The following is a 60948-nucleotide window of genomic DNA, read 5'->3' as shown; positions in this document are numbered from 1 at the left end:
TATGGATTTATTTTATTTAAACAAATCCTTCCTTTAAAGGAGTGAATATATATTATCTCAGCCGTACGTTTCTTTTTTTATATCTACAGAAAACCAGACTTATCTCAAATCAGACTAAATGCACTTCTAGACCAATATTGTCTACTCTGACTGGCAGGAAATCAACAAAACTCAGGGACTTTTTCAAGAGCCAAATCTCCTGTTTTGAGTATTTTATGAGCGTATTTGAGGCCTAGTGATTTTTCTGAAGGGTGGGTTGCAATAATTATAATTTCCTGGATAGTTGGTGATAAGTTTATAAGCTTCTGGAGTCAACAGTATCTAAGAGTCAGTCAGTTTGCTTGCAGATAAGCAGGAGAGAAAGTCCTAGAAGACTCTGGATATCTGGTCTTTCTTTAATCTGCTAAGTGAAAGCAGTTTTGAAGAGAGGGAAGACATCTGCCTGGCTAGGTGGCTCAGTGGCTAAAACGCTGAGCTTGTCGATCAGAAAAGTCGGCAGTTCGGCGGTTCGAATCCCTAGTATAGGTCTCCTGAGTGAGCAGGGCATTGGACTAGATTACCTCCAAGATCCCTTCCAACTCTGTTACTGTTACCCTCCCTCAGGATGCACGGAAATGACTGACAATGACTTTGACGTGGATGGAACGAACCCGAAGGGGCAAAACTATTAATTTTTTCTCTTTATAGCACTTGCTGGAGGACTTTTTCAAAAGCAGATCTTCACAGGTATCTTGAAGTTATCCAAGAAATAAAGAGACCCTCCTTATAGAGGCTTCCTTTTAAAAAAAAAAAATGCTCCTAAGGTTAATTATTTACCACAGGGATTGCTCTCCCCTTGTAGGAACAATCCAATGCAATACCTTTAAATACTGTTTAAATACTGTTAATATCACTTTATAAGGCCTTGGTAAGGCCACACTTGGAATACTGCATCCAGTTTTGGTCGCCATGATATAAAAAAGATGTTGAGACTCTAAAAAGAGTGCAGAGAAGAGCAACGAAGATGATTAGGGGACTGGAGACTAAAACATACCAAGAACGGTTGCAGGAACTGGGTATGTCTAGTTTAATGAAGAGAAGGTCCAGGGGAGACATGATAGCAGTGTTCCAATATCTCAGGGGCTGCAACAAAGAAAAGGGGGTCAAGCTATTCTCTAAAGCACCTGAGGGTAGAACAAGAAGCAATGGGTGAAAACCAGTTGTGAAATCCAATTTTTTTTACAACTGGTTCTATGGGCATGGCTTGGTGGGCATGGTGTGGTTTTGTGGGCGTGGCAGGGGAAGGATACTGTAAATTCTCCATTCCCACCCCACTCCAGGGGAAGGATACTGCAAAATCCCCATTACCTCCCCACTCCTGGGGGAAGAATATTGCAAAATCTCCATTCCCACCCCGCTCTGGGGAAAAGCCAGAGGTGATATTTGCCAGTTCTCTGAACTACTCAAAATTTCCGCTACCAGTTCTCCAGAACCTGCTGGATTTCACCCCTGATGGAAACTAATCAAGGAGAGAAGAAACCTAGAACTAAAGAGAAATTTCCTGACAGTTAGAACAATTAATCAGTGGAACAACTTGCCTCCAGAAGTAGTGAATGCTCCAACACTGGAAGTTTTTAAGATGTTGGATAATCATTTGTCTAAAGTGGTGTAGGATTTCCTGCCTAAGTAGGGGGTTGGACTAGAAGACCTCCAAGGTCCCTTCCAACTCTGTTATTCTATTCTATTCTAATTTTATCCATATAAATCCCTTCATTGGAACGTGGTAGATGTACTTTTACAGAAATGGTACATGGTCTGTTCTAGGCTGTAATTTCCTGGTTTGGATGCTAATGGAAGCAACCTCAAATAGAGGCTTGTCAGCTATGGTTTTCTAGAAAAATCACTTCTACCCCGTTGAACTGAACAGCAGTTCAGTTAAGAAGCCCTGGGATCACACTTTCAGTGTTGTGAGAGTTTAGAAATTACAGTATATTGGGGGAATATTGGGCCAGTGGTTAAAGTTGAGCTTGTCAGCTGGAAAACTTACAGTAGAGGCCAAAATTGTGGAAACCTTTTGGGAAAAGTATTTTTGAAGTTTGATGGCTAATAACACTTTTTTTTGTTTGTTTTTTTGAGTTTCAAGATAATCCTATTCCATTGCTGGAATGGCCTGGGAATAGCCCAGACCTTCACCCAATTTAAAATCTGTGGAGCCAACTAAAGAAAGTTGTTAGTCAGAAGCGACCCAGCAATAAAACCCAGTTAATAGAAGCCATCATTCCATCTTGGTTTCACATTAGAACAGCTGCAGAACTAAAAGACTTGGTTCATTCCATGGGAAGACATTGTAAGGCCGTAATTCATGCTAAAGGTTACCCAACTAAGTATTAAGTGACATGGTGATCATTTTTGTATATCTCATTTTTTCTCTGTTTCACTTTTCTTCTTTATACTGTAACTGCTATTCTAATAGCAAATCCTTCCTAAAAGTTATTGCATTACATTCTTGATCAAATTATCTTTCCATTGATATATAATTTTATGGTACTACTGCAAAAAAAAAAAAAAAGTGGTGTTATTAGCTAGTTTTAGAAAATACACTTTTCCCAAAAGCTTTCTGCAATTTTGGCCACTACTGTACAGTCCTGATTCAAGAGCCAGGCACTGTTCAATGGGGTGAGCTCTATAATTTGAAATTGCTTTCAGACTGGGGTTTTGTCCATCTTATGCCTTGTTAGGAAAGCTAGGATCAGGAGGTTTTCAACTGTTGCATGGCAAGGAGGAAAGGAATAGTGTGTGCTAGACCATGTTTTCTCATGGCTTTGCATGTTGAAATATGCTGCCTCTGAACCTGGCTGCTTATCAAACTATTCTGACCAACAGAACAGCTCTTGCCTACCTACCCTGTTTCCCCTAAAATAAGACATCCCCTGATAATAAGCCCAATTGGGCTTTTGAACGCATGTGCTAAAATAACACATACCCCCCAAAATAAGCCCTTCCCGGAAATAGTTAAATCCATGTGCAGGTGGTCCCTGCCATTTCCTCTGGTTAGGGAGACAGAGCTGGAAATCTGGTAAGACTGCAAGAGGAGCCCCGTCTTGCTCCCCGCACCCCAAAATAATAAGCCCTCCTCAAAAATATTTAAACTCATGCGCAGCCAGTTCCTGCCATTTCCTCAAGTTAGGGTTAGGGAGACAGAGCTGGAAATCAGGCACGTCTTGCTCCGTGCGCCCCAAAATAATAAGACCTCCCCAAAAATAAGGCCAAGTACTTATTTTAGGGTTCAAAAAAATATAAGACAAGGTCTTATTTTCAGGGAAATACAGTAGCAGTTGGAAAGCACGTAAATGCAAGTAGATAAAAGAATATTATAGCTATGCTATGCTGGCTGGAGAATTCTGGGAGTTGAAGTCCACAAGTCTTAAGGCTGCCAAGTTTGAAGACCTCTGCCTTAGATGAAGAATTTTCAAAGGAAAAACTAGGCCAGTAGAGTGGTTGCCTTCAGACATTGTGGGTGCTTCATCGCTGGAGGTTTTTAAGAAGAGACCGCACCACCACTTGTCTATTCTGTTTTGTAAATAAAGGCAAACGTACTGAGACTTGACATGACAAATCTAATACTGGCAAGACTGAACCACTAATCCATCAATCAATCAAAGCTGGAAGGGACCTTGGAGGTCTTCTAGACCAGTCCCATGTTCAAGCAGGAGACCCTATACCATTTCAGACAAGTGACTGTCCAATGTCGTCTTAGTTTTGAAGCAACTTCACGACTCCTGAAGGCAAGCTGTTCCACTGGTTAATTGTTCTCACTCTCAGGAAATTTCTCCTTAGTTCTAGGTTGATTCTGTCCTTGATTAGTTTCCACCCATTGCTTCTTGTCCTGCCTTCAGATGCTTTGGACAGCTGTGTCTCACAAACTTTTATGCCTTTTAATAAAATTGGTTAGTTGTAAAAAATACGATCTTAGACTCTTTCTGATTTGTGGTTACCATAAACCATAAACCAATAAAAGTACCTTTCTTTATAAAACATGGAGTTTGGGTCATCCTTTCCTGGACTTTGAAGGAAACACACCTGACAATGGCCCTGCTACCTCCTTCAATGTGGTATTTTATTTATTTTTCATTGGATTTATTTTTAATTATTTCCTTTTTTTGGTCAGGAGATGGCGGCATTGTTCAATTCATGCTATCCTCAGGCCCATCAAATTTGGGTTACAGTATTGCCTCTAATCTGTAAATATGAAACTGAAGTGAAGAAGGCTTGCCTATAAATGCAAACTGATCAATGTGGGGGGGGGAGGAGGAGGAGGAGGAGGAGGAGGAGGAGGAGGAGGAGGAGGACCTCGGTGGGGTCCTTGGAGTTCCCTGAGCCTGGTTATTTCCTTGCAGGCATTTCATTACCCAGCTAGGGAAGGGAACATCATCAGTGCTGCTGTAGAAGACAGGGAAGTTGTAAGTGGGAGGAGAAGGAGGAGAAGGACAGGGAAGTTGTAAGTGGGAGGAGGAAGAGGAGGAGGACAGGGAAGTTGTAAGTGGGAGGAGGAAGAGGAGGGGAAGTTGTAAGTGGGAGGAGGAAGAGGAGGAGGAGGGGAAGCTGTAAGTGGGAGGAGGAAGAGGAAGAGGACAGGGAAGTTGTAAGTGGGAGGAGGAAGAGGAGGAGGAGGGGAAGTTGTAAGTGGGAGGAGGAGGGGAAGTTGTAAGTGGGAGGAGGAAGAGTAGGAGGACAGGGAAGTTGTAAGTGAGAGGAGGAAGAGTAGGAGGATAGGGAAGTTGTAAGAGGGAGGAGGAAGAGGAGGAGGACAGGGAAGTTGTAAGTGGGAGGAGGAAGAGGAGGAGGACAGGGAAGTTGTAAGTGGGAGGAGGAGGAGGACAGGGAAGTTGTAAGTGGGAGGAGGAAGAGTAGGAGGACAGGGAAGTTGTAAGTGGGAGGAGGAGGAGGACAGGGAAGTTGTAAGTGGGAGGAGGAGAAGACAACTCTGGTGTTCTCTAAGCTTGGTTGTCTTTGGCAGACATTTCATTACCTAGCTAGGGAACACCATCAGTGCTAGAAGGCAGGGGAATGGTAAATGGGAGGAGGAGGAGGAATGCAAAGAAGAGGAAGAGGAACAGGGGAAGGAGGATCAAGAGAAGGATAAGAGGTCAAAGTAATATTATAAGTTAAGATATGAGACGAGACCAGAGATTCCCAACTTCAAGTCTACCTTCAGTCATGGAACCCTAGCAGGATGATGGGTTCATTGATTGAAATCTGGGTTGGATCTCTTGAGAAGACACCCTTGCTGGGTTTATTACAACATCCTATTACATCATGCCCCCACTCAGATAGGAATCCTCCGTTATGGCAATCCTAACCCAAGTAGATCAATCTATAAAGTCCTATACAGAAGTGTAATCATTATGTTTATTATTAAAACATAAGGTAAAATCTATAAATCACTGGATGCTGGTGGAAAAGTTTTATTTTTTGGCTTTTCATAAAAAGTGATCAGTTGATCGCTTGTGGAGCTTCCGGAGAAGACTGGCCCAATCCTTAAAAAAGAAATTTATGAACCCATTTTGCTCCAGGCTGGGGAGAAAAAGACAAGGCAAAGATAGAATTAATTAAACACAAGCAGAAAATGTCAAAAAGATAACAAGCAAGACCAATCCGTATTTTTCTACCTCATGAAGTGGAAAAATGATTACACATCCTGGATGGATGGGATTTTACTTCGTGAAAATTCCAAAACAAAAATACAAGTTTATTATTAGATTTGTATCTTGTTTTTCCATCCAAAAAGTGCATTCGAGGCTACTAAAAGACAAAAAAATAATAATGCAAAAACAGGTTAATTTTTTTCATTAATTCCTCCAAAGGGGAATTAAAACACTGAAGCCCAGAACAATCTTGGGGGGGGGGGGAACAAGTCAGAAAGGCAAATCATTGGCCCCACCGGATGCCAGAACCTTGCTCTCCTAACATAAAGTAAAGGTAAAGGTTTCCCTCGCACACATGTGCGAGCCGTACTACCAAGAGCCTTGGTAAAACAGTGGTCTAAAGCACCCTGTTATTAAGACCAGCTGCCTGCACTTACTGCAGGTTCGAATCTCGCCAAGGCTCAAGGTTGACTCAGCCTTCCATCCTTTCTAAGGTAGGTAAATTGAGGACTCAGTTGTGGGGGCAATAAGCTGACTTTGTATAAATATACAAAAGGATGAAGGCTATTGCTTAGCACAGTGTAAGCCGCCCTGAGTCTCTGGAGAAGGGCGGCATATAAATCAAATAAAAAAAAAAGTGCTGGTCATTCCCGACTCTAGGGGCGGTGCTCATCTCCTTTTCTAAGCCAAAGAGCCAGCGCTGTCCGAAGACATCTCTGTGGTCATGTGGCTGGCATGACTCAACACCAAAGTCGCACGGAACGCTGTTCCCTTCCCACCAAAGGTGGTCCCTATTTTTCTTCTTGCACTTTTTATGTGCTTTCGAACTGCTAGGTTGGCAGAAGCTGGGACAAGTAATGGGAGCTCACCTCGTTACGCGGCGCTAGGGATTCGAACCGCTGAACTGCCGACCTTTCAATCGACAAGCTCAGCGTCTTAGCCACTGAGCCACCGCGTCCCTTTAACTCCCAACATATGGAGATCGAAATTTGTTTCTCTTTTGACATTTAGGGATGGGAATGCCATCTCTAAATGAGGAGGGTTAAAAAACAACTGCAAGAAAATCTCCACACCGCTGTATCAGTAGCTCATCAGTGTCCCAAAGGTACTTTTTTTCAAGAGGCAACTGGACTTTCTTGTTTTTCTTTGAAGACGTTTCGCTTCTCATCCAAGAAGCTTCTTCAGCTCTGATTGGATGGTGGGGAATGGAAGGGGTGATACTCCTTGCAGAGAGCTGGACATTTGCATTCTTTTAGTGGGTTGTTAAGGCCACTTGGAGGTTTACCTGTGTTCTCAGGGTCACCTGAGTGGTGCAAATAGGTGTGGAGCCTTCTTGGAACTGTTGAAAGGACTGTGTTGTAGATTGGAGATAGATGATGCCATATCCCTCTGCTGAGAGAGGGCTGTTCAATTTTGACTCTATCTCCATTCTACAACACAGTCCTTTCAACAGTTCCAAGAAGGCTTCACACAGATGAACCACCAGGTGACCTCAACAACCTTCTAAAAGGATGCAAATGACCAGCTGTCTGCAAGGAGTATCAATCCTTCCATTCCCCACCATCCAGTCAGAACTGAAGAAGCTTCTTGGATGAGAAGCGAAACGTCTTCAAAGAACAACCAGAAAGTCCAGTGGCCTTTGGAAAAAAACACTTTTGGGACAACAGTGACCTGGATGACTGAGAACCTCCATAGACATTTGTCTCACCAGTGGTGCGCCTCTGGCTCCTGGTTTAGGGGGTTTGTCGGGTTCTGTTTCATCCTCAGCTTTGGTCGATGGAGGCGGAGGGCGTCCGTGTTTCGGTGGCGGAATGTATGAAGGTGCCATCTCCAGTTGGAAGTGTGCTGCAGGTAAACGGCACGCCATCTTCTCGGTAGGTTGAGGCGTGGTGGAGGTTGGTGAGGGAGACTGAAGTAGGGAGAGTAAGGGGGAAGCAGGTTTAACGGCCTCGACTGGTGGGACCGTCTGAGTGGCGGAATCTTTTGTGTTAGCTTTCCGCTTTGGAGGAACGTTCGTCCTGGCAAACAAGGGTGCCTTTTTCTGTGATTTGAGAGAAATGGGACGTGGTGACTCCTCCTCCTCCTCTGATGACTTCTCCTCCTTTTCTTTGGCCCGGTCAGGAGGTGCGGAGGTAGGTTTTCTTTCCTGAGGGAGCGATTGAACGGAGCTCTCGCTGGTCACCTGAGATACCTCCGGACTTTTGAAGTGGGTCTTTGAAGACTTCACAACTCCTTCTGGGGGTATTTCGGCCTGGTCCATTTCTGAGGGCAAGATGATGGAGACGGATTTGCTGGTCTGCACTCTTTCTTCTGAGGTTTTCAAAATCCCTTTGGGTAACTTAGAAGGTTCCTGGATGTAAACCTCAGCTGGTTCTTTGACAGGATCAAAGATAGAGAAAACTGTCTTGGGCACCGAGATGTGGGCTGAAGAAGCCTTCCTTTTCTCCCTTTTCTTCCTGCTTGGTGGTTTCTTTTTAGGCTCCTCAGGCAAGGGTGGCGAAGGCACCGTTGAGATTGCACGCGTGTCACCAACCATCAAAGTTGTTTTTTCATATGGTCCTTTCGGGGGAGGGGCAACGGCCACCAAATGTTTCTCCAAAGGTTCTTTTGGAGCGGGTTTCTCTTTCTTTAGACACGGGAATATCTTTTCCCATATGCTTGGTTCTGGCTCGGGGACTTTAGCTTTAGCTGGCGGTTTTGGCTGAGAGGGTGCAGTAGGCCCACTTCCCGCTGGTACAGCAGGAGTGGCAGGCTGTGGTTTCTGAGGGGCTGCCTGTGGCTTCTCCGGGACCGGCTGTGGCTTCTGTGGGGCTGCCTGTGGCTTCTCCGGGACCGGCTGTGGTTTCTGTGGGGCTGGCTGTGGCTTCTCAGGGGGTGGCTCTGGCGTCTCAGGGGTTGGCTCTGGCTTCTTAGATGGCCGTAGGCCCTCAGCTGGGGGCTGTGCATTTAATAATACAACAGCATGTTATTATTTAAGGTTTGGAGAGAAAGGGATGGAGAAAAGAACATCCAACACAAATAGGTTGAGGGTGCTTGTTAAATCATAAGGAGAACAAATATGGATTCATACATTGCTTCTTGTCCTGCCTTCAGGTGCTTTGGAGAATAGGCTGATCCCCTCTTCTTTGTGGCAGCCCCTTAGATATTAGAGCACTGCTAACATTTCACCCCTAGTCCTTCTTTTCACTAGACTAGATATACCCAACTCCTGCAACCAGTCGTCATATGTTTTAGCCTCCAGTCCCCTAATCATTTTGTTGCTCTTCTCTGCACTCTTTCTAGAATCTCCACATTTTCTTATATTGTGGTCACCAAAACTGGATGCAATATTCCAAGTGTGTTCATAAGGTTAGACTTGAAATATTGTCAGGTGCAAAATATCAGGACCATATATGACGTTCCAGTTGAATTGGTTTATTACTCTTATCCCTATACACAAGAATTTATTCAAGTAACAGCACTATTTTGGCACTAGCTAAGGCTCAAAGGAACTCAAGAGAGGTTGAATGTGGTCCATTTGTGACTATGTATAGATTCTAGGCTGATTCCTATTTTGACTCCTCCCCCCCCCAGGTTCTGCCATTCCTTCTTCTACGTATGTTTGTTGATCCTATGTTGACATTGATTTTCATGAAAAGAGGCTCCATCTATTTCACAAAAAACTAATAGCTAGCATTGCTTTTTACAAGTTTGGCCTTTTCAAACAACCATAAGAAAATCACTTGCCTTTAAAACAGAAGGTCTGGATCTCACTTTGTGACCAGGCCGAGATGGTTTTGGGAAGTCTTGTTGAAAAATTATTTTGGGCAGTGGTTTTGGTAAAGAGGTACGGCTTTCAGCTCCTGAAATACAGAAAGGAACAAGATTGGATTTGGGAACTTGAAAAAGAAATGAGGCAATTCAGCAATTCTTTATGTATTGATTAGCCCACAATAAATTAAGCTCAAATACACTTTCCAAAGAAATGGTAAAGAAATTCCAAAGGAAAAGAGATAGGAAAAGAGAAGCCACCACTGCAAGGAAAAATAACTGCCAGGACAGATTTCTATACAATATTAATCTTTACTTTACTTTTACTTTATGATTAGGCCTTGGGCCATATCAAAGTGCAAATTTCCAGAAACAAATTATTACTAAAATTAGATTAAAGCAATTTAAAATGGAATTGGATAAAATACAGATTAAAATTAAACTGGAATAAAATACAGTCTAAAATGAAATGGGAATAAAATACATAATTTAAGATATAGATAAATAAAATATGATAAAATTATATTTCGGTATCACCCCTGCAATCTACCCCAATCAGTCCCACATATGCAAATCTCAACCGAACCATTTTGCTTAAGTCCTGTGCTGTGTTAAATGTTATTTTCAGATTCTGGCCGCACATAAGGTAAATTGTTTTGATATGGGGATCCCAATGGGTCATTCGTTTGGTATATGGACCGAGGTACTTGTCTCTCATCCTCTTGTACAAGCAACGATCAAATAGGATGTGAACCAGTCTCCTACCTCTGTCACTCCGCAAATGCAGAGACGTTCATTGTAGGGTATAGAATGGAATTGCTCCCATATCTGACCATTGTGTCGAGCTGTTCAAATCTCACTCGCATAAGTATCTCCCTTAGATGTTTTGCCAGTTGTAACTTCAAATAGCTGTCTATTTGAAAAGTACGTTTGTATTTGCTTAGCCTTTTCAAGTTGTTGTTGTTAGTCGCGAAGTCGTGTCCGACCCATCGTGACCCCATGGACAACTTTCCTCCAGGCCTTCCTGTCCTCTACCATCCTCTGGAATCCATTTAAGCTCACGCCGACTTCTTCAGTGACTCCATCCAGCCACCTCGTTCTCTGTCGTCCCCTTCTTCTTTTGCCCTCAATCATTCCCAGCATTAGGCTCTTCTCCAGTGAGTCCTTCCTTCTCACTAAGTTGCCAAAGTATTTGAGTTTCATCTTCAGAATCTGGTCTTCTGAAGAGCAGTCAGGGTTGATCTCCTCTAGGACTGACCGGTTTGATCGCCTTGCAATCCAAGGGACTCGCAGGAGTCTTCTCCAGCACCAGAGTTCAAAGGCCTCTCAATTCTTTGGTGCTTAGCCTTCCTTATGGTCCAACTTTCACAGCCATACATTGCAACTGGGAAAACCATAGCCTTGACTATATGCACTTTTGTTGGCAGGGTGATGTCTCTGCTTTTTAGTACGCTATCTAGATTTGCCATAGCTTTCCCCTCCAGGAGCAAGCATCTTTTAATTTCTTGGCTGCAGTCCCCATCTGCAGTGATCTTGGAGCCCAGGAAAATAAAATCTGTCACTACCTCCATTTCTTCCCCATCTATTTGTCAGGAATTGAGAGGGCCGGGAGCCATGATCTTAGTTTTCTTAATGTTGATTTCAAGCCAACTTTTGCACTCTCCTCCTTCACCCGCATCAAGAGGTTCTTTAGTTCCTCTCCACTTTCTGCCATTAGAGTGGTATCATCTGCATATCTGAGATTGTTGATATTTCTCCTGGCAATCTTAATTCCAACTTGTGATTCATCTCAAGTCACCCACCGAAAAAAAATGAGGGAATAAGGAACACATGTACAACTAAATGAGTATATACACAGCTAACTTATGGATGGATCTAAACTCATAAGCATCTGACTGTATAAACTCTTGGATAGCATATAAATCCAGCTACTTCCGAAATCTGTAACCCAAATGTGACTTTTAAGGGAACTAAAGAAGAAGCCAATATATTAAATACATCATAACCAATTGTAACCATAAGTATTTATTTTGCTTTGCTATACAAGTACAAGTAGTTCTCGACTTGTGACCACAATTGTGCCCAAAATTTATGTTGCTAAGTGAGACTTCTGTTTTGCCCCATTTCATGACCTTTCTTGCCATAGTTGTTAAGTGATTCATTTGCAGTTGTTTAGTCACTTAAGGTTATTAAGTGAATCTGGATTTCCCATCGACTTTGCTTGTCAGAAGGTCACAAAAGGGCAGTAGAACTGGTGGGAGGCTCGCGCGCGCGGCCCCGTTGCAAACCGGTAGTAAAGGTAAGTGGAACCTACCCCTGGACCACATGACCCCGGGACACTGCAACCGTCAAAAATATGAGTCAGTTGCCAACTGAATTTTGATCCTGTGACTTGGGGATACTGCAATGGTCGTAAGTGTGAAAAATGGCCATAAGTCACTTTTTTCAGCGACGGTGTAACTTTGAACAGTCACTAAATGAAGAGTTGAAGTCAAGGACTACCAGTGTATCTCAGTTTAAGAATGAGTTCCATTCCCAGAGTCTGTTCTTAAGTTGAATTTGTATGTAAGCCAAAAGAATATTATTGTATAAGACTGTATTAGCAGCATACTAAAAAGCAGAGACATCACCCTGCCAACAAAAGTGCATATAGTCAAGGCGATGGTTTTCCCAATTGCAATGGATGGCTGTGAAAGTTGGACCATAAGAAAGGCTGAGAGCCAAAGAATTGAGGCCTTTGAACTGTGGTGATGGAGAAGACTCCTGCGAGTCTCTTGGACTGCAAGGCGATCAAACTGGTCAGTCCTGGAGGAGATCAACCCTGACTGCTCTTTAGAAGGCCAGATCCTGAAGATGAAACTCAAATCCTTTGGCCTCCTAATGAGAAGAAAAGGCTCCTTGGAGAAGAGCCTAATGCTGGGATAGATTGAGGGCAAAAGAAGAAAGGGATGGCAGAGAACGAAGTGGCTGGATGGAGTCACTGAAGCAGTCAGGCGTGAGTTTAAATGGACTCCAGAAGATGGTAGAGGACAGGAAGGCCCGGAGGAACATTGTCCATGGGATGACGATGAGGTCAGACACAACTTTGCAACTAACAACAACAACAAAAGTAGTATGGTATAATGATTTTGAACCAATTGTGTATATAACTCAAATTTTGCTACACTAGGCTCTGTTCATAATTATGGATTCTCCTTAAACTGAGACATTTGAACCTGAAGACTTGATGTAATTTAATTTCAGGTAGGCTGGTACTTACTTGGCTTGGAAACTAAATAGGAGTAATCCTATTTAGTATTGTATCGGAGATCCAAGAAACACCAAGGTTATTAGTGAGAAGGTTGGAAACCACCCCAGAAGAAGACAGTGGCTGTTCTCACTGCCACAACCAACACACCACTAGTGGTATGGAAGTGGTAATCACCAAAAATCAAGGTCAGTTTGAGAGCTCAACTTGTTTTTTAAAATTAAAATATAGTTCTCATCCTACTTGCCACCTGTCTTTGGAGTGCAACCTCTAATGTCCTATAACAATGTTTCTTAATCTCAGCAATCTGATGTCTGGACTTCAACTCCCAGAATTCCTCATTCAGCATTCGGCTGGAGGATGCTGGAAGTTGAAGGCCACGCCCCTTTGCTTTCTGTAGCAGCCTTCCCCAAGTTGTAGGCTCTCCAAATTTTATTTATTTATGTATTTTTATTTATTTATTTAGTTTGTCAAACATATACGAGATAACAGGTATAAGTATAAACATGGAGATGAGCACAGGTATAATGAGTACAAATAAATGGGACAGTGGGACAGGGACGGTAGGTACGCTGGTGCACTTATGGATGCCCCCTTTACGGATCTCTTAGGAATGCGGTGAGGTCCATGGTAGACAGTTTAAGGTTGAAGCTATGGGGGTCTGTGGATGTAACAATGGAGTCAAGTAGAGTATTCCAGGCGTTGACCACTTTGTTGCTGAAGTCGTATTTTCTGCAATCGAGTTTGGAGCAGTTTACCTAGAGTTTGTATCTATTGTTTGCCCGTGTATTATTGTGGTTGAAGCTGAAGTAGTCATTGACAGGTAGGACATTGTAGCAGACAATTTTGTGTACTATACTTAGGTCAGACCGCAGGCGGTGCAATTCCAGATTGCCCAAACCCAAAATTTCAAGCCTAGTGGCATAAGGGATTCTATTGTGAGTAGAGTACTCTTCTTGTGAAATACCTCTGGACCCGCTCAGTTGTATTATTTGGCTGGAGAATTCTGGAAGTTGAAGTCCATATGTCTTGAGGTCCTGGAGGTTGAGAATCCTGGTCTAACCCATGGAAGCTTATCTTTTAAAAGCCCCTTTGCTTTCTATAGCAACCTTCCTCAAGTTGTAGGCTCTCCACAGGGGTAGCTTCTAAATTTTTTTACTACCGGTTCTGTGGGCGTGGCTTATTTTGTGGGCGTGGATTGGTGGGGGGTAATGTGACTGGGTGGGCGTGGCCAACTTTTTTAAAAAAAAACTTTTAAAAGCATTTTTTCTACAACCTTAAGAGGTTGCAAAAAAGAAAATGCTCTTAGAAGCCTCTGATGATCAGGCAACTCAGCTGGGATCACCAGAGGCTTTTAAAGGCATTTTTTTTTCTACAACCTCTTCGGCTGAACAGGTTGCAGGAAAAAATGCTTTTAAAAGCCTCTGATGATCCCAGCTGAGCCGTGCGATCATCAGAGGCTTTTTTTTTTTACTTTTAAAGGCATTTTTTTCTGCCAAAGAGGTTGTAGAAAAAATGCTTTTAAAAGTAAAAAAAAAAGCCTCTGATGAGGTGGGCGGGGTAAGTGAGCGGCGACTGGGCCAAGGACCAGTTCGGGGGCATGGCCAGCCAATGTTATTACCGGTTCTCTGAACTACTACAAATTTTTACTATCAGTTCTTGTGAACCGGTGTGAACCGGGAGCAACCCACCGCTGACTCTCCAGATGTTTCGGGATGACCCTTCTTAGAATTTCCATTTTAGCTCTGGGAGATACTATATACCTTGACCTACAACCAGCCTACGAACCCCTCAGAATCCAAATCAAGGACATGGCCAACCAGAGACAGCACCGACCTTCAACCAACCCATGCAACACCACCCCCACCCCCAACCCTAACCCTCCCAATGACCCTGATCTTATGTAACCTCTCTGTCACAAGATCCATCACAAGATTCTCACTGATGACTCACACCTGACCCATCATAAAATCCATCACAAGACACCCACACCTGAAGCCCTTATAAACAGAAGAACACTGACATCCCCTAAACTCCGCTGAAGATGTTACCTGTACAGGTAACAAAATATCCAGAAACCAACCCACAAGCTCAGAGAACGAACCTCCACCCTCTATAAAAAGATGTTGAGACTCTAGAAAGAGTGCAGAGAAGAGCAACCAGGATGATTAGGGGACTGGAGGCTAAAACATATCAAGAACGGTTGCAGGAACTGGGCATGGCTAGTCTAGTGAAGAGAAGGACCGGGAGACAGGATAGCAGTCTTCCAATATTTGAGGGGCTGCCACAGAGAGGAAGGGGTCAACCTATTTTCCAAAGCACCCAAAGGCCAGACAAGGAATAACGGATGGACACTGGACAAGGAGAGATTCAACCTGGAAATAAGGAGAAATTTTCTGATGGTGAGAGAACCGACCCATGGAACAGAAGTTGCCTTCAAAAGTTGAGAGAGCTTCATCTCTGGAAGCTTTCAAGAAGAGACTGAACTACCATCTGTTAAAAATGGTGTAGGGTCTGCTTGGGTGGGAGGTTGGAACTAGATGACTTCCAAGGTCCCTTCCAACTCTGTTAATCTGTATCTGTATCTGTATACCTTGTCAGAACAGAATGACAATGCTGGAAATAAATAACAACGAGTAGGACAACAATGCATATATTATCCTTGTCTTGATCAATTTCATACCTGGGCTTCGTGTTTCACTCTGTCCACGTCTTCCATGTTTACTGCAATAGAAATGGAAAGATTTTCTTTTTTCTTTTTCTTTTAAAAAAAAAGTCATATTTGGATTAGTCTAGCAGCATTTCTGGAATCTGATGTATAATCGGACATCAAAGCTATGCAAAGCTGCGCAAACCAGCTTAGAAGGAAGAATGTCACACAATTTAACTGCAACATAATCCGCTGCAGATTACAGCCTAAAATAAATTCACTTTTTCAATGGCGACCAGATAATGTTTGCTCTCTGGGTGTATGTTTTCATGCAGTGGTGTCAACCTCAATTTCATTGAGGGCTGCATCAGGGTTGTGTTTTACCTCGGGGTATGTACATGTGTGTGTGCGTGTGTGTGTGTGTGTGTGTGTGTGTGTGTGTGTGTGTGTGTCACCAGGGTTGGTGACACACACCTGAGTTGCCTGATGGCCAGCTTGACGTCACTTGTGTCTGGGGCGCCAGTGGCAGTGGTGAAATCTAAAATTTGTTACTACCGGTTCTGTGGGCGTGGCTTGGTGTGTGTGGGGGTAATGTGACTGGGTGGGCGTGGCCATTTTTTTTTTAACTTTTAAAACCATTTTTTCTACAACCTCTTCGGTGAAGTGGTTGTAAAAAAATGCTTTCAAAAGGCTCTGATGATCCCAGCTGAGTTGCCTGATCGGCAGAGGCTTTTTAAAAAAGCCTCTGCCGATCAGGCAACTCAGCTTGGATCATCAGAGGCATTTAAAAGAAAAAAAAGGGGGGTTTTACTTGTAAAAGCCTTTGACGATCCCAGCTGAGCCACATGATCATCAGAGGCTTTTTTTTTTTTTTACTTTTAAAAAAAAACCTGGAATGAGTTGCCTACTGAGCTCCAGACGGCTCCTGATCTCCGCTCCTTCCATCGGAACCTGAAGACTTGGTTGTTCAAGCAAATAGGCTGACTCTGATTCTGGGTTTTATTATTTATTATTTATTAGTTAATTTGGTTTAAAATGGGATTTTGTTGTACATGTTTTTAACTTGTGTTCGCTGCCCTGAGTCCTTCTGGAGAAGGGCGGCATATAAATACATGAAATAAATAAATAAATAAATAAATAAATAAATAAATAAATAAATAAATAAATGCATTTTTTCGGCTGAAGAGGTTGTAGAAAAAATGCTTTTGATTGTGCGGCTCAGCTGGGCATGGGGGGGGGTAGGGATTTTTCACTCTACAATACCATAAGTGCCTTATTGAATAAAACAGTGTTTCTTGGTTCAGAAATATGTGCATATTAATGCAAATTAATATATTAACTCATGGCCACCATCGTGTAATGAATGATAGCTGAGAGTATGCCATACTGAACCAAAATCACAGCAGTTAATGGAAATGCCTATACAATAAAATACCTCCTCTATTGTTATTACTTATGAATATTGAACATCTTGCTTCCATTCACTGATATTTTAACCTAATCCCCATTCTAGCACAGGGGTCTGCAACCTTAAATACTCAGAGAGCCATTTGGACCCGTTTCCCACAAAAAAGGAAAACACCGGGAGCCACAAAACCTGGGTGGGCGTGGCCAACTCGATGTCACTCACTTCCACCAGTCAAATGACCCCCCAGCCATGCCTACCCAGCTGGTCATTAGGGTAGTGAACCAGTTGTTAAAAAACACCGGGAACCACAAAATCCTTTTAACATATCTCTCTCTCCCCTCCCTCCTTCCCTCCCTCCCCCTCTCTCTGTCTCTCTCTCTGTCTCTCTCTCTTTCTCCCCCTCTCTCTGTATCTCTCTGTCTCTGCCCTGGCCGCTTCTCCATCCCCCACTGTCACCCTTACCTTCTCAGGCCAGGCACAGAACGCTGTTACCTTCCCACCAAAGGTGGTCCCTATTTTTATACTTGCATTTTTTTAAAAATTAAAATTTATAAACTTTATTAAAACACATATAAAAACATATAAGAACATTTACACAACAAACAACACGTAAATAAATTAATCTTTTGAAGCATTTGTTTCGTATTGGTCCTTCAGTTAATACAGTTGTACTTATTTCCCTTGGTTTTAAGCTGATAGTTTTCTTTTTCTATTTCCCCCAGGGACAAGCTGGGACAAGTAACGGGAGCTCACCCCATTTCATGGCACTAGGGATTTGAACCGCTGAACTGCCGACCTTTCGATCGACAAGCTCAGTCTTAGCCACTGAGCCATCGTGTCACAGGTAGAGAAGGCCAAATGAACAGGTGAGATGGGCAAGACTCTTTTGGTTTTACTATCAAAGTAAACCAACATTATGTGCTTGCACTGAAAGGATTCACTTCCTGGTGTTCCACATTTCTTGTTAGATAATATTCCCCCTACATTTGCTCTTATTTATGTGAAAGAAACCTGGTAATTAGCTATATATTTCCAAAAGAACACCTGATTAGCCCTGAATGGCTACAGAAAGTATTTTGGAATTTTCTCCTTGGCCTCACTGATCTCCTGTTTTCTTATTTGTTGATTTTAAATAATGCCAATTTGTTCTTTTCTTCTCCTGTTTTGTTCATCTCAGACACCTTAATTATATTCCAATTCCGCGTTCATCAGTGCAAAAGAAAAAGTATGGAAGGATTTTTCTAGGCAATATCTTTTTTTCTGGTTTGGAGCCTGGGGCAAATTAAGGAGAGAAGAAAGCACTTTTCACCCCCTTTTGGTTATGCATCTTTTGGAGCGTTTGGCTCGAGTCATTTATAAAAATAAAATAAGTACACTCCCTATTTCCCATTTGAAATGAAAATACAATGAAGGTTGCTAGGTCTAGCTCCAAATTGACCATTGGGCTATTATTAGTTTGAGAAATAGCAGGGTCACAATTGGGCAATGAGAAATATGGATTTTTTCTCTCTCTCTTCTGCAGTTTTTCACTTAATAATAAAAGATGTTTCTTTAATGAATAGTTAAGACTAGAATATATTTGCTTAAATGAGCATGGATATCTATCTATTCATCTGTCTGTCTATCTATCTAGTTAGCTAGCTAGCTAGCTCTATCATCTATCATTTATCTCTAGCTGCCACAGTCTCTCTGTCTCTCTATCTCTGTCTTCTATCATCTATCTATCTATCTATCTATCTATCTATCTATCTATCTATCTATCTATCATATATCATCTGTGTCTGTCTGTCTGTGTCTGTCTATCTATCTATCTATCTATCTATCTATCTATCTATCATCTATCTATCAATCTACAGTATCTATCTATCTATCATCTATCAGTTTATCTTTCTATCTCTGTCTGTCTGTCTCTCTGTCTCTGTCTCTCTGTCTCTCTATCTATCTCTCTATCTCTCTGTCTATGTCTGTCTGTCTGTCTATCTGTCTGTCTGTCTATATCTATCTTTCTATCTACTATCTACTATCTATCTATCTATCTATCTATCTATCTATCTATCTATCTACAGTATCTATCTAAATATCTATCTATCTATCTATCTATCTATCTATCTATCATCTACCTACCTACCTACCTGCCTGCCTACCTACCTACCTTCCTACCTATCTATCTCAACTATGATAATCAAGGACTACCTGAATTTCACTTCAGATAATTTAAATGCATTTCCATTTCATTACCTCACAAGTTGGTACTACTTTTTTCTACCTCTACATTTTGGAGACAGGTAAAGGCAGGTTCTGTTTTCAAAACAAGAGAAAAATAAATATAAAATAATTGTTTTGGCCCTATTCCCTGGCGTCTTCATCTAAAAAAAACAAAACATGTTGAAATTATTTTCCTCAACAGCTTTTTAAGTGTTGAAAAACCTTGTTTTGTTTCTTCCCTTGTTAATTAAATCATTCATCCGAAACTCGTGGGGAAAAGAGAGATCTAATTTATAGCCCTGGCCTAGTGAAAGAAATGAAATGAAGAAAAAGCTGAACTGTTCAAAGGATTTATTACGACTGTAGTGAAAGCTTTTTAAATAAACTTCAATGGGAGGCTACAGGGAAATGTGGCAACTCCATTCTGCACAGGAAAAAAAAGCAAAGATAATGAAGGGGAGCTTAGAGGAACAGGTAGAAAAGATTATTTCTATTACAAAGCCTCATTTGGAAGGCAGATAATTGTAGTTGATATTGTTGTCATGATGTCCCCAAATAAAGGAATGTTCCTGAATGGTGCTTTGCTTTGCACCTTTTATAGTTTAGATTCATTCTAGAGTGGATGCATAACACATTTTATTGGGGCACAGAAAAGAATGTATAGAACAGAGTACTGAAAAAAGACTATGCTTTAGTTGCTAAGGGACTTGGGTTTCATGTTGTAAATGGCCCTTGTTTCCTTTGTATGCCCCTATAGCTGCTGGGAGAACAATTGTTGACCCCTGTTCCTTGCACCTTGTGTTCCCCATGGCATCCCACTACTAGAGACTCATGTGAGAGGAACATTACTCATGGGTCATTCAGATAGTTAGAGAGTTGGAGATAGCTAGATAGTTAAAAATAGCTAAATAGCTACAGGTAACTAGAAATAGCTCAATAGCTAGCTAGCTAGCTGGATTGCTAGCTACATAGTTAGTTAGTCAGATAGCCAGTAGATAGCTGCATTGGATTGATGGATGGATGGATGGTTGGTTGGTTGGATGGATGGATGAATGATTGATACTTGATAGATTAGATAGTTGATGATAGATAGATAGATAGATAGATAGATAGATAGATAGATAGATAAAGATAGATATAAAAAGAAAGAAAGATAGAGATGATATATAGATAAAGAAAGAAAGAGGTAGAAAGATATATAGAGATAATGATAGATAGATAGATAGATAGATAGATAGATAGATAGATAGATAGACAGACAGATAGATAGATAGATAAAGATATAAAGATAGAAGGTAGATAGATGATAGATAGATATAAAAAGAAAGAAAGAGATGATAGATAAAGAAAGAAAGAAAGAAAGAGAAAGATATATAGATAATGATAGATAGATAGATAGATAGATAGTAGATGATAGATAGATATAAAAAGAAAGAAAGATAGAGATGATATATAGATAAAGAAAGAAAGAGATAGAAAGATATATAGAGATAATGATAGATAGATAGATAGATAGATAGATAGATGATAGATAGATAGATAGATAGATAGATAGATAGATAGATAGATAGAAAAAGATAGATGGTAGATAGATGATAGATAGATATAAATAGAAAGAAAGATAGAGATGAAAGATAGATAGATATAGAAAGAAAGAAAGACAGATAGAAAGATAGAGATATAGAGATAATTGATCAACCGACCGACCAACCGACAGACAAATAAAAATGCTGAGGCCTGAATCTTATATGTAGTGGCTTGCATTATTTATATGTCCAGGAACCTAATTTTAGCAACTCGTGGCAAATGTTGTTTTTCAACCATCTCAAGGATCTTTTCTATGTAATCAAGTGACCTTTAATTGATTCATTCCTTGAATCTTGAATATCAATATTATTGGGATGAATGCTTTGGAAATGGGGAAGAGGGGTGGCGGTTGTATCTGTGTTGCAGGATATTTTTTTTATAGGCCAGCCTTTAGATAATGTAAGGGTATAGGTTTTATCCAATGAATTGTTTAGATAAATCAGCCTGAAATGATTTTTAAAACTGAAAATTAATTAGGGATGCCTTTCAAATGTAAGTTTTGAATATTTGTATTTGATTTGATTCCCAACCAAACCTTTGGAGTTGCAAGTACAGTGGTACCTTGATATCAACTGCTTTGAAACTCTTTGAATTTGGTACTCAATGCATTTTGATGTGAACATTTTGTCCTGGTACTTATTGCTTGTTTGGTACTCAGTGCACAAGCTAGAACTTGTTGGTGTCAGGTGCCTTGTGACTCACTACATTATTTCTTATGGGGAAAATATGTTTGGCACTCATTGTTTTTGGTACTCATCACATCTCCCCCAACCAATTAACAATGAGTACTGAGATACTTTTGAACTCTGGTGCTGGAGAAGACTCCTGCAAGTCCCTTGGACTGCAAGGCGATCCAACCGGTCAGTCCTAGAGGAGATCAACCCTGATTGCTTTTTAGAAGGCCAGATCCTGAAGAGGAAACTCAAATACTTTGGCCACCTAAGGAGAAGGAAGGACTCCCTGGAGAAGAGCCTAATGCTGGGAGAGACTGAGGGCAAAAGAAGAAGAGGACGACAGAGAACGAGGTGGCTGGACGGAGTCCCTGAAGCAGTCGGCGTGAGCTTAAATGGACTCCAGAGGATGGTAGAGGACAGGAAGGCCTGGAGGAACATCGTCCATGGGGTTGCGATGGGTTGGACATCACTTCACAACTAACAACAACACTGAGATACCACTACTGTATATACCTCTGGGATGTTTTGTCTTTTTTAAAAAAGTACGACGTAGCTTTATGAAGATTATCACTTGCATGATAACAAACAGTAGACCAAGAGTTCCATCACATTCTAGTCTTTCCATTTTTCACATTCTAACATATATATTTTTTTTGCATAGAACAAGCAACGGGATTTTTTTAAAAAAAAAAGTCACGCACACACACACCCAAATCTCTAAACCACATCTGAATTTTAGCATTTGGGATGATTTCCCATTTCAGTCAATATTGAAGGTTGGGATAAAAGGACTTTCTTGATCACAAAGCTCATGAGGAATTTTGTTTTCGAAATCCTAAGGAACAAAGAATGTCAATAAGAAAAATGGAAGGAATTGTTGATTTTTTTCCCCATGGAGTCACTGTTTGCTTTCATCCAACGCGAATAAAGAAAATAGGTCCCACAATTTTTTTCCTCCCTGGATTTAAAACCGAACCCTGGTAACCATAAGATTTTGGAATCAACACCCTTCCTTTAATTTTATTCCTCCAAGATATCGATGGCATTAAGCTTGGGAAGTAAAAAAAAAATAGCCCAAATAATGCATGTAATACAGTGGTGGGTTTTAAATTTTTTTACTACCAATTCTGTGGGTGTGACTTGGTGGGCGTGGCATGGCTTGGTGGGCATGGCTTGGTGGGCGTGGCAGGGGAAGGATGCTGTAAAATCTCCATTCCCACTCCACTCCATGGGAAGGTTACTGCAAAATCCCCATTTCCTCCCGATCAGCTGGGGACTCGGCAGGCAGAGAATAGATGGGGGTGGGGCCAGTCAGAGGTGGTATTTACCAGTTCTCTGAACTACTCAAAATTTCCGCTACCGGTTCTCCAGAACAACTTAGAGACTTATTTTGCAATATACAACAAGGGGGTAAAATACCCCCATCATGGAAATCAGCATATATTACTTTGATACCAAAAGAACAAGTAGGTCCTAAAAAACCGGAAAATTACAGACCAATATCTCTTTTAAATAATGACTATAAAATTTATGCAAAAGTATTAGCCAACAGATTGATGCCAGTAATTCAAGAGGTGATTCACGATGACCAAGCGGGATTTATAGAGAGCAGATACATGAAGGACAATGTAAGGCAAGTTATAGATTTATTGGAATATCTTGAGAAGAATAAACAGATCTCTGCAGTGCTGGTTTTCTTGGATGCGGAGAAGGCCTTTGATAGAGTGGACTGGAATTTTCTACTAAAGACTTTAAGAAAAATGATGTAATACATCTTAATGAGATCGTGCTAACCCAGAGGTGTCAAACTCGATTTTATTGAGGGCGGCATCAGGGTTGTGTTTGACCTTGGGGGGGCCAGGATGGGCATGGCCAGCTCGACATCATTCATGTTGGGGGTGCCTGTGATGGCCCGAGCACTCTGCAAGCAAAAATGGATTCCTGAGCTCCGTTTTTTGGCTACGATGGCCTTCTGCAACCCTCTGCTAGCGAAAACAGAGCTCAGGAGGGTCGCATGCAGCCCTCCCAAGCTCCGTTTTCACTGGCAGAGGCACGACGGGCCAGTCCTTCACTGTTTTCAGGGTGGCCCCACTGGCCAGATCTAAGCACTCTGCAGGCTGGATCCAGCTCCTGGGCTTTGAGTTTAAATTCCTGTGCTAGCCCGTTCACTTTTTAAAAGATGCTCTTTTTCAACCAATGGAAAACTTGCTTACAGTGGTACAGAAGAGACTATCAAGTCTGGAGGACAAAGATCAGAGAACTTTCTTTGTTCCATTTGGTGGTCAGTTTCAGATGACAGCTCAGATACGGCTGACCTCACCCCAGACTTCCATCACAATCTTTTTTTTTTTCATGGGTTTGAATGGGATTGCATCAGAGGTGGGTTTCAGCAGATTCTGATCAGTTCTGGAGAACCGGTAGTGGAAATTTTGAGTAGTTCGGAGAACGGTAAATACCACCTCTGACTTGCCCTGCCCTCATCTATTCTCTGCCTTCTGAGTCCCAGCTGATCGGGAGGAAATGGGGATTATTATTTTTTTTTAAATTTGATTTATATGCCGCCCTTCTCCGGAGACTCAGGGCGGCTTACAATGTGCTGAGCAATAGCCTTCATCCTTTTGTATATTTATACAGCTTATTGCCCCCACAACTGGGTCCTCAATTTACCTACTTTAGGAAGGATGGGAGGCTGAGTCAACCTTGAGCCTGGCGAGATTCAAACCTGCAGTAATTGCAGGCAGCTGGTCTTAATAACAAGGTGTTTTAGACCACTGTACTACCAGGCTCTTTCCTGGTAGGATACTCTTTTGCAGTATCCTTCCCCTGGAATGGGGAGGGAATGGAGATTTTATAGTATCCTTCCCTTGGAGTGGGGTGGGAATGGAGACTTTACAGTATCCTTTCCCTGCCATGCCCACCAAGCCATGCCACGCCCACCAAGCCACACCCATAGAATCGGTAGTAAAAAAATTTTGAAACCCACCACTGGATAGTAAATATACTGGGCGTTCTCAGAAGATCCTAAGGACACAGAAAACCCAACCCTGTCCTTAAAGGATGGAAGAAGAGCAGATGCATTCCCTATCTTCTAGTTTAGCGCTACATTCTTTAGCAACCAACAATAGAGAGAGCCTCCGCAGACGTGGAATTCATGCCAAGAACTAAATGAAACTCGATTAAAAATAAAAGAGATTGTTGGAATGTTTGGGTTGGATTTACCCGGTAAATATGGCTACCAGATGCCCTTATTTAGGCTAGCTCTGCAGCCAGTCTCTTCCTGGAATGACACAAAACAGTCATAGCACGGATGAGCAGATTCCAGATTGTTTCCTGTCTACAAACTCTGTCTTAAAATGAAATTCAAGAATTCCATGCACAGGGTGGGGGTTTCCTCTCCCCACCTTTTTTTTTTTTTTTTTTAAAGGTTTGGATGAAAATCTATCAAAGACAAGAAAGAATGTAAGATTTGGGAGAAATTCTCAGACATGGCGGTAAAGAACTTGTGTTAGACGCCAAACTTGCCCAAGTTTGACCTTCAGCATCACCAAAGAGAACCAGGAAAATTCTGGTCTCATGTCCTGGGGAATTACTCCTTTAGTATAGATACAGCGGGCACAATGACTCAGTGGTTAAAGAAGCTGAGCTTGTCAGCTGGAAAGCTAACAGCCCGGGGTTTGAGACCCAAGAACTGCACAACAGGATGAGCTCCCATTACTTGCCTCAGCTCCTGCCCACCTAGCAGTTCAAAACCATGCAAAGGCAAGTAGATAAATAGGTACCACTTTGATGGGAAGATAACACTATTCCGTGCATCTCGACATATAGTCATGTTGGCCACATGACCACAGAAAATGTATCCGGACAACGTTGGCTCCTTTGGTTAAGAAACAGAGATGAGCACTGCCCCCTAGAATCAGACAAGGCTGGGCAAGGGAAAACCTTTACCCTTATCTTAGTGCGGATATTGAGGTAGATAGAACAATGATCTATCTTGGTTTTAAAGCCCTTTCCCATCATCATCATTTCTACTCCACCGTCCCTCAAAAGCAGCCTCAGCTCATCCTCCCTTCTGTTGTCCTGAAAACCGTGAAAACGAAAATAATATAGGTCTTCGCTTGAGAAAGGACAATTATGATCTTGCATTCCATGCAGAAGGACAGGGAGGATCTCTTGGACCACTGTCCATAATTCATGTTGAATGTATCTGCCCGGTCCTAACAGCAAAAGCATCCCATCTAAAAGGCCAAGTCACCTTTCCCCTTTGAGAACCGGAATTCTAAGAATTAGGAGATGGCGTTAGACCAGTCTCTAGAGTGGTGCTGTGGCCTAGAGGCGGAGCTCTCACCACCACAATCAGGAGGCTGTGAGTTCGATCCTAGGTAGAGGCAGATATTTATCTCTCTGGGCACAATGAGAATTTATTTGCTGAATAAAATTCCGCATTGGTGACAGGAAAGGCATCCAGCCAGTAAACACTCAATTCCATTCAGACAAGGGATTATGGGGTCATAAAAAGGAAATGATGATAATGTTAAGCCAGTGTCTCTAAAAATGGGAATCATTGCTCAAAACAGAGCCCCATGCCTGCTTTTTTCCATGTTTAGGGGTGAGTTCTACTTACCTTTACTACCAGTTCACAGCGGGGCCACGGTGTGCTCTTCTGCACAAGTGCAGAAGCTTCTGCACATGCGCAGAAGCGTTTTGATGATGTCGGGGTCAGTGGGCGGAGCCTCCCGCCGGTTTTACTACCAGTTCTATAGAACCGGTGCAAACCGGGGGGCAACCCACCACTGGTGCAGTTTCAGTGTATTGCGGTTGATGTCGAAAGACATTGATCGGCTCTCAAAACGCTGTTGATCTTGTGCGCTCACACACAAGTCCAGAGAGCTGCTTTGAAACCGATGAAAAATTATCCTGTTGCAAGGAAAAGTTGAATGCATGTACATATTTTGTCATGTCTGCAATGACCATCAGCTTTACTGATTCCTACTGGGAGAAGAAAAAGAAAGACAAAATGGGAAAGCTGTCCAGATAAAGGTATACTCTGAACAAGTGGACAGCTTGTGTTACCATAGGTAGAACTCCACTTATGATGTAGGTCAGGTGCACAGGTGGCATTCACTTTCCTTCGCTACCGGTTCGCAAATGTGACCCACCTCCACGCATGCACAGAGCGTCAAAAATGGGACATGATGAGATCCGGGCTGGTGGGCGGAGCCTCCTGCAGCTGCCGCTACCGGTTCGCTAGAACCAGATAGAACTGGCTAAATACCACCAGTGGTCAGGTGATATGATATTTCTAGGCTCAGCTCTTGGTTGGAAAAAAGGCAGATATAGTTGGTCTCCATTAAACCGGCCACCGTCTTAAATATCTGAATGGGCCGCCTGTACAGAAATCACCAAAGAGATCCCAATTTGAACTGTCCTTCTGCTTCAATCTCAGAAGCCGCTCTGCGGAGAAGAGTACCCGCCAACCCAAAAGATACATGTAAGTGGAAAAAGTCAGTCACCTCTCCTGCTTCTTCATTCTTCATGGGGGGAAAGTGTTTTCTTCCAGAAGCCATTTCTTTTTCTCTTCCTGTTGAGAATTTATATTGTGATGTCACGGAATAGGATCCTTGGAGTGAGAACGATGATGTCATAAAAGAAGAAAGAAGGGGAAATGAAGAGAAAGGCAGGCGGAGTTTTGTGACCTGTTCCCTAATTCTCAGATGAAATCTGTCTTCCAGTTTCCGAAATGTCTTCTCCTTGCCTGCAAAAGAAGCTTCTGTTTTGTTGTGGGGTTCTTTGCCAAGTCCTTTGTGGATGGTTTTGAACTTACCTGTTTTGACCCAGCTCCCCAAACACAACAAACCCTCTGAAGTTAACTCAAAGATTCCTTTATTAGGAGCACCAGCAGCTCCGGCAAAAAGTCTCTCTCACCTTAGGCTAACAAGTCTGTCCGGTAGGGAGATGAATAGTTGTCTGCCACATCGAGTCATCTCCGCCCCCTGCCTTTTATCCCCAGAACTAGGGTGGAGCTTCACTGGCAGCAGTGGCACTTCCTTCCCAAGGATCAGCCCACAGATTTCCACTGCTCTCCTCTCCTCTGCCTTCTGCGCATCCATGCATCAGGCACTGGACCCAGCTATTCCTCCTCTTCTTCATCAGCCAACTCCAGACTTTGGGGTTGTTGACTCTCCATCTGAGGGTTGACTGGTGGCCCAGGCTCCGCCTCTCTCTCTCTCTCTCTCTCTCTCTCTCTCTCTCTCTCTCTCTCTCTCTCTCTCTCTCTCTCTGCCAGCTCCATTCCCTCTTCCCCCTCGGAGCTCTCAGGTTGCCTTGATGCTGACCTTGACTCCCACGCAGTGGCGAAATCCAATTTTTTTTTACTACCAGTTCTGTGGGCGTGGTTTTGTGGACATGGTGTGGTTTTGTGGGCATGGTTTTGTGGGCGTGGCAGGGAAAGGATACTGCAAAATCTCCATTCCCACCCCACTCCAGGGGAAGGATACTGCAAAATCCCCATTCCCTCCCCACTCCTGTTGGAAGGATACTGCAAAATCTCCATTCCCACCCCACTCTGGGGCCAGCCAGAGGTGCTATTTGCCGGTTCTCCGAACTACTCAAAATTTCCGCTACCGGTTCTCCAAACTGCTCAAACTTTCTGTTACCGGTTCTCTAGAACCTGTCAGAACCTGCTGGATTTCACCCCTTCTCCCACACACCCCCTCCTCTGATTCAGCTGCTGGAGGGGCTGGCGGCCGACAGGCCACAACGTTACCTAGTTGTCTTGAGTCAGTGGATAGTATCACCCTTTTCTCTCCTTTTCTCTTACACCCATTTCTGTCTCCTCCTGCCGTCTCCTGGTCAGTTTCTGGATGTTTCATGTTGATGTTTCCACAAACATCTGGAAATGTTTGTGGAAACATCAACATGAGACATGATGTCTTTCTCTGGGATGTCATGGAAGCTTGAGAAGCCATGGAGAACTCATGTTATGACAGCAGGATGATGATACAAAGAATCACCTAGCCATCTTGTCATTAAAGGGACGGGTTCACATAAGATATTCACCCATCACTCAAGATTAAAAACCAGCTATTTTCCCACAGCATTTTATCCTTCTCCTCAAAAAAAAAAAAAAAAACCTCTACAAAAGCATAAGGGAGCGACTTGGTTCATATCACCTACTCAGCTCAATTGTTGACTATCCAGATTATGTAAATTGTAGAGCAAGGGTGTCAAACTCGATTTCATTGAGGGCTGCATCAGGGTTGTGTTTGACCTCGTGGGGGGGGAGCAAGGTGGGCGTGGCCAGGGTGGGCGTGGCCAGCATGACATCACTCATGTCAGGGGTGTGTGCGCCTGTGATGGTCCGAGCACTTTGCCAGCAAAAACAGGCTCCCAAGCTCTGTTTTCGGTTGAGACAGCCTCCTGCAACCTGCTGCCAGTGAAAACGGAGCTCGGGAGAGCCGAGGGCCCTCACAAGCTCCATTTTCACTGGCAGAGGCACTGGGAGCCGGTCATTCACTGTTTTCAGGGCGGCCCTGCAGGCCAGATCTAAGCACCCCGTGGGCTGAATCCAGCCCCCGGGCCTTGAGTTTGACACCCCTGTTGTAGAGCTTTAGACTGCATAGATCAGTGGTGGGTTGCCCCCGGTTCGGACCGGTTCGCAAGAACCGGTAGTAAAAACCGGCAGGAGGCCACGCCCACCATCCTGGATGTTGTCATCAGCGATCTGTGCATGCACAGAAGCAAGGCACGTGATCCCATTGCGAACTGGTGGTAAAGATAAGTAGAACCCACCCCTGGCATAGATGGATTGTTTTGGTAGCTTACTACCAATGGTATCGCTGAAGGCTGTGAGGAGGATCCGTCTCTGGCTGGGTGACAGTCCTAAGGATGCTAAATGCTATTGATGGATCAGTTCAAAGCCTCCTCTGGCATATGCCAGGGCCAAGCAGATGCCTCTGGGAAGCTAAGCATGAAAGAAATTGCCCTCCAGCAGCTGTTGCTACATGGCATCCTGCCTTTGATGTTGAAGGATCCATATAGTCATTAGCTGATCTGGCGGCCTTGTCTTCCATAAATCTGCTAATCCTCTTTTCAAGGTAGGCAGCGCCTCATCGGTGCAGCATTTCTCAAAAGTGAGTTTCACACAGTCAATATATGAAGAAATAGTGTCTCAAGCATTATGAGAAAGAGGAGAGCCATGTTAAAAAGTATTCAGCTTCTTCCTTTTCCTTGATTTTAAGGGTTAATCAGTGGTGATATTTAGCCGGTTCTATCTGGTTCGGGTAAACCAGTAGCGGTGGTGGCAGGAGGCTCCGCCCACCCACCTGGACATCATTACATCCCATTTTTTATGCTCTGCAAATGCGCAGAAGGTCTTGCCCATGTGTGGAGATGGCGCGCGAGAGTGCGTTCATATTTGCGAACTGGTAGCGAAGGTAAGTGAATGGCACCACTGGTATTAATCTGTCCCTTGCTGCACATTTATTTTATCGATGGCTAGCCAATAAAAACAGAAGTTAGAAATATGGAAAAATCAGAGAAGGATTAATTTCATAAGGAAGGTTTATTAAAACGGATAAGCAAATATTATTATTATTATGAGACCAATACCAATGTGATGAAGACTATTGTAAATATTATGATTATTTCTCAAAATTATTCATACGTAGACAACACTGTTTGTTTAGAAATGGAATTGTTTATATGTAATAAAATTTTTAAAAAAAGAGAGAGAAAGAAAGAAAGAAAGAAAGAGGAGAAACACTTTATCCAACACTTTTCATTAGGTGCATAATGTTTTTATATTTTCCACTTGCTTTCCCTTTGTGGCTTTTTTTCCCCCTATTTTTTTTTAAAAAGCCTATATAAAACAGTCTTTTCTCACAGGGAGAGTGAGAGCTCTTAATTTTTGATTATTTTATCCTTTTCTTTTTTGTAGAATTTGTGTTCAAAAATAGGAAAAGGGAGCAAGGAAATTAAAAAAATCTCTTGCTGTTCTATCCAACAAGTTGTAGTGCACTGGTAAGAAACATATGGATCTGAACTTAGGCAGGAAAAACCCCAATGCACAACTACAGGATGGGCAGTAGCAATAATAGCATGTAGATTTATATACCACTTCACCGTGTGTTGCCTCCCCCACCCTGTGCCCCATTTTGAGCCTGGTAGGCCTCCCTGCACTTATCTGGGAGCCAAAATGGGGCATGTGGGGACTCCTGGAACAGATGGGGAGGGACCAGCCAGCAATTTAACTACTGGTTTGCCCAAACCAGCCCGAACCGGCTGAATCCCATATCGCTCTGTACTGCACTAGTAAGACCACACCTGGAAAACCGCATCCAGTTCGGTCACCATGATACAAACAAGCAAAAAAGCGCTGAATCCCAGAAGGAGTGTGGAGAAGTGCAACAAAGATCAGGAGTCTTGGAGGCTAAACCTTACAATGAATGATTGAATTAGGTAGTTTAATCTAATGAAGAGAAGACATAGGGGTGATATGATAGCAGTCTTCCAATTCTGTAACAAGGTGTTGTGGCTCTGTTACCTGACCCTGTGTCATCGGCAGGAGAGAACTCCGAGAGTGAAGAAGAGGAGTTGGTAAGGCCTCCCTCTCCAGGACCTTCCTCTCTGGCAATGCCTTCGGTGTCCGCTGAAGGGCAAGAGATAGGGCCAGGGCCAAGCACGTCCACGCAGCTACAGATGGACAGTGATGAGGGTAATGAGTCTTGGCTGGATCCACGCCAGCATCGCAGAGATAAGCGCGCGCAACAGAAGAAAAGGCGTGCCCGAGATTAGGCTGAGTCACTGGACCACACCCCACAGGATATAAAAGGGAGCGTGGTGGCCAGTCAAACCTTGTGACAAACAAAGCTGAAAGCTTCCACGCCATTCTGCATTGCCGGACTTTTGCTATAGACTTTGCTGGATTATCTCTGGACTTGATTGACTCTGTAATTATTGAGCTGTTTCTTTTGATGTACCAGAAGTAGGGAGAAGTTATCTCTCCTCTTCGTAAGTAATAAACTCTTGGCAGGCAGCCACCAGGTTGTTGTCAAGTTCCGTTATCATAAGGAAAAGGATTTTGTCGGCTGGTTTAGTCTTTAACTCTTGAACGTCTGTTGGTGTGTGTGCGTGTGGGACGGGGACAGAACACAAGGAAGAGGGTATTGATTTATTCTCCATAGCACTTGAGGGCAGAATAAGAAGCAATGGAGAAAATAGCAATAGCGCTTAAGATTTATATACCGCTTTACAGTGTTTTTACAGCCCTCTAAGCGGTTTACAGAGTCAGCCTATTGCCCCCAACAATCTGGGTCCTCATTTTACCGACCTCGGAAGGATGAAAAGCCAAGTCAACCTTGAGCCTGGTGAGATTCGATCTGCCAAATTGCAGGCAGCCGGCAGTCAGCAGAAGTAGCCTGCAGTACTGCACTCTAACCACTGCACCCTGGCAGCTGTCAAAGAAAGATCCAACCTAGAACCCCCTTGGTAAAGGGGTTGGACTAGAAGACCTTAAAGATCCTTTCCAGTCTTACAATTTTATGACACATGGCTTTTGTAGCAGGAAACCAGGATTTCCCATGAAGCACAAGGTTAGCTGGACTCTTTCTGCTTTTGCTTTATATTCTGTGTGCAACTTAACGTTTTATGCAAATCATTCAGTAACTGCCATGCTCTTTTATAAAGGCCAACCTTTCGTATCTTTATTATCCAAAATGTAAAACGTGCCTTTGAATTTACCAGCTCCTTGCTCTTCTGGAGGTCTCAGATATTTTCTTTTACTTATCCTCATCTGTGAAAAGTCGACTCTTTACAGGGACTGGCATGACCAACATGCCTCCAACACGAAGGAAATTTTTATTCAGGAATTCTTGCTTTTTATCCTTTTCCAGGGCATCTGCGATAGATTCCTGACTCCGTTCTCCCATATCTACGCAAGTCTTAAAATAACAATCACAGCAAGTATAAGGCATTTTTCCATGAAGCCTTTAAAGAAAAATCTGATTTACTAACTACATGTATTTATTTATTTATTTATTTATTTATTAGTCCAATTTATATGTTGCCCTTCTCCGTAGACTCAGGGCGGCTTACAATGCATTATAGCAATAGCCTGCATACTTTTTTGTATATACCTGCTTATTAGGGCTTTCGACCCCCCCAAGCGGTGTTGTTCTATACAAAGTTGGCTTATTGCCCCCACAATCCGGGTCCTCAATTTACCTACCTCGAAAGGATGGAAGACTGAGTCAATCTTGAGCCTGGTGAGATTTGAACGCGCACTAATTGCAGGCAGCTGGCAGTTAAGTGCTAGCACTTAACAGCACTTAGTCCGCTGCACCACCGAGGCTCTTAGTAGTCCTTGACTCAGTGGTGCAGTAGTCTAGAGGTAGAGCTCTCGCCTCACAATCAGGAGGCTGTGAGTTCAATCCTGGGTAGAGGCAGATATTTCTCTCTCTGGGCACAATGAGTAAATATCAGCTGTGAACTCTGTATTGGCGACAGGAAGGGCATCTGGCCAGTAAATACTCAGCTCCATGAAGTTGCCCAGATTCCACCCCGCAAGGGATTATGAGGTCATTAAAAGAAAATGATGATAATATAGTCCTTGACTTACAACAGCTCGTTTAGTGATTGTTCAAAGTTACAGCAAAATCTGTGAAATGAATCTGTGCTGCACGAAAAAAAGTGACTTATGATCGTATTTCACACTTACGACCATTGCAGCATCTCCATGATCACCTGATCAAAATTCAGATGCTTGGCAACTGACTCATATTTATGACGGTTGCAGCGTCCCATGTTCAGGTGACAAGCAAAGTCAATGGGGAAGCCAGATTCACTTAGCAACCATGTTACTAACTGAACAACTGCAGCGATTCACTTAACAACTCTGGCAAGAAAAGTCGTAAAATGGGGCAAAACTCACAAAAACGGTCTCACTTAGCAATGGAAATTTTGCCCTCAATTGTGGTTGTGAGTAGAGACCTTTCTTTCTTCCCCCCCCAAGTTTTTTATTTATTTTTTTTTTTTTACAAACATATCAATGTGTGAACAGTGAGGCATCTGGGTGTCACACATTCTAATACAAATGAAACTAGTAAAATTAATAATAGTTATTACATTCAATCAACTATGTATTTCTAATAATGATATACATTTACATTAAGTTGCAGTCTGGCATTATTCAATTATTCCATGTTTTCTCTTGTTATTGCTTTTATTTTATTATATAAAAGTGCATACACTAATATTCCCCCTTCTCTTATTTTTATCTCTTATTCTAACTTTTAATCATATCACCCTTTATTAAAAGATGTTTTCTTTCTATCCTACCTAACTTCTAGTCATGTCACCTACCTAAAAAAAGAAAAGAAAGAGAGAGAAAAGGAAAAGCAAATCAGAACAACAACTAAAAAGAGGAATCATCTATCCATCATCTCTTGCCCGCTTCAATACTTTAGTTGCTATGCTTTTTTTGGCTTGCCTCCCATATTCCTCTCTTGGATCCTTATCTCTGTCTTTATCTGCTTCTTGGCTGTTCAATCTAGGTGTTTCTCCCACCTCTACCCTCTTCCACTGCCTAGTTTCCAAAATTTCTGCCCAGGCCCCTATCTCCCTTTCAAAAGTATCTTCAAACTCTCTTAATATATTTTCCCCCTGATTTAATTCATCAGTTGAGGCCTTTCTGTACTTGCTGGCTTCGTTCAGGTCATAGATTCATCATTCATCTAGCCCCATGTTTTTATGATAAGAAAGCCCCCTAGAACATAAAAGTTATCTAGATGAGTCTGACCAAAGGTCATCTCATTACCAGTCCAGGTATTGTTCTTGCCCAGGTAATGACTACTGCCCCTTATTTTATTTAGAACAAGTTTGACCATTTTAATCCTGATCAAGCATGCAAAGCAGTTTTTTTTAAAAAAATTGATTTATATGCCGCCCTTCTCCGGAGACTCAGGGCGGCTTACAGTGTGTTAAGCAATAGCCTTCATACTTTTGTATATTTTATACAAAGTCAGTTATACAATATCTGCAGATTAAAGCCACCTGCAGATATTGGGAGCTGGATGGCACAGAAATCTGACAAATAAAATATGAAATAAATAAAGTAAAAATATTAAGCCATGTAAAACAAATAAGCATCTCTGAACCAATGCAATAAAACTGATATGCACTAGATCAGCTTAAATAATTAGAGCCAGCTCAACCGTCTTTGGAAGGTCTGGAAGAAAAATGCTATAATACTAAACCAGACTGGACATATTTCAAACCTGTGATACCAAAGCTGAAAAGATATGCTTCTCAGATTGTCTGTGGTTGCTGGGAGCTATCTATCCAGGGGTGGGATTCAGCCGGTTCAGACAGGTTCAGGAGAACCAGGTGCTAATTTTACATCTGGTTCGTTGAACCGGTAGTTGCAAGGACTGGCTGATCCCCCCCCACCCTGCCCCTCCCCTCCCCGTGTTTTGGATGCCAGGCAAGTGCAGCACTTGCACGGAGGCTCTGGGAGAGCAAAAAACAGGCCTCCCGGAAGTTCCGGAAGTCCAGTAGTGGGCTCGTTTCTGGCCTCTGGAGGGCCTCCAGAGCCTGGGGAAGGCCATTTTCACCCTCCCGGAGGCTCGAGAAAAGCCTCCAGAGCCTGGGGAGGATGAAAAATGGGCCTACCGGAAGTATCAGAAGTCCAGAAACGGGCCCATTTCCGGCCTCCAGATGGCCTCCAGAGCCCAGGGAAGGCTCAAGGAAAGCCTCCGGAGCCTGGGGAGGGTGAAAATGCCCCCCCCCCGGCCATGGTGCAGGAGGCTGAGTAGGCTACACCCCTATGGCCACCCCCACCCAAAAATCAGGCAGAGAATCAGTTGCTAAAATTTTTCAATCCCACCCCTGTATCTATCTCTCTACTGAAAATAAGTTATTCAAAAACAAGTGGAAACATCTCAATAAAATATCTTCCAAGCATTTCCTCCCACTCAAACTGGTCATCTGATGAGCTTTCTGGACCACAAATATCCCATGAGAGATTTCTGTTTTAGTTGATTCATATCTGAGCATTAAGGTTATGGTGATCTTTCCCCCCACCCCCTCTGTTCTTGGAAAAAAAACAGATCACATTAGGCATAAACGTTATGGAAATTGCGGAAAATCTGGAGAGATGCCAATTCATGTATCCTTTCTTGAATTCCAGATCTGACAATTTGTCACACAGCTATTAAAGTAGAACACCGGCCACTTACTTCCGTGAAAAATAAAGATTGCTTTGTTTTGGGTCTTTGTAGAGGTAGGGGTGGCTTTGGAAACAGAAGTTGGATCTTGATCAATGATTTTGGAGGCAGCTCACCAAAAATGGAATCTAGAACTAAAAAGTTGAAATAGAGCAGTTAAGAATACAAGTAAAGTGAAAGGAGAACTTTCCAGTCATCTCCATAAAGTGTGTTGGGATTTTTCTGATGAATGAACGGAGAGAAAAAAATTCTGAAAAGAATTTCAAAGTCAAGTTGTGGACCAAACCTTCTTCCAGAATATTGATCCTGCTACCACGACCGACCTCTGAATGTACTTCTTCCCTTGATCCAGCCATAGGAACATTAGGATAATGGAGAAGACCTACAATGTGATGAAAACTGGAGGAAGGAGAGGTCCCTGTTGGTCTCTGAGCTTGGTTGTTTTCTTGTAGATGTTTCACTATCCAAACTAGGTAACATCATCAGTGTTCAACTATCATTCATGATGCTACCTAGTTGGGTAATGTAACATCTGCAAGAAAACAACCAACCTCAGAGAACACCAAGGAACCCACAGTTCTCTTCCTCCTCCTCCTCCACCTCCTCTCAACATCTTTTTTTATAGTGTGGTAACCAAAACTGGATGCAGGATTCTAGGTGTGGTCTTACTAAGGCTTTATAGAGTGGCATTAGTACTTGATCTTGATTGTATCCCTCTGTTAATGCAATTTAGGATTGCATTGGCTTTCTTGGATGCTGCTGCACACTGCTGGCTCATATTTAACTGGTTGTCCACTAAGACTCCCTCTCATAGTTACTGCTATTAAGCCTGGTTTCACCTAGTCTACATGTGTACTTTTGTTTTTTGCTGCCTAAGTGTAAGACTTTACTTTGAATTTCATTTTGTTAGATTGGGCCCAGTGTTCAATTTTGCAAAATTGAGGGGGGTGCCCTGGATCAGTGGTGGGTTTCTCCCGGTTCAGCCCGGTTCCACCGAGCCGGTAGCGATGACAATATGACGTCACCGAACCGGTTCTGCCCCCCCACCCCCTGCATTATTCTTACCTTTTATTTGGCCCCACCCCCAATCTACTGCTGCCTCCTGAGTCCCAGCTGATGGCTAGAGGGAAAAAAAGCTGTTTAAACTCTTGCCGCGGGGCTTCAAAGGGCCGCCCTACAGCTGATCAGTTAAAAGAAAACAAATGAGTAGACTGGTGCCTGCAAAAATACATGAGTAGATCAGTGCCTGCAAAAATACATGAGTAGACCAGTGCCTGCAAAAATACATGAGTAGATCAGTGCCTGCAAAAATACATGAGTAGATCAGTGCCTGCAAAAATAAATGGGTAGATCGGTACAGCTCTGCAAACAGTTAAAAGCCTGGTAGACCAGTACCTCTGCTAAATCCTAAATAATTGTCACATGCCCACAAAATAAGCCATGCCCACAAAATAAGCCACGCCCACAGGAGCAGTAGTAAAAAAATTTAGAACCCACCCCTGCCCTGGATGTTAAACTACAGCTTTTGGTTACAAAAGCTTGAGTCTACTCTCAGAAAAGCTTCTGCTCAGCTTTCTAGCTGATCTCATCATAGTCTTCCATTCAGTCTCTATGAGTTTATAGCCATGCATTTGAAAAAAATACCAGTCAAAAGATACCACCTTCAACCTTATGCTAGCTGAATGTCTACGGAGATTCCCAGTCATCCAGGTCATGGTTGTCCCAAAAATGCTTTTTCAAAAGGCAACTGGACTCTGTTTTCCAGAAACAAATATCCATCTGGTTCAGTTCCAAGCTGGGAGAAGGGCACTGGAAACATGGAGGCTGATTGGAAAGAGGATTTAATGATGAACAGAACCACCAAGCACCTGTGATTCTGGGTAGCTGATCACATGGAGTTGAGTGTGAGGGGTATTTATACCTTCTCTTGGCCTTTGCACTTGAACTTCCTGTTCCTGTGCAAGAACATGTATTCTATTGCAGGGGTGGGTTCTAAATTTTTTTACTATCGGTTCTGTGGGTGTGGCTTATTTTGTGAGCGTGGCTTGGTGGGGGGGTAATGTGACTGGGTGGGTGTGGCCAACTTTTTTTTTTTTACTTTTAAAAGCATTTTTTCTACAACCTTAGGAGGTTGCAGAAAAAAATGCTTTTAAAAGCCTCTGACGATCAGGCAACTCAGCTGGGATCGCCAGAGGCTTTTAAAGGCATTTTTTCCCCCTACAACCTCTTCGGCTGAAGAGATTGTAGGAAAAATGCTTTTAAAAGCCTCTGACGATCCCAGCTGAGCCGCGTGATCATCAGAGGATTTTTTGTTTTTACTTTTGAAAGCATTTTTTCGGCCGAAAAGCCAAAAGTAAAAAAAAAAAAAGCCTCTGATGAGGTGGGTGGGGTAAGCAAATGGAGACAGGGCCGGGGATCGGTTTGGGGGCGTGGCCAGCCAATGTTATTACCGGTTCTCCGAACTACTACAAATTTGTACTACTGGTTCTTGCAAACCGGTGCGAGCTGTTTTTTATCTCCGAGAGCATATTTCATTCTTCTAGGAGAGAGGCGGGTGCTAACTTTCTACAGGACTTAACGCTAGTTGCAAATTTTGAAGGCTGCAGTCTCACAGCCTGAGTGGAGAACTCTGGGCTGACGAAGATGGCAGTTCATTTAGATTTGAGTCAAAACACTCTAGGCTCAACAAGCAGCTGCAACATTACTGATGCAATACAAGACAATAGTTAGCAAAACAAATGCCTCTGTTCCCTCATTTTCCAGTTTGAGATTCAATGAAAACTTTGCACAAAAGTTTGCTTGTGTTTCAGCTTCTGCGCGTTATGTTTTTCCTAACATATTTTTGTACCTTCCTTTCCACAATCAGTGCCTACTATTGGGAAATAGTATGGTATAATTCTCCTGGCAAATAGATGGGGAAGAAATGGAGGTAGTTACAGATTTTATTTTCCTGGGCTCCAAAATCACTGCAGCCAAGAAATTAAACAACGCTTGCTCCTGGGGAGGAAAGCTATGGCAAATCTAGACAGCATACTAAAAAGCAGACATCACCCTGCCAACAAAAGTGCGTATAGTCAAGGCGATGGTTTTCCCAGTTGCAATGTATGGCTGGGAAAATTGGACCATAAGGAAGGCTGAGCATCAAAGAATTGCGGCCTTTGAACTCTGGTGCTGGAGAAGACTCCTGCAAGTACCTTGGACTGCAAAGTGATCAAACCGGTCAGTCCTAGAGGAGATCAACTCTGACTGCTCTTCAGAAGGCCAGATCCTGAGGATGAAACTCAAATACTTTGGCCACTTAATGAGAAGGAAGGACTCCCTGGAGAAGAGCCTAATGCTGGGAAAGATTGAGGGCAAAAGAAGAAGGGGATGGCAGAGAACGAGGTGGCTGGATGGAGTCACTGAAGCAGTTGGCGTGAGCTTAAATGGACTCCAGAGGATGGTAGAGGACAGGAAGGCCTGGAGGACATGACTTCACAATTAACAACAACAACAATGGTTTAATTCAGATTTCGAAAGATCACAGGGCTTTGGTTGTGCATTGGACCAAAAGAGAGGAAAATTAACGAAATTGCATTAAAACGGAAAGCAAATCTCTTTCTGTAGTCAAGTGCTAGGTAGTTCAGGAGAAGACCAGTTCATCAGGATGTTGCTTTTCTAACTTCAGAGTCAGCAACCTTATGTGTGTGCATACGGACCGGAGGGATTTTCTAATCGTTCCTTTCCATCACATCTATCTGATTTCTTCCCTATTGTTAAACAAGACAGAAATGAAACTCACGTCTTTTCTCAGGGTCTTGTGATGGACTAGCAGCTTCATCGGAGCAGAACAATTCCCTGGTGGGCGGTTCAGGATCATTTCCATTGGACATTTCTGTGTCGGAGTCCACTTCATCGTCGTTGTACTCTTCTTTTACAGCCTCTTCACTGAGGTCATATTTTGCAGCAGCTTGCAAAAATTCTTCCACTTCGGTTTCATACAGTTCATCAACATTGCTGAAACAGGGAGAGGAAGGAAAATCCAAATAAGTCTATAACAGAGACTTTAAAGTCTAAAAAGGGATTTGGGAGATTGCCTTGACCAGGGGTCAGCAACCTGCGGCTCCGGAGCTGCATGCGGCTCTTTGGGCTCTCTGCTATGGCTCCCTGTCAGGTGATCCCACCATTGGCTGGCCCCGCCCCTCGCCCTCCCCTCCCAGTTACTCCTCACCTGGCCTGAGAAGGTAAGGGTGACGGCGGGAGATGGAGAAGCGGCCAGGGCAGAGACAGAGATATAGAGAGAGGGGGAGAGAGAGAGAGATAGAGAGATACAGAAAGAGAGGGAGAGAGGGGAGGGAGGGAGGGAGGGGAGAGAGAGATATGTCAAAAGGATTTTGTGGTTCCTGGTGTTTTTTAACAACTGGTTCTCTGCCCTAATGACTGGCTGGGTAGGCGTGGCTAGGAGGGGAGTCATGTGACTGGTGGAAGTGAGCAACATCGAGTTGGCCACGCCCACCCAGGTTTTGTGGCTCCCGGTGTTTTCTTTTCTGTGGGAAATGGGTCCAAATGGCTCTTTGAGTATTTAAGATTGCAGACCAACCCCCTGCTAGTCCAACCCCACTGCTTAAGAAGGAAACTCTATAACATTCCAGACAAATGTCTGTCCAAGCTCTCCTTTAAAACTTCCAGTGATGGAGCACCCACAACTTCTGAAGGCAAGCAGTTCCACTGATTAGTTGGTCTCACTATCAGGAAATTTCTCCTGAGTTCTAGATTTTAATTTCTAATTTTCCATCCATTACTTCTTGACCTGCCCTCAAGTGCCTTGGGAGAGTAGGTTGACCCTCTCTTCTCTGGGACAGCCCCTCTAATATTGGAAGACTACTGTCATGTCATCTCCAGCCCTCCTCTTCATTACACTAGACACACCCAGTTCCTGCAACTGTTCTTTATGTGTTAGCTTTCCAGCCGCCTAAATCCAAGGGTGAAATCCAGCAGGTTCTGACAGGTTCTGGAGAACCGGTAGCGGAAATTTTGAGTAGTTTGGAGAACCGGCAAATACCACCTCTGGCTGGCCCCAGAGTGGGGTGGGGATGGAGATTTCGCAGTATCCTTCCCCTGCCATGCCCACCAAGCCACACCACACCACACCCACCAAGCCACACCCACAGAACCGGTAGTAAAAAAAATTGGATTTCACCACTGCCCTAATCATCTTTATCACTCTTCTCTCCACTCTTTCTCAACATCTTTTATGTATCAAAACTGGATCCAACAATCCAACCATAAAAAAGATGTTGAGACTCTAGAAAAAGTGCAGAGGAGAGCAACCAGGATGATTAGGGGACTGGAGGCTAAAACATATGAAGAACGGTTACAGGAACTGGGCATGGCTATTCTAGTGAAGAGAAGGACCAGGGGAGACAGGATAGCAGTCTTCCAATATTTGAGGGGCTGCCACAGAGAGGAAGGGGTCAAGCTATTCTCCAAAGCACCTGAAGGCCAGAGAAGGAATAACGGATGGAAACTGAACAAGGAGAGATTCAACCTGGAAATCAGGAGAAATGTTTTGACAGTGAAAACAATCAACTGATGGAACAGAAGTTGCCTTCGAATGTTGTGGGAGCTTCATCACTGGAAGCTTTCAAGAAGAGATTGGACTGCCATTTGTCAGAAATGATGTAGGGAGGTTGGACTAGATGACCTACAAGGTCCCTTCCAACTCTGTTAATTTGTTAACTGTGGTCTAACTAAAGGAGTATAAAGTGGTACTAACTCTTCACATGATCTTGATACTATTCCTCTGTTGATATAGCCTAGGACTGCCTTGGCTTTTTTTGGCAGCTGCAACACACTGCTGGCTCGTATTTAAGTGATTTTCCACTAGGACATTCTAGATACCTCTCACAGTTACTACCGTTGAGCCATGTACCATCAGTTCTGTATCTGGGAATTTAGTTTTTCTTGACTAAGTGTGAAACCTTACCTTTCGCACAAGCCCTCGGTTAATTAGTACACCGCCATGGATTTTTGCTCCCACTCCAGTGGTGGGTTGCTCCCGGTTCTGTCCGGTTCTTTACCGATAGTAAAAACGGCAGGAGGCTCCGCCCTGACATCACATTTGGTGATCTGCGCATGTGCAGAAGTGCGCGTGCTCCCGTTGTGAACCAGTAGTAAAGGTAAGTAGAACCCACCCCTGTCCCACCCATATAGGGAAATGCTGAACTTTGTCATGCTAATGATCAGGGGTGGGCTTCAAAAATTTTAGCAAGGGGTTTTCTGACTGGGTACTGGGTGGGCGTGGGCATGGTGGGCGTGGCCTAGTTGGCCTCCTGCACCACGGGGGGAGGGGGGCGTTTTTGCCTTCCCCGGTCTCTGAAGGTTTTCTTTGAGCCTCCGGGAGGGCAAAAATGGCCTCCCCAGGCTCCGGAGACCCTTGAACTTCCAGGAGGCCTGTTTTTTGCCATTCCCAAGCATCTGTGTGTGCCCTGCACTTACCTGCATCCAAAATGGACCGCGTGGGGACTCCTGGGAGGGGAGAGATGGGCTGGGCGGAGCCAGCCAGTAGTGGGATTTGGTAGGTTCCCCGAACCGCACAGAATCTTAGCTAGAGGTTCTCCCGAACCCCTGCAGCCCACCTTTGCTCATGATCAAAGGCAAAAATTGGAGGCCAGGATTACTCCGCAGACGCGCACAAAAAAGATGTGCGATGGAGAAAAATGGATGTATTGTACAACTGAAAGCCTCTTGTATTTTGCATAAGATCTCATAGCCTTGAAGAGATTGTGCGTCCCTGCCTTTACTTCCTTAGAAAGTCTATAGTTTATTAGGATAGTTTGACACTTGGTCACTAGTTGGTTAGTGCTACTTTCCTTGGTCTATACTTGCCCATCTAGTTCCTCCATGGTTCCTTTTTTTTTTTCTCCCCCAACTTCCTTTGCTGGATGTTTGGTCAGGAAGCTGAATTTGCCCCTTGCGAATTAGTAGATATGGGGTATGAAACAGCTGCATCATTGGGAAAGACATTATGATGCAATGAGTTCATTTTTTTCCCCCCAGCCTGGCATTTACATCCTAGTTTCCCCAGTGAAGGAGTTTGGTTTCTTGATTCCTTCTACAATAGCGCTTCTACGGTGAACAGAAAGTTTTGTCACTCTCGAACCTCCTGCCTGAATTTGTATAAATAAGTAAGTAGAATATAAAATGCTGAATATTTTGGTTGTTACTTATTATGTTACCCTTTGAATCAAACAGGGATGGCCACATTGTTGGCTGATGGACATGCTTTTGATAGCAGGCTATGAGCATTTTTACCAACAAAGAATATCTGAAGCTCAGGGTCGAAATGACGCATCCTGGGTGCTGTCTCAGCTTGCTTGTTTTGTTGCAAACTAAGTAACATCATCAGTGGTAGTGGGAGTATTTTTATTAGACGTCTTGCAAGAAAATAGATGTACATGGCCATCTACATGCATCTTTAATGCATATGGCCAGCCACTGATTGACTTCCCATATCCCTTCCATCTTCCAGAATGTTCTTTTCCATCTGGGAAAGTAATCCAACTTCTGATCAAAGGTTTAAGCTGCAGCTCTGGATCCGTTAATTGTTTGTTTTTTGTTTTTTTTTTACTGTTGTGACCATCCTAGAGCTCAAGAGATATATTTGGAAATAAAGATGCCAGAGACTGGAGATCTGTATTGGCTTGGCAGATTTTCATTTGGTTTTATTAAAAGCAGAAAGCGAATAATAAAGAGTGAGACAGACTGAAAAAGCAAGTGTACCCTAAGAGAGGCACGAGCAGGGGTGAAATGCTCCCGGTTTGGACCGGATCGCCCGATCCAGTAGCAATGGTGGGTGGTTCGGAGAACCGGTAGCAAAAATCCCTGCACTCCTTCCCCCCCATGCCCAGCTGAGCTGCGTGATCATCAGAGGCTTTTTAAAAACTTTTAAAAGCATTTTTTTCTACAACCTCTTCAGCCGAAAAAATGCTTTTAAAAGTAAAACAAAAAAAGCCTCTGATGATTGTGCGGCTCAGCTGGGATCGTCAGAGGCTTTTAAAAGCATTTTTTTTCTACAGCCTCTTCGGCCGAAGAGGTTGTAGAAAAAATGCTTCTAAAAGTAAAAAAAAAAAAAAGTTGGCCACTCCCACCCAGTCACATTACCCCCACCACCAAGCCACGCCCACAGAACCGGTAGTAACAAATTTTACATTTCACCACTGGGTACAAGTGTGTACCTCATCGCCTGCAGTTCAGTAGTGGATTCCTCTTACCTTTGCTACCGGTTGGGGACCCGGGAGCGTGCTCGTGTGCGTGCTTGCTTCGCTCACACGCAGAGCGTCTGTGATGATGTCTGGGTGGGTGGGTGGGTGAAGCCTCCTGCCTCCACCACTACCGGTTCGCTCAAACTGGGGTGAACCAGTAGAAACCCACCACTGCTACAGTTGCTTTAGAGCTGTTTAGTTTGTGTGTTGGCAATGGGTTGTATAAACTGTCAGGGTTCCTAGTAACACCCCCAACTGAATCAAAACTCCGAGGCAGGCACATTCCTCAAAGCACAGATTTATTCGGCATGTCATATTTCCCCACATCTGGGGAAACCCCGACTCTAAAGCTCTTGACCCCAGCCCCACATTCTGCCACATTCTCCTACAGAAAAACTTTAAAATGCCCAGCTCTTTACTAAGCTATTGGGGCCAAGATGATTGAAATTCCCTGCAAGGGTGAAATATAAATTCAGGTTCCCAACTACCTATTCATTTGTTTAATTTTTAACTCCATGGGTCTGTTATTTTGTTGATGTGTCTGTTTGTTGATGGCATGCCACCCCAAATCACAATTATTGTAAGTTCAGCATCCATAAAATTAAATAAATAATAAAATAAGTTCATATTACGGCTTTCTTTACAATTAGGATTTTGAAAACAGGTCGACTTAAAAGGCCGAATAACAGAAAGGGGAAGGGTTGAGGCAGAATTCTGATAACATTTTAAAAACTTAATTTGTAGATGAGCTGCGCTCTTCTTTAAAAGTACGCTTGTTGAAAAGTGCATTTTCCAGGAATTAACTAGAGCATCTTTTGCAGCCACAATTGGGGTTATGTTTAACTGTAGATGCATCAAAGGAGTCTGAAATAAATGTTCTTTTTTCTTAATGAAAGGAAAATCAAAGAGAAGAAAAGGGATAGTTGGCAAATATACAAACAACCTCCCATATTTTAAAAATCAGCAATAAACATTCTGGAATTGCATTTCCTAGGTTATTTACATAATCTTCTTTTTAAAAACCCCTAACAAATGTTGGCCATCATAAAAGAAGGAAAAGTAGTATGATTCTTAAACTCTGAATAATTCTTTAAAAAAGGATGCTGCAGAGTTTAACAATGTGCTCTATGTAGATTTACATTTTTAAAATAAGTTAACCCGCAGACCTCTGTTCTTTGCATGGATTCCATATGCAAATTCTATATGCAAATCCTGTTTTTATATATATATATAAATATATATATACACACACATGTATATATATATGGGAGAGAGGGGCACATTTGTGGAGCAGCAACTGTAGCTTTGTTTGGCAGCTCATCAAAGTTACCAGGTTTTTCTCACTGAAATCCAGACAATTTGGGTCATGGGACTGGGAAAAGATTGTAAATGTCTATGTTTGTCTCTAAATGCTTGCATGAAACTGATGGCTTTGGAAATCAAAATTAGACGGTCAAAATTACAGCCTCTAGACCAGTGATGGCTAACCTTTTTGCCATCCCGTGCCGGGGGGGGAGGCGGGGGAGGTTTGCACGCATGCGTGTCCACATCCATAATTCTATGCGTCCCGCCCTGAGCATGCACACACAACCCCCCTCCCCCCTACTCCTGGCACGCGATGGCCAGGTAGGCCCATTTTTCTTTCTCACCTGGCTCCAAATCCTCTCTATGCATCTGGGGAGGGCGAAAACAGCCTTCCCCACTCTCTCGGAGGCCCTCCGGAGGCCTGAAACTGCCCATTTCCCAACTCCTGGTGGGACAGGAAGTGACGTTTTTTGCTGTCCCCAGCCTCCAGAGCTTCTCTAGAAGGCCAACACTGATCTGAAATGCTTCTTTCCAGATTTCTGTCTAGTTGACTGGAGATGCCATGTAGGCGTTAAGATGTCAACACAACTGATTCAGTTTCTTGTCTGTTAATCTCTGTACTGTCTTCCCTCCTTTTAACAGATTAACAGAGTTGGAAGGGACTGTGTAGGTCATCAAGTTCAGTCCCCCACCCAAGCAGGAGATCCTGCATTATTTCTGACAGATGGCAGTCCAGTCTCTTCTTGAAAGCTTCCAGTGATGGAGCTCCCACAACTTCTGAAGGCAACATCTGTTCCATGGGTTATTTGCTCTCACTGTCAGAAAATTTCTCCTTATTTCTAGGTTGAATCTCTCCTTGATCGGTTTCCATCCATTATTCCTTGTCTGGCCTTCAGGTGCCTTGGAAAATAGCTTGACCCGCTCCTCTCTGTGGCAGCCCCTCAAATATTGGGGAAGACTGCTATCAAATATTGGAAGACTGCTATCCTGCCTCCCCTGGTCCTTCTCTTCACTAAACTAGACTTTCTCAACCTCCTCCCACCGGAGGAACTTCATTGTGGCCCGAAGCACTGAATTCTCTTCATCCTGAGATCTTTAGAAGCCCCCTCTCCGGCTTCCAGGAGGAAACTGCTGCTGCTTCTATCTCTAACACTGTTTTTTCAATGAGGTTGTTTCAGTAGTTGTTGTGTGCGTTGTTGTTGTTTTTTTAACAGATAATAATCAAGAGGAGATGGTGACACCCTTTGCTGGGGTTTTGTTCCTAGGGAATGATCACACTTTTGGGACTTGTGGTGCAGGAGTTTGTAGAGGGAGAGGCGAGTCTTTTTTTATTATTAAGCAATTGTGCCTGGAAGGAAGTCACTGAGCACACTAAAATTATCCTGTGAATTTAACACTCACACTCACACACACACATTCAATTTCTGATTATTTCCTCCTCTTTCAACTTACCCCTCCACTTTTTCTTTCTCCTTTCTAACCAGGGGTGGGCTGTTGGGGGTTTGAAGGGGTTCGGGAGAACCTCTAGCTAAGATTCTGTGCAGTTTGGAGAACCCCCAGATCCCACTCCTGGCTGGTCCCACCCACCCCACCCTGCCCCTCCCAGGAGTCCCCACATCAGGGGTGAAATGCTCCCGGTTTGGATCGGATCGCCCGATCCGGTAGCGATGGCGGCAGGTGGTTCGGAGAACCGGTAGCAAAAATCCCTGCCCCCACATGCCTAGCTGAGCCGCGCGATCATCAGAGGCTTTTTAAAATTATTTCTAAAAACATTTTTTCTACAACCTCTTTGGCAGAAAAAATGCTTTAAAAGTTAAAAAAAAAAACCTCTGATGATCGCGCGGCTCAGCTGGGATCGTCAGAGGCTTTTTTTCTTTTAAGAACATTTTTTCTACAACCTCTTTGGCCGATTTGCATCCTTTTAGAGAGTCATTGAGGCCACTTGGAGGTTTCTCTATGACTATGTCATCAGGGTCACCTGAGTGGTGCAAATGGGTGTGGAGCCTTCTTGGAACTGTTGAAAGGACTGTGTTGTAGAATGGAGATAGAGTCAAAATTGAACAGCCCTCTCTCAACAGAGGGATATGACATCATCTATCTCTAGTCTACAACACAGTCCTTTCAACAGTTCCAAGAAGGCTCCACACCCATTTGCACCACTCAGGTGACCCTGAAGCAGTGGTGGGTTGCTCCCGGTTCGGTCCGTTTCTTGCGAACCGGTAGTAACAGTGGCGGGAGGCTCCGCCCACCTGCCTGGATGTCATTGTCAGGTTTCGATGTCATCTCAAATGAAATAAATTGCATTTCCAAATGAATAGTCTTCAGTAAAATCTTTCATTTTATTAAGCATGACAATCTGTCCCCAATCGTGGTGTAGCCAACTCTGACTTCCTGACCCCAAACCTTCCCTTTCCGTTCCCCAATTCTCTGCGTCTCATTGGCCCTCTTCCAAATCACTCTCCCCATATCTATTACTTCAACTCCCAGGAATGTCCCCCCTCCCATCTCATCTCCTAGGGGATATTATCTTCAAGGAAAATAAGTAGGTGAGAAGTCAAGCGTCCTCTTGCCAGCTGCCGCCTCTTCTCCTTATGTCAGCACTAGAGTAAATGCAGGTTGAAGTGCTGACAGTCATCATGAATGATCTGTGCATGCACCTGCTCCCGTTGTGAACTGGTAGTAGAGGTAAGTAGAACCCACCCCTGCCCTGAAGACACAGATGAACCTCCAGGTGGTCTTAACGACCCGCTAAAAAATTGCAAATGACTAGCTATCTGCAAGGAATATCAATCCTTCCATTCCCCACCATCCAACTCAGAGCTGAAGAAGCTTCTTGGTTGAGAAACATCTTCAAAGAAAAACCAGAAAGTCCAGTTGCCTCTTGAAAGAAAAGCCCCTTTGGGACAACCATCACCTGGATGATGGAGAATCTCCATAGACAAACTCATCAAAACCAAACCAAGAAGATTCAAGCAGAGCTTTTTCCCCATCTCAGAACCCTTGGACAACGATCTTCAACCTTTCTTGATAGGTTTTTCTCACCTCATTTTAATTGCTTGCCCTGTCTATTTTTATACAGCTGCATTTTTCTGAAGATCCAGGGTGCTGAGGGTTTGGTTCTTCTTGTTGTTGTTTTAAGGGAGGTATTTACGAAACCCAAAGCTAGAGTGATGCTTTGCTCAGGTGCTAATTTATTTACACCAATTAATTCCAGGCCCCTGATGTAAACCAATTAGTATTCAACCCTTAATGGAGTCATTATCTGTCAGATTAGCTTTTCGTAATGCTTGTCACTGTTACAGGACTAGGCAGCAGAACTTTGCTAATAAAACTAGCAGAATTAATGGAGTGAACAGCATAGATAATGACTTAATGTGGAACGTACACTTTAGAAAAGGGAGACCTGATCAACGGTATTCTTAAAATGAAGATGTCAGAAGTAGCTTCTCTATTTTATTTTTTTAAAAAAAAAAAATTGAAAGAAGGAGAACAGGCAGAAGAGGAAATACAGGTAAGCCCTCGACTTACAAGAGTACATTTATCGACCGTTCGAAGTTGCAATGGCACTGGAAAAAGTGAGCTATGGCCATTTTTCACACTTACGACCGTTGCAACATCCCCATGGTCACGTGCAGGAATGGGTTTGCTCACTCACGTACCTTCCGTGCATGCGTCCGGCCTTGAAAACGTGCCTAAATAGCATGACTTGGAGCCTGGGCAGGTTTACGGGCCCTCCTGCGATCGCCGCTACCAGTTTGCCTGAACCGGTGTGAACTGGCTGAATACCATCTCTGGTCACGTGATTAAAATCCAGTCTCTTGAAAACTGACTCATACTGAAGATGGTTGCAGCATCTCCCAGGGGTCATATAATCCCCTTTTGCGTCCTTCTGACAAGCAAAGTCAATAGGGGATCCAGATTCACTCAACAACCGTGTTACTGATTTAACAACTGCGGTGATTCGCTTAACAACTGTGACAAGAAAGGGTCGCAAAATGGGGCAAAATTCACTTAGCCAATGTCTCGCTTAGCAACAGAAATGTTGGGCTCAATTGTTGGTCGTAAGGCAAGGACTACCTGAATATGCTTCTCATGTACATATAAGGAAGGCCTTTCAGATGCTTTGCAAAAAGTCATCCAAATTTAAGGACTGCATTTCCAGTTTTGGGACTTTATTTTGATCATACATTCACAGAAGAGGCCATAGTTAAACTCTGATCTGTTGGAATGGACCATAGCTGAATGGTGAAATCGATGTTAGGTTGGCAAAAGGTCTGAACTTCAATTTCCTCTATCTCCAAGCCCAGCTTTCATAATCACATGTAAAGATAAAGGTTACCCTTGCACATATGTGCAGGTCATTCCCAAGGCTAGGGGCCGGTGCTCATCTCCTTTTCAAAGCCAAAGAGCCAGTGCTGTCTAAAGACGTCTCCGTGGTCATGTGGCCAGCATGACTAAATGCCAAAGGGGCACGGAACGCTGCTACCTTCCCACCAAAGTGGTCCCTATTTTTCTATTTGCATTTTTTACGTGCTTTCGAACTGCTAGGTTGGCAGAAGCTGGGACAAGTAACGGGAGCTCACCCCATTACCCAGCAGTAGGGATTCGAACCGCTGAACTGCCAACCTTTCGATTGACAAGCTCAGCGTCTTAGCCACTGAGCCACCACGTCCCTATAATCACATGTATGAAATCAAAAAAAGCATTCTCAGTTCATTGTTCACACTGGTATTTCCTGACCTAGTAGTACCCGAAGATCATGCTGGCTGGAAATGATGAAGTCCAACACATTTGGACTGCTCCAAGTTTAAGGATAAAGTCTGGAGCATAGAATACCACTGATGCTCAGAGAAGGTTCTAATCAGTGGTGGGTTGCTACCGGTTCGCCCCAGTTCGGTCAAACCGGTAGCAGCAACAGCGGGAGGCTCTGCCCACTTGCCCGGACATCATCAAATACACTCTGCGCAAGCAGAGCGAACTGGTAGCAAAGGTAAGTGAAACCCAACACTGGTTGGAAGATGTAGTACCTAAAAAGAAGAGGTTCGATAAATTCTCACTGTGTCTGACAACGGATTATATTGCTGGATTCCCAAAAAGCCTCTTGAAGTTTCTCGAAGCAGATGTGGTCCACCTTGCCAGTTCCTATTCATGTAACCAAAGATGGGAATAAGCTGGGCATCCTGAGTTTGCCAAACTTGAAGTTTTCCATGATCAACATTTGGGAAAGGAGGGAAAACTGACCATCATGATAAATGTCATCCAAGGACAAAGATCCTAAAAAAAAAATAACCCAATAAACTGATTATAAGAAGGTTAGCATTCGTAAGTCATTTCTAGCTGTAGAAAACCACCGCTTAGTCATTTCGTATCCATGATTATAGTTAAATTTGGGGCTTTGTAACCAGTGGCATTTGCTCTTTAATCCATCTTTTCAAGCCCATTGCCTTCCAGATGTGCGCCATCACTGGAGGTTTTTAAGAAGAGATAGGACAGCCATTTGTCCAGAATGATATAAGGGTCTCCTGTTTGAGGTTGGACTAGAACAGGGGTCAGTAACCTTTCGGATCTCAGGGACCACTAAATTTATAATTTTAAATTCCGCGGACCACTAATATGATCTGCCTAATGACTGGTTGGGTGGGCATGCCTAGGTGGTCATGTGACTGGGTGGGCATGGCCAACTTGATGTCACTCACATCAAGGGGTGCCTCGCCAGCCTCTACCTACCTCTCCCCTGCCAGCCACTCCTCGCCTCCCCGCCCAGGCTCCTTAGGGCCCCAATAGGAAGCAGTTGTTGGAGCTAAGCAGCCACCACAAGAAAGAGTTGGCAAAACAGCTCAGTTCAAATTGGATCTGATTGAGAAGGAAACTCAGCAGAAACACCTCACTGAGGACTACGAGGATAGGCTTTCCAAGCAGAGGGAAGACCTGCGGGAGTGCAAGGCCAGGTAGCAGCGCCTGGAGGCTCAGAGGGCTGAGATGGTCAGCCAGTTCCAGGCCATGAGGCAGTCCCACTGGAACAAGGCCCTCCGGCTCTTCGCCACCAGCAGCACTTCCCTCCAGCCTTCACCCAAACCCCGGCACCAGGAGGCTGAAGCAGACCCCAAGTCTGAATTTCTGCCCCCTTCCAACCCACACAAAAAGACCCCGAAGAGGGAGACTCTGCAGCAACACAAGCGTTCATTGCACGTATGTGTCCCATGGGCTGTAATTTGAGGACCCCTGATTTAGTGCAATATAAAAAATTCAAATAATTTTTCTGCGGACCACCAAAATTTTCCCACAGACCACCAGTTGGTGACCACTGGACTAGAAGACCTCCCAACTCCAAGGTCCCTCCCAACTCTATTATTCTGTTATATATTGGAATACAGCTTCTATAGTCAAATACTATGACCTGGACTGATGGATCTGGAACATCTCATCCCATGTTTTTGTGGGAGCACCAGGCTGGGCATGACTTTTCTGTACCATAGTTTTCTGATCAATATGGGATTAATTTGAACAACTTTCTCTAATCAGATGCTGTTCTCCAGCCTCTGTGTGACAACTCTGATCCTTTTCCTTTCATCTTTCTATTCTAATTCTTTTGGTAAGTTCTGTTCTTCATCCTTCAGGGAAAACTATGGATATACTAACAGTTAAATAAAGCATGATGGAATCTTAAGCATCTTCCTTTGTAAAATTCAGAGATTCACAAGGGAAATATACTAACAGAATTGAAAATACACCTCTGATCCCCCATAAACAGTTCAAGTTCTTTCCTGCTTTCAGCTTCCCAGAACTGAGCACTGTAATTACACCTAATAAATTAAAGAATTAAAAAAAAATGTTGGCTTTGTCATCACACCTATCTGGTGCTGAATCAGGAAGTCACACTTTCTGTACAGCAGACAAAGGGAGGGGGAGGAAAAGTAATTGGAGGTTCATTTAGCTCTTTCCTTTAGCTAATCTTTTTTCAACTTGTTAATATCATAATTTTTTCTGCTGAATTAAAACATCCCCATTATGGAGTAAGCATGATCTAGTCTCCTTGAACGACCCAATTCAGACCAACCCAAATCTGTTCAAGTTTCAAAGTTTTCCCATGTTCATAAAGTTAAAAAAGAGCTATGATTGCAATGTCTCCAAATTCGTTTTGTTCTTCTTCATGAAATGGACAAATAAGCAAAATGAAGACGTTAAACAAACCCAGATGTTTGTTTGTTTGTTTGTTTGTTTGTTTGTTTGTTTATTTATTTATTTATTTATTTATTTTTTAAATTTTTATACCGCCCCCTCTCCCGAAGGACTCGGGGCGGTGAACAGCCAAAATTAAAAAAACATACAATATAAACATTAAAATACTATAAAAACAAAATTAAATTTATATTGGCTTCCCCCAATTTAAAACCCCTTACCCATAAAATTCAACAATTAAAAGATTTTTAATCCAGCCCGGCTTGCTGAAATAAAAACGTCTTCAGAGCCTGGCGAAAGGTCCGGAAGTCCGGGATCAGTCGTATCCCTGGGGGTAGCTGATTCCAGAGAGCAGGTGCCCCCACAGAGAAGGCTCTTCCCCTGGGGGTCGCCAGCCGACATTGCCTGACCGACAGCACCCTGAGGAGGCCCTCTCTGTGAGAGCGTATTGGCCGGTGGGAGGTTATTGGTGGCAGAAGGTGGTCTCGTAAATAACCAGGCCCTAAGCCATGGAGCGCTTTGAAGATGAGAACCAATACCTTGAGGTGCACCCAGGAGAGTGGTAGCTGTAATGAAATCGCTGGCTGTGCTTGGTTCTACTGGCCAGCTGTCACAGGCAGGGGTGGGCTTCAAAAATTTTAGCAAGGGGTTCTCTGCCCGGTTGCTGGCCACAGTGGGCGTGGCCTAGTTGGACTCCTGCACCAAGGCAGGGGGGGTGTTTTTGCCCTCCCCGGGCTCCGGAGGCTTTCTTTGAGCCTCCGGGAGGGTGAAAATGGCCTCCCCAAGCTCCGGAGGCCCTCTGGAGGCCAGAACTTCCAACAAATGTCAATGTTCCAAGTAACAGCCCCATAGAAAGCAGAACTCCAAGGCAGACTGACTCAAAGAAGAGTTTTATTGGAGAGATCATATTGGCACAAGCAGGTGAAAACCGATTCCCGCGGTTTTCACCTGATTAAAAGTGAAAATTCCCCCCTTGCCAGTGGTGAAATGCTACTGGTTCAGGGCAGTTCTCCTGAACCGGTAGTAAAAAAATGCTTTAAAAAGTAAAAAAAAAAAAAAAAAAAGTTCCGACAATAAGTTGTGACAATCAGCTGTGCTGCGTGATCCTTGGAACTTTTTTTTTTTTAAAGCATTTTTTAAATACCTATAAGGGGTCCGTTTTTCCTCCCAGGAGGCTTCCCTGAGGCCTGCTAGGCCAAAACTGGTGTGTGTGTGTGTGATGCGAAAGAAAGAAAGAAAGAAAGAAAGAAAGAAAGAAAGAAAGAAAGAAAGAAAGAAAGAAAGAAAGAGAGGAGGGGGGAGGGAGGGGAGAAAGAAAGAGAAAGAAAGAAAGAAAAAGAAAGAAAAAAGGGAGGGAGGGAAAAAGGAGAGTAAGGAAGGACCACAAACCTGGCACTAGACACAGCTTCAGAAGATACCTTGAAAGAGCACAACAATCCAGGGCTGGAAGGGACCTGAAGGTCATCTAGTCCAGTTTCCTGCTCCAACAGGACATTGTTAAAGTGAGTTTCTGTCTTTTGACCCCCCCCCAATCACATGACTACATAGCCATGCCCACCCAGTCACATGACCCCACCAAGCCATGCCCACCAAGCCACGCCCACAGAACCGGTAGGGGAAAAAAAATAGATTTCACCACTGCCCCTTTCCCCAAACAATCAGTCACATTGTCCAATCAAGGTACTGGCTGGTTGCCTGGTTACATTGCCCCTCCTTCCTCCAGCCACCTGTTGAAATGTCCTTGGTTCCCACAGGAAATTATTTTGTTTTGGCTACAAACCCCTTCCCCCCAGGGTGGGTTCTAAAAATTTTTACTACTGTTTCTGTGAGGGTGGCTTATTTTGTGGGCGTGGTTTGATGGTCATGTGACAAACAATTATTTAGGATTTAGCAGAGGTACTGGTCTACCAGGCTTTTAATTGCTTGTAGAGCTGTACTGGTCTACTCATTTGTTTTTGGAGCGCACCACCACACTGCCTTTTACCACTGATCAGCTGTAGGGCGGCTCTTTGAAGCGCCGCGGCAAGAGTTTAAACAGTTTTTTGCCGCTCTGCCACAACCGAGAGCATCGGAAACCGCTTTCAGGCAGCTTGGCCTCAATTGCCAATCTACCACCACCGAGCGGTTTACAAGGAGCGGATCGGTTCTAGCCCATCAGTTGGGAGGCTTCTTGGCTTCTCAATTTAAAGATACGGTGTCTTGTTTTTTCTCTCTCTTCTTTGTCAAGGGAGCTCTGATTTTTTCCTTCTGGCCGATCAACTGGGATTTGGGAGGCAGCAAATAGATTGAGGGCGGGGTCAGGAAGAGGTGGTATTTACCGGTTCTCCGAACTACTCAAAATTTCCACTACCGGTTTGGGAGAACCGGTAGCAACCCTCCACTGCCCCCCCCCCCATCTAACTATATTCCCCCTCCTTGTCCTTTCTTCGCATTGTGGCAACCCTGAAGCAGTGGTGAAATCCTCCGCGGATTGCCACCGGTTTGCTGCCCGCACATGGGCAGTGTGTGCCAGTTGCACACTGCGCATGCATGCACAGTGTGCACCAAACACACACTGTGCGCACACATGCGCAGTGTGTACCAAACTCATGCTTCACATGGAAAAAGGAGCCGTTTGAAGGTAAGTAGAACAGCGAGGGAGGGGAACAGCTGTGCTGTGCGATTTAGATTTGCTAGAAAGCAGGATTTCCTCCTTTCTAGCGAATATAAATCGCGTGGCACAGCTGATTGTGGGAAATACCAGTTTGGACGAACCGGTAGCTTTTGTTACTACTGGTTTGCTCGAACCGGTGCGAACCGGTGGCATTTCACCCCTGCCCTGAAGCCTCCAAAATGGTCCCAGCCAGATTCATTTCAGAGTTGACAACAATAGAAAGCATCTTTTTTAGGGACATCTCCATAATGTCATTGATCAATGAAACTCAGCTCAAAGGAGGCGTTAGTTTTACCAGAGTTGCATTAAGATGGATTTTAAAACTTGCTTTTACTCTGCTTTTCGATAAATCCTTACTTTGTTTCATTGGCCAGAAGGGGGTGCAATTGGAATAGCATTTCTTACATTATTCCCCTTAAAACTCCAGTCTGCAATATATCCAATTTTGTATCAACAATTTAATTTTGTCTGTTTGGAGGGGAGTGGGCAGGGAAAGGAGGGGAGAGGAAAGCTGCCCTGAAAAATTGAATTCATAATGCATGCCTTCTTTGTTTTTCAAAGTTTTGAGCCTCAGAAAAATGAATCGGAACCTGGTGGAGGCCAATTGGATTTAAGCTGTTTTCTCTTTGCTTGAAAGAAAGAGACTGTATCTGTTTCACTGGCGTTTGGTTCCCTTTTTGGACCTAGCTGGGAATTATGGGCATTGGTATCCAACACATCAGGACAGTGCCTTGGTTGAGGAAGACTCATTGGGTTGTGTCTGGGGAGACTAGGTAATGTTTGGCAAGAATTGGACCTTGGATAGTTGCTTTGATGCCAAAACAATGTGGAAACAGTTATTATACAATATTATTATATATAATATTATCAGCTCCTCTGCTATTTGATTTAACAACTACCTAGTTTAAACATGAGAATGCCTGGAGAAAGGAATGGTCCAAGTTTCTATATTGTATTACTCAATCCATCATGATTGAGTATGTTGCCTTATCTATCATGCTTTGTTTTTTAAAATATTGTGTCAGTTTTCCCAGCTAAATCAGAGAAGAAACATATTTAGAAGAGTTCATTCTATTTTATTGTAAGGCTACATTGCTCAATCTTGCACATTGGAAGGTACAAACTTCCCACTTTTAACCCTTTAGGAGAGGGGTTTCTTCCTCTGACTGTTAAGCCATTGGGGCTCCTGAATCTCTTGTCTGATGGCTTCTCGGGCAGCATCCCTTTCCCTCATCTCCCAAGGTTATCTACATATTCCATTTTATGGAGCTGTCCGTTCTGACTAATAAAAGATTAAGAAAGAGAGGAAGGGAAGAATGAATGAATGAATGAATGAATGAATGAATGAATGAATGAATCAGGACATGAAGAATGTAGCCCCTCTCCCATTGATGTCTTCCGAAAACTGAAGCCTTCTCCTGGAAGCTCCTTCAGAAGCCCTCTCCTGGAAGTATCATGTTTATTAGTTTTTGATCAAGACTTCGTCTCATCCCATTTTTAAACCCTCATAGATGTGTCCACCTTCCCATCATTTCTAGAAGAGTCCATAGATGATCTGTCTGTCTGTCCATACAACCAACCAACCAAACATCTACATGCTGAGAATTATATATATCAGCAATATCCAGTGTTTCCTCCTGTTGTGTTACTACTAGGTCCTTTCAACGGAAGGTCTTGATGTAACACAATTTGAAACCTAGATTTTCTGCCCGGAAACTCAAATTTGGACATATACCATAGCATCAATTTTACGATTTACGATAAATATACGCAATTCGCTTGTTCTAATTTTGCTCATGCCTTATGCTAAATATGTTTGTTTGCTTTGAGCAAGATGTGTTGGGTGAATTCAGTGCTTGTGACTCATAAATCACACTTTACAGAATAGCACCAAGTGTGAACTCTATCAACCGTAGTTGATTCTATGAAAGCCACCACTAAGCCCAGTGGTGGGGGAATCTAGCTACTGAGATGCTTGATCATGTTTTAGGTTGCCTCTATTGGTGAAGCTATGCTGGGCGCTTCCTTCTAGATGGGGAGACTTCTACCCCCAAAGTATGTGTTGTATTGGGACATTAAGTGCTATGATTTTTTTTTAAAATCCACCTCGTTTACTATTGTCTATTTTGACTAGGGTAGAAAGATTAAAACACTCGTGAGCTATATAATTGTAACTTTCTCACCTCCTTCCCCCACTGCCGACGGTTTTCCTGCACTTGAACTGATTAATTACATAGCATGTTGCTTTTTAAAAAATGGAACGAGTGGGACCAAAGGCATCAGAAGATGGAGCTCCAGTTTCTGAGTATGCAGTCATGCAGGTCTCGGGGAGGGTCACAGCTAGCGATGTGCTAGAGGCATGCTTTCCATAAATCACAGACTTGGAGTCTCCCAGTTTTTGTGTTAATCCTCCCTTGCTGGGGAAGAGCTGTCTCTGCAGCTTGTGATAAGGCCAGGAAATTAAATTGTTTTCCCGGGTACATGGTATGGCAAATGCTTATGCAACGTTTTAATGAAACATTGGCGAGGCTGCAGCACTGGTTAATTTAATGCCAGCAAAAATTTGTCTTCTTGGGCTTGATTGCATTCTCACACAATACGGATGCCTGAAATGTCCAGCCTCTTGGGGTACAGACCCTCGCCTGGGTGGGAAATGAAGGAAGATTTGAGAGTAGGGAAAACCCTCTGCACTCTCTCTCTCTCTCTCTCTCTCTCTCTATCTATCTCTATCTATCTATCTCTCTATCTCTCTATCATCTATCTATCTATCTCTGTCTCTCTCTATCTCTCTCTGTGTCTCTGCCTGTCTCTGTCTCTCAGTCTCTTTCTGTCTCTCTCTCCCTCCCTCCCTCCTTCCCATTCTCTCTCTGTCACTCTCTCTCTCTGTGTGTCTCTCTGTGTGTCTCTGTCTCTCTGTCTCTGTCTCTCTCTGTCTCTGTCTCTCTCTGTGTCTCTCTCTGTGTGTCTCTCTCTGTCTCTTTCTGTCTGTCTCTCTCTCCCTCCCTCCCATTCTCTCTCTGTCACTCTCTCTCTGTCTCTGTCTCTATCTCTATCTCTCTCTGTCTCTCTCTATCTCTCTCTGTGTCTCTGCCTGTCTCTGTCTCTCCGTCTCTTTCTGTCTCTCTCTCTCCCTCCCTCCCTCCCATTCTCTCTCTGTCACTCTCTCTCTGTGTCTCTCTGTCTGTCTCTCTCTCTCTGTCTCTCTCTCTCTCTGTGTGTGTCTCTCTGTGTGTGTCTCTCTCTGTCTCTTTCTGTCTCTCTCTCCCTCCCTCCCATTCTCTCTCTGTCACTCTCTCTCTGTCTCTGTCTCTGTCTCTCTCTGTGTCTCTGTGTCTCTCTCTTTGTGTGTGTGTCTCTCTCTCTCTGTCTGCCTCTCTCTGTCTCTCTCCATCTCTCTTTCTCTCTGTGTGTGTCTCTGCCTGTCTCTGTCTGTCTCTGTCTCTTTCTGTCTCTCTCTCCCTCCCTCCCTCCCTCCCATTCTCTCTCTGTCACTCTCTCTCTCTGTGTGTGTCTCTCTGTCTCTGTCTCTCTCTCTCTCTGTCTCTCTCTGTCTGTCTCTCTATCTCTGTCTGTCTCTCTCTTTCTCTCTCTCTCTCTCTGTGTGTGTGTCTGTGTCTCTCTCTGTGTATCTCTGTCTCTGTCTCTGTCTCTGTCTCTCTCTCTCCCTTGCACGTTAAATGGGCACCACAATTATGTGCCAGCAATTCTGATGTTCCCCTTGAACACACACACTGCCCTCATCTAATTTCCTGCCCAGGATTTAAGCAGACTTTTGTTATCATTTCACATTCTGGCTTTCAAGTCATTTTACCTGCTTAAACTAACTGGTTCTGTTCAAGCAGCAGGGTATATTTTGTGCAGCCTCTTTCTGGGGCAACTGACTATTCATAGGGCTGCAGAGTTGGAAGGGGTCACAAGGATCATCAAGCCCAACCCTCTGCAATGTGTGAAAAGCTACTTAAAACATCCATGAAAAGTAGAACTCCAACTACTCCTTAAAAGCCTCCAGAGATGGAAATCTATAACTTCCAGAAGTACATTATTCTTCTGTCGTGTAGATCGTATCATCAGGAAGTTTTGCCTTATCTTAAAAAAAAAAAAAATGACGCTGGCTGAAATTGATACCATTATTTCTTGTTCCAGTTTCTGTGGCCATGGAAAATTGACTTTATGAACTTGATTATGTCTGACATGCCTCCTCTTCAGATGGACTATTCCAAATTGCTTCAGCTACGTTCTTGTTGTCTTCATCTGAACTTTCTCTATCCTGTCGATATCCTTCTGAAAATGTAGTCTCCAGAATCATACCCAGATGTGATCCCTCTTTTTTCTCCACCTCCAGATTCTGCCAGTCCTTTTTCTACCTAGAGAATATACAGAATACAGAATAACAGAGTTGGAAGGGACCTTGGAGGTCTTCTAGTCCAACCCCCTGCTTAGGCAGGAAACCCTATACCATTTCAGACAAATGGTTATGCAATCTCTTCTTTAAAAGTTCCAGTGTTGGAGCAGTCACAACTTCTGGAGGCAAGTTGTTCCACTGGTTAATTGTTCTCACTGTCAGGAAATTCCTCCTTAGTTCTAGGTTGCTTCTCTCCTTGATTAGTTTCCATCCATTGCTTCTTGTCGTTTTCTCCCACTTTCTTTAAGGTGGACAAGAAACCTGATCTGTAAACAAGAGTCCCTTGTTGAGATGCAAGTTGAATTAATAAATGATGAATAAATTAAATAAATAAAATGGGCATTCAGCGAAACTAGTGCTTTTTTTAAAAAAATCTGCTGAACTTTTTTTTAAAAAAAGAGAGAAACTCTATTGCAAGCCCAAAGTGTGTTTTTCCTGGTATTTCTATCTTCATTACTATATCTACAAACAATTCATTATTGGTAATTAATATTCATTTCATCCATTTAATTGCTTGTATTGTCAAGGGGGTAGATCGCTTTTCCAGTTTTAAATAATTTTTGTCAATTGGTCTTGCTTTGGCGGATGCTCTCCTAATTTCCCAGCGGTTTCATCTCTTCTCTGGCTTTGGCTGAGGGACTGGGGAATTAGAGCATCTTCCCAATCAATAGATCACTAAGCAGGCACAAGCCGCGAGATGCAGATTTTGCTGAATGACAACAGGCGATGGGGACAGAGATGGGAATGCTAAATGCAAGAAAAGTGCCCAGTTGGGAACTGGGTGAGCCGAACTGCAACCCTCTTCACTCTTCTTGCTCCTGTGCCAGTTCAAATACATAACAGCAGATAAAACTAGTTCGTCTAAAAGGCAAACAAGAGTTGAGTTAGTGTATTGCACTAAGTGTATGTTGTTAAGCTGTGGGTTGCTTACTAGGTCACAGTAGACTGGTTTAGAAAATATGTTAAGCCGTTAAAAGTTGGCTGGATTCACACAATAGCTTAAAACCAAAAATACATTACAATTGTGGTTTAGCATTAAAGATTAATCCAGCCAGTCTTTCCTGGGAGTTTTCTGTTGTTCAGGCTAGAAAGGAAAGGGTGTCATTCGGGAGGCAGGGGATTCAAAAAATTTAGCAACCAGTTCTCTGCCCGGTTGCTGTGTGGGTGTGACCATGGTGGGCGTGGCCTACTCGACCTCCTGCACCATGGCACCGGGGGGAGGGGGCTTTTTCACCCTCCCCAGGATTCAGAGGCTTTCCTTGAGCCTCTGGGAGGGCAAAAACAGCCTCCCCCAGGCTCCAGACTTCCAGAACTTCCAGGAGGCCCATTTTTCGCCCTTCCAGAGCCTCCGCGCAGGCGCTGAACTTATCTGACACTCAAAATGGGCTGCGTTGAGACTCCCGGGAGGGGAGGTATGTCTGGGCGGGGCCAGCCAGTCCTTGCAACTACCGGTTCACCGAACCAGATGTAAAATTAGCATCTGGTTCACCTGAACTAGTCTGAACCGGCTGAATCCCACCTCTGGCTGTCATTCTGTTAAGCTTGTAGTCTTATTGCACCTGGGTGTGATTCATTCAACCCATTTAAACCATGAAGAGGGGCTAGTGAATTGTATGAACTGAAGCAGTTGGGGTTTGTTCAACGAACAATCAAATCATGACTTAGTCTAACGTATGGATCTAGTCTTCCATATGTGCTAGAACAGGGGTCAGTAACCTGCGGCTCCGGAGCCGCATATGGCTCTTTGGACCCTCTGCTGTGGCTCCCTGTCAGGTGATCCCACAATGGCTGGCCCTCCCCTC

General features: G+C 43.5%; 2 protein-coding genes across 2 annotated transcripts; both read right to left on the bottom strand.

Moving 5' to 3' along the window:
* Positions 1-5428: 5428 nt before the first annotated feature.
* On the bottom strand, positions 5429-26774 carry LOC117675896 (uncharacterized). The gene is made up of 5 exons (XM_034434956.2): positions 26656-26774; positions 15305-15345; positions 9351-9466; positions 7333-8562; positions 5429-5553 (listed from the first exon to the last, which is right to left on the bottom strand). Exons 1-5 carry the CDS (start codon positions 26670-26672, stop codon positions 5518-5520), a joined length of 1440 nt encoding a protein of 479 aa, XP_034290847.2. The 5' UTR covers positions 26673-26774; the 3' UTR covers positions 5429-5517.
* Positions 26775-31818: 5044 nt separating this feature from the next.
* On the bottom strand, positions 31819-42333 carry LOC148112220 (uncharacterized). Its single transcript, XM_087877524.1, has 4 exons — positions 42232-42333; positions 39146-39360; positions 35377-35498; positions 31819-32082 (listed from the first exon to the last, which is right to left on the bottom strand). The coding sequence occupies exons 1-4, from the start codon at positions 42246-42248 to the stop codon at positions 31921-31923; spliced, it is 516 nt and encodes a 171-aa protein (XP_087733650.1). The 5' UTR covers positions 42249-42333; the 3' UTR covers positions 31819-31920.
* Between the last annotated feature and the right edge of the window lie 18615 nt (positions 42334-60948).

The sequence above is a fragment of the Pantherophis guttatus genome, chromosome 12 (genome assembly GCF_059756535.1).
Source record: "Pantherophis guttatus breed Tessera chromosome 12, ASM5975653v1, whole genome shotgun sequence".
In the NCBI taxonomy this organism is placed as follows: Eukaryota; Metazoa; Chordata; class Lepidosauria; order Squamata; family Colubridae; genus Pantherophis; species Pantherophis guttatus.
This window is presented reverse-complemented; position numbering and strand designations above follow the sequence as displayed.

What these genes read in the sequence shown, in the direction of transcription:
- LOC148112220 (XM_087877524.1), bottom strand. An exon ending in ACAAGACCCTGAGAAAAGAC is followed by an intron (nt 35,499 to 39,145) that starts GTGAGTTTCATT and finishes TCAACTTTTTAG; the next exon opens with TTCTAGATTCCATTTTTGGT. An exon ending in AATCTTTATTTTTCACGGAA is followed by an intron (nt 32,083 to 35,376) that starts GTAAGTGGCCGG and finishes TGTTATTTTAAG; the next exon opens with ACTTGCGTAGATATGGGAGA.
- LOC117675896 (XM_034434956.2), bottom strand. An exon ending in CCAGACCTTCTGTTTTAAAG is followed by an intron (nt 8,563 to 9,350) that starts GCAAGTGATTTT and finishes TTAAATGCACAG; the next exon opens with CCCCCAGCTGAGGGCCTACG. An exon ending in GAGCCAGAGGCGCACCACTG is followed by an intron (nt 5,554 to 7,332) that starts GTGAGACAAATG and finishes TTTTCTCCCCAG; the next exon opens with CCTGGAGCAAAATGGGTTCA.